Here is a 59,924-nt window from a genome sequence, read left to right on the forward strand (position 1 = left end):
CACAAATTTCAGGGGAAACAGCCTCCAGCTCACAACATTAATGTTCCTTCTTGAAACTGGTCACCAATTATATATTACACATACTGTAGCGATTGGTCTTTTACAGCATGTTACTGGATGTCATGTCATTGATATTTAGTGAGCTTTCACTATTCAGAGAGTTTTTACCCCATTCATCTACCTTATATTGGTTTAGAAACACAAATAAACACTGAGATATACAGTAGGAATATGGGGACAGTTTAGTGAAAGAAATACAAATGCAACATACAGGCAGACATGAAAAACCGCTACTGTCAGAAGTTCCAGTGAAAAAATATATATTTTTAAACTTATATTCCATTTTCAGCACCTGTAATTTGTTCCAGAACAACACATGGAACACATGGAATATTTACCACATTTTTTTAAAGGACAGCTTGATACTTCCGGTAGAGAATTACCCAATCTTTAATGCAACACCACACTACATTAATGTGAACTGGACATAATCCGGAGAGCGTCCTGCTCCGTTTCCGGGACTTCAGTTAGATGGTGGAAAAAGGGGCGTCCGTGGATACAGGTCCGGCAGTCGTCCCCGAGCTGCTGCTTCATCCGGGACAGCACGTCCTTCATGGCGTCTCTGGAGAGACTCAGAGGGAGCTGCCGTGTCAGCCGAACAGCTTCCCCCTTGACACACAAGGGGGAAACGAGGCCCGCGTTAATGACAAAGCCACACCGCCGGTCACACTCTCGGATCTCTGCTGCTACAACTCGCATAGCTTAAAATGTACCGTTCCAGTGTCTACAGGTGTTGCCAAAACTTCGTTCTGTACCACTTCATAAATACTGATTACCTTCAGTATTGTAAGAACGCAAAAATATTCAGCTTCATTTTAGCAAATCTGCTTTGATAAAGCCATTAAATGTACCGCTTTCTACTAAGAAAACTACGAATGTGAATTTATCTCTCTAACAAACCGGAAACATCTTTAAAGTTTTGTGTTATTGCATTTATTACTTTTGCCAACTAAACACCCTTATTCAGGGCAACTTACACAAATCACACTTCCCCGTCAGTCTACAAAGCCGGGCATTTCCTGGAGCCATTCCAGTACAGTACCTCTCTCTAACAACAGAGGATTCCCAATTTGGGATTTGAACTTACAAGCTTCTGGCGATAAGCCCAGTTCTCTAATAATGACTTGCATTAAATAGTATAATTCCAGTGAACGCCTGATAATTTCACATGCTTAGGAATACTGCTGTCTTTTGCATTTTGTACCCACTGGGGTATGCACATAGCAAGGGTAAGAAAACTAAGTAAATAATTAATAATCCAATTACAGGCTGTATTCTCAAAATAAAAGCCATAATAATGAATGTAGGTGCAGGGTAATAAGACATTTCATACCTCAAGGTAGTTGACAACTTTGAGCGGCCTGCACTCTCTCACAGACGTAGCATTCCTCTTAATGACAGCTGTCAGAATTTCTTTCAGGTCTGTGACACCGAGGAAGGGCACGCAGTCTGCTATTCCTGCAACTTCCAGACGTCTCTCGGTGGACGGGGACTCTGGCCAAGCAAAGCAGAAAAATAAGGATTAATATACTCTAGATAGTCACAAGAATCTCCAGGAAAGAATAATAAATAAATATTTGGTGATTTTGTGACTCTGGCTGGCAACCCACTCAAACAAGTACGGGGGCCAAATAGAGTACGAGATGATTCTTACGATTTCCTTGCAGACAGGAAAGAGAAGCTGAAAAAGTGGAAGATGAATTCAGAGCATATTTACGACCGGCTCCCTTTCCAGAGAGAGCAGGTACTATGTTTTAAATAGTGTGTTTACAGATGCGTGCAGCTCCACAGACCTTCTGCTGTTCTCTTGTCTATACTGGACATCAGTCAGGCATCAAGACAATGCTCAGCAGGTAAAGGGATGTTTCTTTCTTCATGTGAGGTGCTGTATCTTGATCTCTGGAACTTCATGCCCACCTCAGATTTTTTTTTCAGACACTCTTATCCAGTGTAACTTGCAAAGCAGGAGTTCAGATCTAATTAAGTTGTAGTAACATGCAAATGCTGAAAATGGACATCCTTCATCCCCCTGCTGATGGTATGTGGGGGTACAGGCCAGGTATCACAGCTTGAAACTATGCGACATTACATTACATTATTGGCATTTAGCAGACACTCTTATTCAGAGCAACTAACATCAATTACAGTTTTTTTTTTTTTTACAATGTTATCCATTTATACAGCTGGATAATTACTGACGCAATTATGGGTTAAGTATCTTGCCCAAGGGTACAGCAGCAGTGCCCCAGGTGGGAATCGAACTGGCAACCTTTCGGTTACGAATCCTCCTTAACCGCTATGCTACACTGCCACACGTGGCATACTCCTGACTCCACTGTGTTCCGAGTCCTGCCCGGCCTGCTCGGGCACTGTGAGCTGGTAGCGCTCCCGCTCGCCAGTGGCTGTGGTGTTGGCAGCACAGATGAGCTCACACTTGGAATTTCTCTCATATGAGTAAAAAGGGCAGCCATTCTCTTCAGCACCACATCGCGGTACAAACCCACTGTGCCGGGTACAGCTCCCCTGCCGGCAGGACACAGTGGACTCAGGTGACCTTCGCCGGCGAAACTTTCGGCGCTGAAATGGGGAGCGGACCCGCGGAGTCCTCGCGTGCACTCTCGTATAAGGAGAAGTAAGGTCACGCGGACCGAGGGCCAGGAGCGATTAACCGCATTAGAAACACTGATGTCAACGGTCAGGAGCAAAAACAACCCCATGGGAAGGGATCCATTCACAAAGGTAGAAACCTTAGAACCATCCACTCTCTCTCTGTGACTGATTCAAAACAACAGTACTCAACAGAATAAACCCTTGGCCCCTTTGCCTTCAATAACTGCGAGCTCTAATCAGCCTATGGAAAAAAAGTAAATGTTTGGAGGGATTAATAAGTCTTATATAGACACTTAATCATATAACTTCACCAGCACTGTAATGTACGTCTCTTTAATAACATGCTGTTTGATAGGATTTTGTAACGTTGTGGCTCAAGTTTCAGTTTCTTTTATTAGAACTTAAATCGCCGCAATATGTTCCATATGATGGGGACGTTTCCAGAACAATTTTTTTTTTTTTTTTTTTTTTTTTTTACATGACCACTAATCCCACAGTGACACAGCAACTCTGTCTGAAATAATTAAGCATAATCCTTTTATTCAAGCCCCAATGTTTGACATTTCTGAATCATTTGTGAACTATGACATTAATGATGTCCAATTGGCCCAACCTTTGTTAAATCAAATGGGACAATCCCAGAAACCTTTAAACAGCGTGAATCAAGCAATAATAAAGGAGATGTTTCTCGGAGCAAAACTAAGGGCTGTGAAACACTGCAGTATGTGGCTGTTACCCACATAAGGAAGACAGAATGAATGTGAAACCCTTTTTTGGTGCCGACACAACACACGGTACCAAATAAATGCGTATCCCCCAGAAAAAAAAGCACATTACTTTGTAAGGCTAAACCCTTTTTAACAAGTTCGTCATATAACACACTTTAACTGAGCGCCCAGCTGGGTTACAGAGAAAAGCAAAATGCCAGCGCAGCACTTTCTCATAAACCAATTTACTTTCCCGATGATCTAATCGCAAGCATTACTAAGGGTTATGCTCAAAATGTCACCCCTACCTGTATAACAAGAACAATTGCAAATGTAGCCTGAGCTCTGACATGCAGGATTGTGACAACTGATGTAATAATAAAAATGGTGTCTAACCCCGAGAAACATCAAAAGTATTTTGATCGGTAAAACAGTTATTTACTAAATTTAACAAATCACTGTATGTGTAATACTTGTATTGCAGGAATGTTTTGTTTTTTTAAGGAAATGTTATAATGCAAGAAGGGCTTCAATAAAATTGCTATTCAATAAAAAAGAATTCTACATTGTTTAGCCCTCTTTGTAAAGACAGCTATCACTGCCTAATTTGTCAGAAATTTCTGAGAAATTTTTACAGTCACATGGTTTGTAAATGCTTGCTGCATTCCACCAATCACTTTCAATGGGCTTTTACAGAATATAATGACAGAAGAACCACAGGGACCCTCAGATGTGCAGCCTCTTCCTACTGGGCAGATATCGGTGTTTGACAAACCTGGAGTCAGTCGGATTTGAAATCCGTTCCACAGAAGCCTGGGATCTGAGAAGCAGGTAACACCACCTGGATCTGGATTCCCCCTCTCCATGTTACAGAGAACACTGGTGTACTCTGCTCCACCAAGAACACTAGGGGAGGATGCACAGATATGCAATTAATATCCACTGGATGCACAAGCTGGTCTCTGCTTCAATATGGTCAATATTACCAAGGGAGAAGGAAGCCGATTTAAACATTAAAGAAGTCTTTTTTGCGTTATTTGTGCATTTGTACTTGAAGCGCATGTTCCAGTTCATCAAGAACAGGATGCTGAGCAAATAACCTAATTTTTTTACATTGTAGGGATATTATATATATGAGAAATTCCAGTGAAATATGTTACCTCTCTGTTAACAGTATAGGGGTCTCCAGCTGCACTGCTGGGAGTACTTTATCCTCCAAAAGCTGATTCAAAAGCAAGGCCTCTTCCACCCGCGACGGGTTTAACAATGACAGCTTTCCTCCGCAAGTAACCACCCAGGAGCTGTGGGACGGCAAGCGGTTTACGAGGCTGAGGGCCTCCGGGCCGCTGCCGTACGATGGGAGGCTGAGCCGCCTCCTCAGGGCAGCCACGCTGAACGGGAGAGGCCTACTGGGCTTCACGGGACTCTTCTTCCTCGGGGGCTGAGAGGAGAAAAGCTGGTCCAGGATCATCTGGTTGGAGAGCGGGGCCTTGCGTTTGAGGCCCTGGGGCTGCTTCCCCGACTCTCGCGTCCCGGCGCCTCGCTCGGACGCTTGCCTGCTTTGAAGGCTGTAGCGGTTCAGGTCCCTCTCGGCTCGCTCCTCGTACCTGCAAATTTTGGGGAAAGTGCTTAAAACTCAGGGAGTATCAACAGTTTCATTCTTTGATTGCTTGCAACAACCACAGCTACGAGGAACAGTTCCCATGTCACTCTGACAGCTGCTGAAGGGTACTATACGGTTTATAACACCTTCAGAATATATAACTGTAATTGTCAGTAATATAAACCTGAGTGCAAGTAGTCTTAGATCTAAAACATATGTGTAATTACATGAGCATTTTTCATTGAATGCTAATCTGTTGACACATTGTGTACATTCAAACTGACATGAAAATGGCAAATTTATGCAATTACTTTGTCAAGAGGATTTAAATTGATAAATTATCTTTAAATTACACACTTTTGGTCAGAATTCATGTGAAGTCATACAATTCTTTCATTAAATCTGTGGCTTATTCCAAATCTAGATCTAGGATATATGTAAAATATTTGTAAACAATTAATTTATTTTTGATATATAGTGGTAAAATAATGACTGTTTGTTTTTACTGTTTCTGGTCCCATTCTAGTCTACGATAAATGATGGTGGCAACCCATGTAATTATATCTATATGAATTACAGTCCTATTTAGAGTTACAAAAGTGACTACATCAGCAAGTACTTACTGTTCTATGTACTATAGCTACACATTATACTGTGCACAGTATCACAGTAGTACACGTCGAGCTGTCTCTTTCTGTATGAAAAGCTGAATGTGAGAACAGAGTTAAACTGTGTATGACATACTTACTTACACATGCTTCTTAAACTAAAACATTAATTCTGTCTCAACTAATGCAAGGTCAGCACAAGCTCAGCATACTGAACAGTATTCAATGTATTCTGTGGATTTTAAGAATCAATTATTTTATAAAACAGCAATAACAAAACACAATAATTACCATTTAACCTCTCTGTATTAAAATGGCACACACAAATTTGTACTGCAAAAACCACCAGTGGATTTTTCATATATTCTCCTCACAACCACAAATATGCAAAAAGTCCCTCTGCTTTAATTAGTTAAATCTTGCAACCTCTTGTTCAGTGTGTACATTCAGCTAATTAGTTTGGCGTAAATTCTGGCAGCCTAAATCTTTTTTTAAAGAGAAGACTTCTTACATGAACACTCAGAGCTAATTATTTTGCAGGCTTGGTGGAAAACAGGTTTGGTGAAGAGGTCACCAGTTGTAACTAATTAAATATCCTCAATTCACATATGGAGCCTTGATTCAATTTACTCTTGTGAATCTGAGTGGCTCCTTGGGACATGCAATAAATCATAGGCCAGAAAATGTGCAGAAACTAGTAAGATAAAAAACAGCTGCTACCTGTGGGGGAAAGAAAATCACTCCAGTAGAAGCCGAGTCCTGTAAAAAATGACAGCCTTGACCTTCCCCTCCAAGTGGTTCCACACGCCTGCTAATTACAGATTTAACATTTGCTGCAGTTGTATGGAGGGTCTTTCATTTTTTAATTTTACTGTATCCAAGCTTTTACCTTGACTTCAAATAGGTCTGCTAACTAAAAAAGGAGCTTATGAGAAAAAAAAAAATCAAAAGGAGCTGTAGTTTGAGGGCTTCTACTGTAGCGATTCTACAGCAATGATTACCAGTTATGCTTAGTCACAAACTGAGAAGCTGCCAATAAGAGTGAGATACTGTATCACAAAGTACAGTTCACTTGAATTATAAGAACCATATCAATCTGTGATAACTGGATTCATATAAATAGCGAATTCTTATGTGGAATGACAAACTGATAAAAAGGACGTTTATGCTTTACATGTCATTTTTTCCTGTTAAATATGTAATGTTTGTAGTTAAATTTGTAAAATGTGGAACAAAACATGAGAAATTTTGAATGTTTTTATATATATATATATATATATATATATATATATATATATATATATATATAACCCTTTGCTAAACAACATTATTAGTCTTTAATTCTGAGTGTCAACATATAAATTGCTAGCGCAACAGACAGTAGATTAAAATATCCTTGAGTCGTTTCAAGGTTCTTAAACTGTCAGATACAAAACACCCCAATTTGACTCATATTAATTATTCAGTGTCCTAATAATATTTGGTGCTGCGTGCTCTACAATGTCATACAGTCACTATTTAATCACAAATGTCCAGTGTATCAAATACCGCCACAACTGTACGCACTTTGCTGGTTTACATCAGGTTTCTGTCTCTTCATGGTTTACATTTTGAAAAGTTTTTTTTTTTTTTTTTTTTAATCAGCAGTACTAGAGTCTTGGTTTTATCCTTAGTAGTGGCAGCGTCATGTGGAGGTTGTAGCAGTAGGTTGATTGCTGGGGTGTTATAAGAATACATTGGGTTTGATTCCCATGAAGGGACTGTACCCTTGAGCAAGGTACTTTATCCAAATTGATCCAGGAAATATACAGCTTTATAAGTGGACAGTATGTAGAATGACATAACTGCCGCTGCTGTGCATCACCTAGGTGGGTGTTTCACAGTAAAAGGGATTGAGGTGAGTCACCTTGTGGAAGAAATACAAGAACTACAATGTGCTACAGAAAAGCAATTCATTCATTAAGATGTAGGACAGGTCAGCCCGTCTGGAAAAGAACAATCTAAGCAAATAATAATGCACACGTGGCACACCAAAGACTATGAGTTGTGCAAGTGAATATTCATTATTACATGCATGCCTTGTTTTGGCGAGACACTGGAAACGAATAGCTGTTTAAGCACTATTTACACATACCAGTGCATGCAACACTGTGCAGGCAGCATAGACCAACTCTGGTAGAGCAGATGAGTTCTCTGCGCTCCTGGCACCAGAAGGAGAGCTGTCCCAATCTTAAGTGGCCCAATGCTGTGACACTCCCAAGTCCTGAACTGCACCAGTAAAAAAAGCCCATTTGGGTGAGATGTGAGGTGTTAGCAGTGTCAGTGACCCTGCATAAAGGCCTGATTATGGGATGGAAGTGGCACGTGGGAAGACATGGGCAAATTCAGATGAAATCCTCTCTCCCCCATTAGGGTGGATAATGTAGAAGGACCTGTAGGGTTCTCTCAGCAGATTAGTCATGGAGACCGCTTGGTCAGAGCTGTTTGCATTACGAGCCCAGAATTCGCAAAGGAGATCAACTATATATAAACTGTACAATAAGAGCACAATGTTCCCTTGTATGGCTATTCTGGAGGGAGACCAAGTCCCTGTGCAACTGCTGGAAAATGGCCAAGTATTTTTTTTGTTTTATTGCTGTATCTAACTAACACAAACATGGTATTACATGCATGGGTTTAGGAAAGGGGTCAGCTGGCGGAATGAGAGTGCCTCAAAGCCCTGCATGTGCACCGCAAAGGCATGTGTATGGCTGGCCCGGGTTACCGGGATTCGTGGAATCGCAGCTCTTGTAAGTACACCTATTGCTTGTAGCTAAATGTAAAATACGGTGGTACAGGAATCAGCCAAATATCTGCTTGATCCTGTTTCGCAGTCAACGGCGGCCGGAGCGCGGTATGGGATGCTAAACAGATGTCTTTTTCCATACACTCTTCCATACATTAACTCATGTGCCGCAAGCAATGCTGACGCACTCTTTTCCACCCTCTGGATGGAGCTTAATTGGAGCACGCATAAGGGCACAATTGCTGTCTGAGAACGAAAAAAAATAGGCATGTTTTAGGAACCCGGCTGCTGGTTGGAGATTGAGAACGCACGACCATACTGTTGATCCTCGTCTCTGCTGGACAGTGAAAGCATATGGGAAACACTGATGCAAGTGGCGTGAGAAGCCGCTTTGTTACTGCAAAAGGGGGAAAAACTCTAACGAGCCTGTCAATGATACAATTAACAGCAGAAAATTAACGTAATCACGTTTGGGAAACATGGTCACAAAAAAGGGCATGGTGTTGTAAATCAGTTTCATGAGAACGCCTTGGTACAATTTCAACTCAAAAAGCGAATTTAGTAGGAAACAAACAATCGCTGTCTCCACCCTCACAAAGCTGATGATTAACACTGCCTTACAGCGTTAAAAAATGCTTAGAGCTGTCAACTTTGAAGAAAAAGAAACAGCAGAATTTTATGATTAAGAATACCTGTTTTACAGTGGAAAATATTGACCATCTAACCTAATAATCAGATGCAGTTGTCTGGAAAACATAAACATAGTTCATATCAACAGTTTTCCTTCAGGGCAGCCGTAGGTACAAGCCAAGCCATTTTTTCCACACCATATTTTACACATGTAAGTGACAGGTCTATGTTTTTTCACCTAGTGAATCACAACAAATGGAAACTGCTGCTTCGAAGGTAAAATCTGGAAACTCACTTCTGCCTGTCTTCCTCCTTGAGGTTTTTCCATTTCTCTTCCATGGCGACGGCGACTTCCTGTAGACTCGCTTTCGGATTCTCCTGGAGGATTGTGGGTCTGGTTTCCTGCTGGAAAATGGCGCTGGCGGACATGGGCTGTCGGATGGCACAGCTGCTGATCAGGTCATAGGCCGTCGCTTTGCTCATCTTCTCTGTCACAGCGTTGAGCGCCTTTTTTTGCCCTGGGCTCTTCTGGGTGTCAGCGTCTGCCTCTCCCGGGTGTTCAGCGGGCACGTGGATCTTTACCGGCTCCAGGTGTCCTCCTGTGACCGGATCCCTGAAGGCCCATCCCTTACTCCAGCTGTCAGCCGGAACCTCCAGCATCTCATCGCCCTGCACCAGGCCATCAGGACTCTTTGGTGGGGTGCAGTCCATTACCACTGAGGAGCTCAGATCACCATCCTCTTTAACCATGGAGGAGTTCTGTTCAAACTCACTGAAGCTCTTGTTTATCCAGTCTTCTGAGGAGGAGGAGGAGCTAGTGTTCGCCGTCCGGTTCAGGGATGATTCTGACTCACCGCCTGGTTCACGGTGCACCTCGGAGGAAGGTTCTGGTGTTCTTGGCTGAGAGGATTCATCCAGCGGGGCGGTTTTGTTGTACGTGAGAGGACCCTCCACGCCCAAACCATCCCCCAGACCATCTAACGTGGAGCCCTGAAGCGATGGCTCAGCATCTGTGTGAGACACGTGGCTGTCTGTCCCATCAGGAGCTGCGGAATCCACGCTGGCCTGAGGGCCATACAGTGTAGCCAGCATGGCCTGTACTGCCGACAGCACAGCTTCCTGAAACCGTCAAAGGTGATTAAAAACATAACAAAAATTATGCCGTTTTCAATCGAAACAAGAACTATAATGTAGCAAATATACATGAAATTTACAGATAACTTTCTCCTTTTTTTTTTAAACGTGTTTAGTTGGTAGATGCCTTTTACCAAGGCAATTCACAGAACACTGGGACCCTCTGGGAGGCCTGTGGAGCCAGGTTAAGCAGATGGTTTTAGCTAGAGGCACCCAGGTAAAAACCCAGCACTCAGTGGTACCTCTGTTCACACTGTCCACATCTCTAACACAGGGCAAACATCATGTTTGAACATTTAGGTGCTTTACCATGGAGCAAAAAAAAAAACAGTGAATTGACCTTGTTCTGGAGCATCACTTGAGTTTTGTCTGGAGTGAGGTTGACGTCGACGGAGGACGCGGGGACAGTGATGGACATCATTAGCGTGGGGTAGTGGCCGTGGGCCGAGTCCTTGGCATACTGGGAGCTGTACTGCTCTTTGACCACCTGCATGTCCCGCCGGTGAGAGGGAGACAGGGCCATCAACAAAGACCCGTCAGCAGGGAGCAATAAAGTGAATCTGGAAGCCAAACTGTCACTGCATGTCTGTCTCATCAATAAATAATAACATTAACCCAGAGCATGTTGTTGCAAGACAGACAGAAATAAGCCACCTCTCTGAGGCAAAGTGCCTGTGTTTTGTTTACAGTGACAAATGGATTGAGCATACATGATTTGATGTTGTTGGCAGGCACGAAGAAAAGCGATCTTACATACCTTGAGAATGTCTTTGTGATGAACAGGTCGATTGTTCACAAAAATAAATGTCCTGTCGGAGCTACTGGAGCTTGTTGCAGCAACATCTGAGCCTGCTTTGGGAAAGTATCCATCTATTGTAATCTGTAAACAAAAAATTGAACTATAGCAATAACGCAGCCCACAGTTATATCGTGCAACATTACATAAGACTCTTACATCCAAAAAGCACTTTGTACTGAAAATATCTTGAGTTCTGTCCATTGTGTAAATTTATTGATTTCACTGGTTAAAAACAACTATTCACACATTATAATATATAATGTGAGATAATTCTAAATCTAACTTGTCCTAGATTCTACTTGGAACACTTCATTCTGTTTACTAAAAAACAACATTCTCCTCAAAGATCAAGCTTGGGCTTGATCACTTTCTGTGCCCAAAAAAATGTCACTGCGTGCGACTGTCCACATGGGACATTTCAAAACAAACAAATCACACACTGTCTACTCTTGGCGACCATTTTGGCGAGTAATTAAGCTCTCAAAGCGCAATCACTGGAGGACTGTCATCATCTCCTAACGATGCTGCTACCAAGCTGTTAAAATTTGCTATGAAAACCCTTTCTGTTGGCACCACACTGCAGACACCAGCAAGTTTCCACACAGCTCCAAATTACCGAACGAACCACCCTGCCCCGTATAGCAGGGCCACACAATGTTAAATTAACAAGCTTGGCAGTTAGCAGGCGAGAGGGCATTTTTAATTGGAGTTTTTAATGAACTTTCTAATTACTGGTATTGTAACATTTACAATGGCCATTTGCATGACGTACACTTTGCCATTACAACATTTTCAATTACCGCGGCACAGGTGATCCACACACACTCCTCCCCTCCCTCCCCCAACCACAGGGTGCTGAAAGAGGGGTATTATTCAGAGGGGGAGCATGCAGTACCATCTCCGCACCTGGGGGTGTCCCACCTCAAACCTGCTCTGATAACACAAGTCAGACCGCATTATGCCACAGATATTCTGCGATGAGGCACAAAAGCTTGCAGGAGACAGCAATGGGCACATCTCAAATGATTCCCTCTGCTTTTAACAATGCTAACCTGCAGGGTTCAACCTTCAAATGCTTGTTTAGAACTGAATCGGTGTGTTGCTCTAGTTGCTGTGGGAGTGCAGGTCCTTTCCTTTGGACTTGTGACTAGATCTGTTTTGGACACATGCACCCCGATAAGCACTCAATGAACCATTAAGGGTGGAGTGTTTTCTATGGATGCTGACAGAACTCAATGAGCAAATTCATGCCATTTCCCACTTTAAAACGAGCGGGGCACAGTGAGGGAAGCGTCATTTTTCTGAAAAGCATCTGTTTAGCGAGTTAAACCGGGCGGTGAGATGCGCGAGATGGTCAGCGCGCGTGTAACTGATACACCAGCTCGGCCGCACGGGGCGGCCCTCCCGCGTGACCTCTGAGAGAGAGACGGCCCCCAAGTTCCGCGCCTGTCAGCGCAGCGCTTCACACGTCACACCTGTGGGCCCGGCGGAACAGAACACGTCTTGGCACCGCGACCGAAGCGACGAGTGAGGGTCTCCCGGGCTAATGACTGATTACTCCAGCAGACAGCTCGACGTAAAAAATAAACCAACGCTGGACCATAAATTAACCTCTGAGGGCAGGACCTGGAAATTTCCACAATTACTGAAAAAATAAATAAATTGGGAATTATTTCTCCTTACAAAATCTCCTCACCTGGCACAGGGTTTCATATAGCACTGGCCAAATTGAAAACTTGCTGCACCTATATGTATCAATGCGTGTGTGAAAGTGAAGGTTTACAAGCTTTTGGTTAGTAAAATTTACACAGCAGAGACCACGTTTGCGTTGTTCCAACAAGTGAAAGCAATTGTGGGGAAACAAAGACCGATCTCACAGACAATGCAGAACGGTGTTCACGGGTTTCACACTGTACGCTCATTACCAGAGCACTGAACAAGATTTACTCAGTCTTTTAGCAAAATACAAACAAACCCATGCTATTGCTCTCGGGGTGTCCCCATTGAGAGAAAAACTACCTCCTGATGGGTTGACAAGAATCAGGCAAATTGTCCCAATACTGACAGAAAATAGTGGGAGACCAGGTTGTGCTTTCCAATCAACAAACAATAGGGGTTTTTCTTATGTCAAGAAGATCTGATGTTATATATCACCACAAAGCTTTCTACTGTGGGGACCTAAAGGTCAAGATTATCCGTGAGCTTGCTGGTAGGAAAAGTCTGACTGATTCTGACATTCGCATTTCAGACCCCGCTCCGTAGTGCTATGTGCTGTGCTGTGGATAGCGCTACAGCACTTCCGATGGCCCCAGAAATGATTCCTGGGCAGGAACGCTGGCTGTCGTGCTGCCAAAACCAGTGTCACATTTTGTTCCACAGTGGCATGGCTCCTAGATTTGCCAGAGGGAGGCCCTTTTGGAATCTCAGCCTGGATTTCGTGATCGCTAAGCTTTGGCTGAAGGGAGGAAAAATACACACTGTTACTGTTCCAGGAAGCAGAGGACAGAGGTCGTCTTAATCAAAACGTAGTTCCACTGTCGCTGCAAAATAACAACAAAAAAGGGGGAAAAAAAAGCAAGGAGGAATGCTGTTGTGCATCTGTCGAGCCCCATTAGCGGAGCGACGCCCCGCGGGTAGCTCGCACAGAGGTCCTGCCGTGACCGCGCTGATCCTAACGCTCTCCGGAAACACAATTACGACCAGTCCCACAAGTTCATGTGACAGAAATTATTAAGTCTCCTCTAAATATGCCAGAGAGGGAGAGCGAGAGAGAGAGAGAGAGAGAGAGAGAGAGAGAGAGAGAGAGAGAGCGCACATGAGAAAGAAAGAGCAAGAAGTAAAGAGACAAAAGGAGCAATAGTTGAAGAAAGATAAAAGATCAAGAGAAGGTAAGAGGGCAAAAGAGTGAGAGAGAGTGAGAGAGAGAGAGAGGGAGGGAGAGAGGGAATGAGAAAGCAAAAATGAGCGACAGAAAGAGAACGGGGGTTGGGAATAACGCGCACAAGGTCCAGCTCAGCTGAGAGAAGCAGCTCTTGGTGCATCCACTCCGGCTCCTCGTTAAGTACACTTCAGGGGTCTAGAGTTCCTTTCCTCACTGGGAATGGACTCGTGTTCTGCTGCTGTGTTCTCTCAGGACGCAGATGCAGAACTGGATACGGCGCAGACGGGACGCCCGGTGCCAAGACTGCAGGGGGTGCGGCTGGGTGCCAGCATTGCAGGAGGCTCGGGCCGGTGCCAGCACCGCCGGGCCGTGTCCCTCTGACCGTCACTCGTCCACATGCGCAGTGATACATACGGCCCCTTCTAATTTAGTGCTGCGTCTGTCGCCAGGTTTCGGCCTACTTCGCCCGCAGCCCTCCTGCAACAGGCGCTGCAACTTTCATCCACAATCCAAGCGCGGGGCCGGCTGCCGTAACCGCTGAAAAACCCAAAAACCCAGCCTCCCCCCTTCTCTTGCAACTTATTTTCCCACTGTTCTTCCAGACAAAAGTAGCAATACACCTCATGTGCCATAAACTGGCATTTTTTGCAGTGTTTGCTATGGTGGAGAAGCAGTGTTTTCTTTTTTTTCTGAGAATACTGATGTCTTTCCTATTTTTATGGTGCGGAGAGATGTAAAACGTATCACACGATGAAACTCATCTTCATTCTTTATTTTGACATGGAGAGAGAGACTTAAGCACACTTAGAGTTGCAAGTTTCATATTTACAAATAATACACTGTATTTATAAAACTTGGATTGATTCTAAGTGCACAGAAACCTCTCCTTCATGTTAGTATTTACCTCCAGCACCTTAGCTGAAATTCGGGTGTATGCTGGATTTCCTGTTTTGACATGATACAATAATTTTTTTAGATTGGTGTTGTAAACTATAGAAACGGGAAATATCCCTGAGAAAAATCTGATTTTATTTTGGAAAACAGTAATGAATGTATTTATTCACTACTACTGCATACAGTAGCTCAAACATGGCCGTTGCATACCAGTAGTCACCAGCTTAACATTGGATATCTTAACTGTCATGATGTTCTGATCCAGAACATCATAATTGTGAGGAGGATAGAGGCCTATAGTTTTCCAATTCAGCAAGCTGTCAGCAACACTGTCTCCGTGGCCCCAACCACACAGTACACACAACAAATTTGACAATAAATACTACCATTACCAGACATGAGATTTGTTCAAGTTCAACAGTTTAAGTCCAGCTCCTCTGAAAGAATTGGCATGTTCTTGCTCAGCACATGTTTTTAACTAATAATTTAACCATCCCAGTACACTAGGCTAATGCAGCTCTGACTTCACAGCTGTTGGCAAGACCTTTTCAATGCAGCACCGTGCTACACTGCTGTCACCTTTGCCAGCTTCTCAGCTTGCATGTAGTCACGCACAAATATTGCAACAATCAGCCCAACTGGGAGAAGGGAGATGGTTAATGGAAGGTAACAGAGAGCATTATGGGTATGCAGTAATATCTTCTATTTTGTTAAACGTGACTGCCGTATGACTGGCAACCTGACAAGGGGTCAGAGCCGTTGAACGGGCTGTACACGAATGCTCCCAGGAACAGCTCCATAAGCATTCAGTCACGCGCCCTTATCCAATCCTTCACCTATTGCTTACTTGGAGCTATTCTATCAAGAGACACGTGGCTCTTCCAAGTATCCCATGCTACGCGACATGCCAAGTCAGGACCGCCAATAGTACCTTAAAAGGGTTAACTATTAAAAAAAAAAAAAAAGAATACACCACTCTGTGGGGCCGTGACTCTCCAAGAGGAAAATATTCCCACCCATACTTCTCAAGCCTTCATCAGCACACGCGCTTATCCTGCGTGCACGCGAAACATCGCGGCTTCGGTTTCATGCACCTTCAATGCCGGACGGGGGACCGTGCATGTCACCCACCGGTGTATGGAATTACAGCGATGCCATGATTTACAAGGTATATGCCAAAAGCGCTGAGTAGGAATTTATTTCCCAGTTCTAGAATGTGGCCTTTCACTGACCTCTGGTTGCTCCTGGCGATGCTGGAGGGGGAGCAAGTTGGCCACGGAGGCCATTCCGAGCACTGCCAAGAGGGCCGTTCTGCGATCGGACACCCTGGGCTTCTGCCAGACCACTGCCTGAAACAACACGGTAAAACAGGTCAAGTTTTTTTTTCTGCTCTCTCTCTTACTCTCCAACCTTAAAATAAGATCTGTTAAATAAGAGTCATCTGCAGCATTACGTGCTTGCAAAGAGACACTCAGTACCAATCAGAGCACCTCGATAAGCGTTTTAAGATTTGCTGTCTGCTTGTTGGGGTCCCCCCAAAAAAAGTCAAGTTCTCACGGTCACCGGGGTTTAAAGTAGGTGGGGACCAATAAAAAAGGGGTTTACAAATTCCATACTGTAAATAAACTCAAAGAAATCAATTGAAAATAATAATAGTAATGTTTTACTGGGATACCCACTCTGTTGGTAAGAACCAAACTGTAGTTTATGATAGGTTTTAAATATAAATGTGAAGAGTGACACACAAAACATCACACACATCATCCGAATCATTCAATCTGTACTGTAAATGGGCATTTTCCTTTACAGAAATGTAGCTCTAAGATGTATACCAATTTATTTGCGGTGCTAGAGGATGAAACGTTTTAATTCCAAGAACCTGGGAAAAAGGTGAAATACCACACTCATTTTCTTACGCTAACTCCTCTGTGTTTACCCTTCCATTAGGTCCACAAATATTTTTCTTCTTATTGTCAGTTCCGGTGGCATCATATTTTCTATTTGGTACAAAATTCCCATATTTGTGTGGACATCTGTACCTGGGGATGGTGGGGGGGGTTATATATTTTAACACCTAGGAGTGCGTCTGTCATTGGCATTTCCACAAGCAAATATATATCCAAGGGTGTTGATTTCTGAAAGTATGCGGTCCGTAACATACATCTCTGCAATGAAATATTCAATCTGCTAACTGTAAAGGGATCGCTGTAGTAAACAGCTTCTGGAGAAGCCATGAAATCTGACACGGGCCGAAGTGCAAAGTTTGTGATACGGGATATGCCCGCAAGTGCTGATGGCATGAAACGGGGGTAACACGCCCCCCAACCCCCACCCCCACCACCAACCATCACCCCACCATTACCAAATGAATTCAATGAACACAACATGCAGCTCACCCACCGAGCCTCCACGCTTGCAACACTACCTCCCCACCCCAGACTTTTCATACAAATTAACCACCACATGCAACTGCAGTTACGAGCTAAAACCAGCTCTGTCCCGCAATGTTCCCTGCCTGAAACACAGCTCAGGTACAAGGTGTCCTGATTTGGCTGTGAAGCCATGGGGTACGGTGGGCAGGAAGGGACCCATTCAGACAGAAGAATCTTATTAATGGGGACAGAATGCCATGTGGGGGTTGTAAACGATTTCTCCTTCCAGCTTGTGAAAAATTCCCACACAAACATGCACACGCAAGGCGATGCGAATGTGCCCACAGATTCATCACAACACTCAGGTGAAACTAGCTTTGACAGCAAGCTGCAGGGGTGAAGAAAGCGAACCTCTCAAACGCGGCACAATGAGGAATCTCCCTCCGTTATGTCTCCCTCCATTACGTCTAAGCCACTCAATCCGTTGCTGCGCTTGTTGGTTGACGTAGGTAAGCAAGGCTATCACCATGTATAACCATTTAGAGTAACAATGTAAGAAACATCTTTGCTCCTACGTACCTGTCAGTTCACTCTGCAGGAAAACAAACTCCCATATCTCCCTATATAAGTCCCCTTTCCAGGAAAGTCATGATAAATGATGGAAAAAATACCCTTTTCTTTGATCGTGTCATAAAAGTGACGAATGGGGCGGCGAGTATTCAAACTATTTCTTGGCAAATAAGCTACTGGTGTTTTACCCACTTTTATAAAATGGCTGCAATGTTTAATCTCCAGAACAATATCCCTCAAAAGGGCTGTCATAATGCTATTTTAATTATATTAACTGTTTAGAATGCCAACAAAATGGTTGTTTGAAGCCCAGGGACAGCTGGTTTGTATGGGAACCAAGTACAATACTTAAAAGAATGAAACAACACAGATAAAAGGAATGTATTGAATGGCTATGGAATTTACAAAGGACAACAAATTCATGGTGTTTGATTCATAAACAACCATTGAAAAAAAGTTTGCCAACACTCTGGCTGACTGTTAAGATTTGCTGGTGGATGAGGACACCTCCTGGTGAAAAGTATTAATGCATGTCAAAGGGGGCCAGAGTGAACAAGCCCCTTAACAGATGGTTTGCCAGCACTGCCGAAATAAATGCAAACCCAGGTAAGGACCACAAATTTCTTTTTACACCTGCCATGGCACCTGAGAACACCCACAATAATTTTGCAAGATTTTGCTTGCGTAGACACAAAGGATATGGCACATTAGGGATGTGTTTCTTTTGCCTGAGTTCAGCAGACAGTCAGACAACATCAAGAGGAAAAGCCATAATGACACATAAAACCACTACCACTGGAATAGCCAAACAGGCTATACCAATGAAAAGTGTGGAATCAATGCATTAATGAAACAGCCAATCGCTAAGGCAGGCCATGCACCCAGCTAAGCAAAGTGTAATGGGCCAGTTGCAGCCATCCGTCCATCTCAAGCCTAAATGCGCGTCAGGTAAGGCATGCAAGCACAAGCAAGACATGCAAGCACAAGGATGCTGCTGTACCTTGTTGTGGGTATACGTGAGTCTCAGCTCCGGTTTAATGATGGCATAGGCCATTAGCAGGTCTTGCACCTTCTTCAGCTCGTCCTTGCACTTCCGAGTGTTGGAGTAGAACTGTCTCCTCACGGGGAGGTTCTTAAAAAGCTTCAGCACACAGACCGTGGTACCTGAGGAAGAGCTTGAGTTAAAACAAGGAAGTGCAGCTATCGCACCCTGTTAGCAGAGTCTGAGGCTCTGTCTCCAGCACACACCAGCTGTGGCATTTACCAAGCAGAATCCAACCCTGACAGGATCATCCTGGCTGTGTTTCATAACAAAGTCAAACCTTGGCCGAGATGAGAGGGCTTCTGGGAGACGATCTTTCCAGTCAGGTCAAGGGTATATTGAGTGCTGATGTCTTCATCTACTGTCTTTGTGGTGAGGACAACCTGGTGGGTAATGACAAAAACAGGGATATTAAAACTACAAAAATTACTGTGAAAGAGGGGATTATGGAACAGGTCACGACAACAGAAAAAATACATAACAAAAACTTAGTCAGGGCAGGGTTTGGTTGTTCATATTTTGTTTAAATGTAGCTATGTTTGTACTAAGACATGGGAGACAGTGGGTAATATCTTTAAGGGCTGTGACACTGGCCTCAGTGCCATTCCTCACCTCCGACACGGCGCAGATGGACCCCAGCGCTTCCCCTCGGAAGCCGTAGGTCTCCAAATGCTCCAGGTCCTCATGGCTGGAGATCTTGGAGGTGTAGTGTCTCACCGCCATCACCGGGGCATCGGACGCTTTGATCCCAGAGCCATTGTCCCTCACCTCTATGCGGTCCAGCCCATAATTCTCCTAAGACACAAAAGCAAGGCAGGCGATTTACGCAATGGCTCTTCCTGTGATTATCATGTTCTCTTTGCAAGGAAACTACCAAAGACACTATCACAGAATTGCAACAAGAAGCACGGCACATTGCATGAGCTTTACAACACTGAATCCAAATGTTTGCAATGAGGATACCCCACCTATTCACATTTTCAGTGAAACTATTCACTGTTTTGCACCTACAATATACCTGGACTGACATTTCCCATCAATATTTAATTATCTGAAGTCTACCCTTTTTCATGCTTAAGAGCACATGATGTATGGTAATGTGTGGTAAGTGCTGGTGAGAACACATTATCAGCGTAGCAGTGCAGACAACCTTCCCCATGTCTGCAAAAGTGGAAAGACAAGAAGTGCAAAGACTAGCATCAACTCTGCCTGTCCCTTCCCTCCCTTCCTTTCTGATCACATTGCATGAAAAATAAGTCCTGCAATCTGATCGTATCCATTACTCCTCAAGCCGAAAATAATGTACTGTTCATTAATACGGAAAATATGGGTGAAATCTGACCTGTAATTTACTGACAGCATCTACCATGTATCTATCCCCCTCAGTTCTTTGTTATGCTTGGTTGTACACACGAGACAGTAAATTAACAGGAGCAAATAAGGAATTTTAGCATTAGGATAAGTGACAGCAGATCACTGATGAGAACTGACTCCTATCTATTTACAATGTTTTTAAACAAAACCTTTGAAAGGAAAATCAAATGACCACTTAAGACAGACAAGTCTGCTCTGTAGCAGGATGTTATGAAGATATGCCAATCAATTACTACATTCGCAAATTAACAAATAAAAAACTGAAAAGTTAAGGCTTACAAATATTGACGGGAAATTAAATGGTATTCATGTTACTACATTTCATAATATGATTTCCATTTCAATTATATATAAACACAGAGGGTAGACAAAATGGAAACACCATTTCAATCGTTCTTGTTCTGTGCTTTTTAGCTGTTTCTAGTGGGATACTGGACCATTCTACAAGAAGGAAAGCCTCCAGTTCTTGGAGAGATGAGGAAGGTGGAAATCACCTCCACACTCTAAGTTCCAAAATTTCCCATAGAGGTTCAAAGGTGTTTAGATGGGGGTGTTATCATCTTGGAGAATGGGACCCTCTTAAAAGAATATTTGCACCATAGGGTGCAGCTGGTCACCTGATATAGTTTCTTTATTCCTTGGCTGTAGTCTTGCCATGCAGAGTAATAACTGGACCCAATGACTCCCAAGAGATGGCTGTCCATACCATAAAAAAATCACCACCATGTTTAACAGCTAGGAACACTCAATGTGCATTCAAGGCTTCCTTTGGCTTCCTCAAAATACACCTGACCAGATTTAGGGGAAAATTCTGTGTGTGTGTGTGTGTGTGTGTGTGTGTGTGTGTGTGTGTGTGTGTGTGTGTGTGTGTGTGTGTGTGTGTGTGTGTGTGTGTGTGAAAATTTGCTCTTATTATTAACAACTTGATCAGCCACGCCTCAGCTGATACAAACGTTAATCAGCAATATTAAAATGTATTAAGGAAAAAATACCATTCTCTGTTCAAGCGATAGATTTTCACCAATGATAATGCCGTTAAACAGTAATTACCAGTTTCACTTCAACACTTGAGGCTCCGGCATCCAAAGAGTTCTCCAGCAATTCCTTTACAACGTTAACCACAGAGGTAATGACCTGAGAGCTGGAAAGCAGCCGTATGGTCTCAGCGGAGAGAGCCTTCATTTCTGCCTCCCTCGGCAACCTGCAACATGGAATATTACAGCACTCCATGGGAAAAACGTGCCAATTAGCCGCTCCATCTCCAATGCTGTAGTTTATTAACACGTGACAAAAACAAAACACCTCTCCTACAGATTATACCAAAACAACCAGATTATCCATTCATTTGAATGCAACCTGAATGCCACTGTGGATTGAACCGATATGTAGCAGGCTACTTTAAGCACACATACAGATCTACTTGATTAGGTGCTAGTCACGAACCTCATAAATAACTAGCAATGTAGCTACATTGGTAACATTATTTCAAACAGCAGCTCAGTGTGCCAGTGATCAGTGAACAAACGGCCAGAGTCACAACTTCATGCAACGATGTACGGTACCTGTAATAAACAAAACTCGCTCTTATTAACTCAGGTTACATATGTCGTTTCTTTGCAGTGGCAGAGATTCTCCGTAGTCGAATCCAGTACCAGACACCAGAACACGGGCTGACATCTTCGTCCAAGTACACAGCGGAAACCGACCCACAATGTGCGCCTTAACAGATAAACTTTGATTCGGTGCTCCAATTGGCTACGAGAAGCGCCAGTCATTTTGCGACGCTGTATCCACTTCCGATCAGCGTAAATTCTTCGAGATGGGAGAAGAAAACTAGCCTGCTAGGTAGTCAGACAGCCACAACAACAGGATTGGATCGTCGAATGTGGTAATCGGCCTTCCTTTCTTGCAGGAATATAGCCACGTTTTTGAAAACACTCGCGTAAGATAACAAGATTCTTCTGTAAGTATGCATGTGAAGAATGTGTATGAAAATATTTTAATAAACATTTTAATGTGTTTTTTTACTGTTGACCTACATATTGCTGTATTTGAACCCCTATTCAACTGGTGTTGATTCAGTTCTGACGCTAGCACCTAGCTAGGTTGATTTAGCTTACTGTTAGATAGCTAAAATATTACGAAATTAAGCGTTGTCAGGGTGCTTGGTTGGCCAAATTTCAGCGCAATAAATGATCACGTTCAGAAATTGAAGCAATAGAAACCCTTTTAAAACTTGAGGAAAATGTGGATCCTGTTTGCTATGTAGAATAGCCTGTAAGCTAATAAGATTGTTAGCTAGATTATTTAGATAACTAGGTAGCTAGACTACCTCTTCTGGAAGAACTGACCAGGTTTGTCTGAATGCTTTTTCCCATCATCAGCACGTGGTTTATCTGGCTAACATGCTGCTGATACTTGCCTAAACAGTACCTAGTTAGATGTGTGTTGCTATGCTATAGCTACTTAGCCAAGTAACGAATCTCTAGAAAGGTCTTGCATTGAGAATCAATATTGGTATGTAGTTAGTAAGCAAGGTACGTATACAGCCTGCAGTACCTAGCCAAGGATAACATTTTTTCAGTGGGGATAACACGCAGACAAGAGTCAGTTAACTAACTACAATCTTCTCATAATATCCTCTGTGTGGATGTTAGCTTGTTGGCTAGTCGTACGCAGTGCGTACCTTGACCTACTATTTGGAATAGCCAAGAGAAAGATCTAGCTAGCTGTGGTTGCCAAAGCTAGTTTTCCGTAATTTCTGTGCCGCTTTAGTCAACAAAAGTATACATGTTTGACGTCAGATGGTTTTTCCATGAGCACGTTTACTTGAACATATAGCTGACTTGTATAATATACATAGTTGTGTTTGCCCACGGGGCATCAGTATTTGGGTGGCGAAATAACTGGTTATGAAAGTCTGATTTGCACATCATGCCTTTGCTGTTTACGAAGCTGAGTAACAATATGCCGTCGCAGGATCCGTTCAGTTTTGCAAGTTGATGCAGAACTGATATATCACAACGAGTAGATGCCAAAACGTGGGTTCCAACATGCAGTTCTTGTATTGTAACCAGAGAAAAACGCTGCCTGCAGGCAGCGCTTCTCCCCGTTATCGAACACTGAAGAATATGACGCAACATTGAACTTTGGATTGTGGACCAATGATCTATTCTAAATAACATCTGCGTACTAGTTTCAGACTATATAAAAATAACCATCCTGTATTGAAGTACTTTGTCTAAATTGCACATTTCATGTAAGCAATGATAAGCGTGCACTTTATTTTCGGAGGTTAAAATGTTATTGGCATAAACTGTGCCAACTGTTTAAGTAGGAGCTGTGACATGAATGATCAAGCTGTGTTTAGGTGCTTGGGCAATGTTTAAAACGCCACTGAAAAGAAATTGGGTAACACTGACGGAGTACTTTGAATCAGAACTAATGGTGCGGAGACAAGGCAGGATTGCAATGGTTGCAGTTGAGGCTGCCTTTTCTCAGCTATTCGTCAGAGTCTCATATATATTAGTTATGTTTCATGTCTCGTACTCCGTTGTGAAGTGAGTTTAATGTAATGAAATGGTTTGACGGTCAGCAAATTTAATTACTTAAGACTTTAAATGGTTTTACGCGATGCTGTTATTTAAAGTGGAATGTTATTTGGAACAGTGATTTAACTCCTGTAAATAAACAAATGTACCCCGTGTTTAATTTCTCCCCTCTGCAGTTCAGAATGAATGTTGGAGTAGCACACAGCGAGGTGAACCCCAACACGCGGGTCATGAACAGTCGGGGAATCTGGCTGACCTATGCGCTGGGCGTCGGAATGTTGCACATAGTACTCCTGAGTATTCCTTTCTTCAGTGTACCGGTTGTCTGGACTCTAACAAACGTTATCCACAATTTGGTAAGTATTGTAAATGATGGTGAATGTGCCCGGCTATTGTATGGTGTCCAAGCAATGTTCTATACAACATGCTAGGAAGCTCTGTGTTCTTGCCACCAGGGAGACAGAATTTAGGAATTAGTTCACTGTCACAGCATGGTTAAAAGTGTGTATGTACATTGAGGATAAAGCAGGCACAGGCCAAGGCATTCTAATTAATGTCCCTTAGTGTTTCTCCTCCAGGATAAATAGACCAAACTGAAAAGATATCTTAATTATTCAATAATGAAAGGTGAAAACACAATAACTGTAATCTTTGCAATGCTTCTGGTGAACTGATGGATGCAGCTCTGGTTATTAATACATCTCTGTCGCTGAGGATTCATGCAGTGTCAGAGGGTGCTAAACCAAGGTCTTGTTTTTGTGGGCTTCGTGCTCACTTGCAATTGGAAGTTGTAGCATTAAAGAAATAAAAGAACATGGAGTAATAAAATTCAGGCCCTTGCAACATCATGTGATTGCTTCTGTCATGCAGAAACATTGTGCTGTCACTTTCATGTCACTTTCTTTTGGACTGTACTGACTATTCTTTGGGAGCATTAACTCAAGTCCCACCTGAAGCAAAAAAAAGAAGAAAACAGTCCAGCCAGGAAAACGTTTAAATTTTGAGTACTTAAAGGTTTGAAAGCTACCTGCAAGCAGTCAGTAAATCAGGATATAAAAGGACTCTTCGCTCTTAATTTACTCTTTGGTGTTCTGGGATTTTAAACTAACTTGGCTACAAAGCCATAGTGTAATTTCACTATCCAGAAAACTTTCTTTGTGAGCAGTCTATACAGGGTGCAAAGGTTCCCACCTTTCCTAAGATATGCTAAGCTACAACATAGCTTGCTACTGTCAACCAACAAAGGACTAGTGATGCTTGCAGTGTTGCTTTTTATTTTGTATTTCTTGTTCCGATTATACCAGTCACTATGTTTTTGCATGGAAAAACTCATTGTCTGGATTTTTCTGTGACTGTTGGGCTTTGATTCAGTGGTCTAGTGGGTCTTCTTCTGATGATATGGTAAAGAGCAGTTTACTAGTGTTTCTCAAGACAAAACATTAAAGGCCCTTGCAGTCTAACCCACTGTCCCCCAATGACCTATTGACCAGTTTTATGGTGTGTGGAGTGGGAGGTGTGAACATCTCTTGAAGGCACACCGCACCGATCAGACGGCTTAACAAGAATGGCCGAGTAGGCCCCTTACAGTTATAAACATACACATAATGTGTCATTTCAGCTAGGTTATTTAGTAGTGATGGCATGAAGGAAGACCTAACTTGCCTGCAGTCCTGAGTGCTTCAGCAATCTGTAGCATTTGTTTTGGTGTTTTGATTAGAATAACATCTAACACAGTAAGGCCATAACCTCTCTTCAACATGGTGCCACTCTCTCCCATCATCTACTGTTCTGGATAAAGAAAAGTGCTGGTGAAAATAAAAGTGAATGCTATGAAATTGATTGAATGCATCCTTTGGTTACTGGTTACATGGTTTTGCTTTGCCATGGCATTTGGTAAAGAAGTGATGTTGTATGTTTTGTTTATGACTTGATAGCATGCCATTTATTTTCTAGGGGGCTCAGTCATATTGATGTTAATATGAATGTGTACTTTATAATTTGTATTGATTGAATCATGAGTAATTTGATCAGGTGTCCCTGTAATGAATGGATGGAATGTATATATTTTGCCTAAAGGTCAAGTGGAAAAATGTTCACAATTCCATAGCACTTTATAATGGCTGTTTCACACAGTGATCGGCATCACCTGTATATGTATGTAGACAATAACACCTTAAGATTTCCTAGCTATTTGTCAAGGATCAGGTCCTGGTAACATAAGGACTGGTTTACATAATCCTCAAAACAAGGGATTTCCATGTCCCTCGGGATTACCTAGCACTTAGTAATGTTTTAGAGTTGTATTTTTGTCCCGTTTTCTATGTTATGTATTTTTACACGGCTATTCTTTGTAGCTCCAATCATACATTTTCAGACCAGCTCAGACCCCATTCATTTACATGTAGCATAACGGCCTCAGACCAGCTGGGGCTGAAACAATGGATGTTTCCTCCATACATCAGCATTTCATTGTCGAGTGTGGATTCCTTTGAAGAAAAAGAGAAAAAAAACAAGGTCACTTGCATGACATCATTTGCAAAGTAAAGGCTTTGCTGCACAAGCTGAAATACACATGCTGCATGACAATGGAAAAGAAATTCCTGCTATTTATCTTTTCCTCAGTATCTTGTTTTGTCATCAATGGGTACAAAATTAGTAAGTTAAGTTCTTTTTCCAAAACACTGTTAAAATTAGAATGAACTATGTTCTTTTTGAGTGACATATTGTGTGCTGTTGTGAACAGCTCCTAGTAAAAATGGTAAGGCAAAAAGTATGTACCTTATTATTATGTCTATCACAAAAAAAAATCATTTTTTTGAAATGCTGCTTTTTCAAAGGAAAAAAGAATGTCCTTATCAAAAAGATGTGTTTACTGGGTTTTGAGTCAGTTTATAGTAATCTTCCTAGATTCCCTTAGAATGGGGGAAACAAATGAGTGGAAGAAATAGAATGTGTTGCCTTTTAATGCACTGATTTAATTTTCAGAAAAGGAGTGGTCAGCCCTGTTCAGCATGCCTGGAATCCCCAAATTGCATGTTAGACCGCAGGAGCTGCATTAACGTTCACAGTTTCAAACATTATTTGTTGTTGTTTGCGTTCCTGACAGATAATGTATTGGTGATTACCCAAAAGGGCATTCTTTAATTGCCAGTGTGTTTGGTTTACAGGGAATGTACGTTTTCTTGCATGCTGTGAAAGGCACCCCATTTGAGACTCCAGATCAAGGAAAGGCCAGGCTTCTGACACACTGGGAGCAGCTGGACTATGGTGTACAGTTTACATCTTCCAGAAAGTTCTTCACCATTTCACCAATAATTCTGTAAGACTTTTTCTGTTACACACAGCACATTAAACACTGTAAACTGTTGCTCATGCAAGAATGTTACGTCCTTTGCAGTTTTGAAGGACGTAACATTTCTTGCTTAAATGGCTCATGTTTCAAATGAGGATAACCCCCGTGTTGCTGTTTTTAATTTTCATTTTTAAACAGAAAAATTGATAGGATTAGATAGAAGTTGCTCTGGATTACAGTATCTGCTAAATGCATGCATGCATTCAATTTAAGATACTGAAATGTCATATTTTCAGATATCTTGTATTTGTGTATGTATGTACATGTTGAACTGAAATTAAACTGGCTAACCCTTGTTTTCATTTTTCAGGTATTTTCTTGCAAGCTTCTACACAAAGTACGACACGACACACTTTGTCATCAACACTGCTTCTCTTCTCAGTGTGCTCATCCCCAAATTGCCACAGCTTCATGGAGTTCGAATCTTTGGCATCAACAAATATTAAAATGGGAGCATTGAAGGGAGCAGTCCTGCGTCCAGTGCTCAAATAAGCTCTTGCTTTATACATGGTGAGATGAATTGGTAACCTGCTGTACTTTGTACCCAAATAGTGTGTACTAAGCAGTTTTGTACATTGTGTAATTGTCACTTTCATTGTTTGAATACATCTCGAGTAACCATCTGAGGACATTGTGAGAATGCTATGACTGTGCATTACTAACTTAAAATATTTAATGTTGATTTGTTTTTTTGTTTTCATCATAGAACTGGGCAGGCCCAGGTCTGGAACTTGAAGCATTTTCTTGAATTTTTTTTTTTTTTCCACTTTTCAATTTAAGGTTTGCCTTCTGTACCCAGAACGGCATTAAATACTGAGGAGTTCATGCATTGGCATAATTTTCAGGAGTGTTTTTAACAAAAGCCACGAAAATGTCAAATGTATTTCTACTGATCATTTGTTCATAAGAATAAGGGCCTATGATTCTATTTAGTGATGCATTTTTCATTGTTTAATGGGTGTAAATTTGCTCATCAGTGCTGAAAATGGTGTAGTAAACAATACTTTGCATGGTTTCCTTGGTGAACTTATTTTCATTGTTAATCAAATTACTTACTGCGACTACATAGTGTAAGCATTTCGTTAGTGTATATAGTTTTGCGTAAGATGTCTTGATTCTAAAATGTAAACATTAAATGTTTTTGATTAATTGGGCTCAAGTGTCATCTCTTGCAAGACAGTATTTATATTATATATGTTGGTGTTATTCGTCATGTAGCTGTACATCTGTAGGAGACGTTTGTCAGTTGTAAATGAACGAATCCATTACCAGGGCAATGAGCAAAATTAGGTCTGAAAGCATGGAGTTTCTTTTTGTTTTATTAAAGGGATGAACCAAATTACTGGATTCTGATGCAATGATGCCATTTAAGTCAGGGACAAGGGTGTCAGTTTGTACATTTTAATGAAATATTAACACGTTGTAATGCAAAACAATCAAGCTAGGACAGTTACCTTAAAAAAAAGTTAAGAACCTGAGTTGTAGTTAAAATTAAAAATACGTAAATCAACGTAAAAGTATTATCTAACTCACTTTGATATTTAAAAAGTTTGCTGGAATGACAACTCAAATCTCCCACAAGATTCTTGTCCCTTCCTGGGCCTACACATAAACAAAAAATATTAACGCAGTACAGTTAAAAGTGGCCTGATGAGTCATTACAAGGTGTGCAAAACCAGGTCATAATCTGATTTCACGTAAAAAAGTTATGATTTTAGTGATTTAATTGGGGCACTACTATCTTTGAGGTCCTCACACTCCTGTTTCAAGACTCCTCTGAATACCTCAAAGTGGTGATTCAGGTCCTTCTGAGTGTGAATTTTGTACTTAGTTCCCAGAGCCCCATCCAATGAGGTGGTAGCATAGAACACTCTGCTTATTCTAGAGTGCACCAGCGCCATTGCGCACATCACACATGGCTCTCGGGTCACGTACAGATCATACCCAGTACAGATGTACGGCACACAGCTCTGCTCTGCTTGATCAGAGTCAAACATGATCCTGGAGGATGAAATGTCACCGTTTTCTGGGCAGTGTGAAGAATCTACAGCTAAAAACTGACAGGCTGGGTACTTTTCAAAATTGTAGGCCCCACCCCCCTGCCCATGAGCCACAAGATCAATGCAAACCATAACAGCATGGTGCAGTGGATGAGTGCCTCGTCTGTTGTCATGACCCCGAGCGAGGATCCTCCCACTTTGTGGATCAACAATGACAGCGCCCACAGCATCCATTCCCAGATCTTGTCCTGCTTTTGCTGCCATGACAGCAGCCGTCATGTACTCCTGCATCTTGGCTTTCTGGTCTGCGGTGAACAGTTGTCCCTTTAAAGCCACAGTCACCTGTTTATCCTCGTGGAAGGAGGTCGGCCAATGTCTGCTAGCCTGCTCAAACTGAGGTCTAGTCAGCGGAGGGCATGCCGGGATTTTCACCAAAAACGGTGCACCTAATCCCGTGCTGTCCATTTTGGCACGGGGCAGCAGTGTTGAGATGGACATGTCCGTGTTGCTATCAATGTCTCGTACATCGTTAACTAAACACACAATGACCTCTAAAGGGTGCGTGCTGCCGCTGCCTTTGCATGCTCTCACTCTCTTGAGGTGCTGGAGACCTGGCAGCGGATACAATAAGGTGAGCTCTTTCACGATGCGAGACGTTTCCTTCTTGTTGATGATGGGAGCAGCATAGGCATCCAGTAACGTTATGCTCTGGGACTGCTCGTCCGAGAGCACAGGGAAAACGTCCCACGGTATAGTCTCATTCTCTGATGGTTTTCTGCGTTTGCACTGGGGTTCCATTGCACGAGAAACCCTGTCGAATCAAAGATGACTTCAACTTCGTTCGAAAAGTTTTGTTTAGTATTGTGTCTTTTCACTTCAGTAACATTTTCAGTGGACAAATATAATGGTATCCCAAAGATCACTGTCGACTACATATTTTTGACACGATAGTTAAACTGGAAACACCAATCTAGTCTTTTAGAATGTTTGTATGCTAGCTAGCTCGCAGAGTAACTGAAACAACAAACACTTCACTAAGCTTAGGTGATTTACAGCTAACTCACCTTTAAATAAACGGGATAAAAAAGTGTAGCTCACCCATCGAAAAGTGCCCAGATTCTGTTCCACGCTACTTTCACGGTTACGTGTGTGAATATCTTCCCCCCAGGAAACAGTCACTTTATCATATGGTTCTACATCTCTATTATCATTAAAATATATTCCAGTTAATATAGTAATCGCAAATTGACAATCTGGTTACAGTTGCGTAAATATTTATACAAATTGTACCTTTGAAAAATGAAATATTACGACGACTATTCACGGAACTAATCGAAGCTCCTCTCGAAACGTTAGTTTCTTGTGGGAACTGTTTACGTGTAGCGTCTGAGGACATGTGGTACTACTAGTCCGGTGAACTGGGGGGTCAGTCAACAGAGCTCACGATGGGTGCCTATCTTGCCAGTTATTTTTCAATAATGTAGAGTGGCAAGCGCCTCATATGTTTTGATAGCTAATTACAAATGTGTAGAAATTATGTTACGTTACCATATAGTATAAATGACCTGAGTAAATTGATAGCCGCCATGCTCGCTTGCTAGCCAGCTAGAATCCAGGACACTTTTTCAGTAAATTCCGCTAGCTATATAGCTAGCTGTAAGTCACACTAGTCATGCTGCTAATATCGTCTTCGTTATGTTCACGGTCACTATGTCGTACAGCGCGAATCATGTGTTCATTAAATGTTATGTCTGGATCCAGTCCTTTCATGCCGAGACGGATATTATGGAAACGAGCGTTTACCCGAGCAGTTGGGTCGAGACTTGTCTTGGGCATAGAAACGAGCTGTGATGATACAGGAGCCGCTGTTTTGGACGAGACGGGGTTCATTCTCGGGGAATCTTTGCATTCCCAGAAAGAGGTGCATTTAAAGTAGGTACAATTGTTTACAACATCTTGTCATCAAGCAGTTACTGGGAAAATGAGTCATTCAAATCATGCGTAAACGTTTAAATATAAAATGAATTAAGTAAATAACACTACCTTGTTAGTGTTGTAACTAGACCAGTGTTGAGTAAATTTGTGGTGAAAAGATTGATAATATTTGTTTGCTTTTTACTGTTGCAGAACAGGAGGAATTATTCCAACAGTTGCCCAGAGGTTGCACAGAGAGAACATAGCTGGTGTGGTTCAGGATGCCCTGAACAAGAGTGGAGTGGCACCAAGAGAGCTCGCTGCTGTGGCAACCACTGTGAAGCCTGGTCTTGCCCTGAGCCTTGGGATTGGCCTGGAATACAGCCTGAACTTTGTTAAGCAGCATCAGAAGCCATTCATCCCCATTCACCACATGGAGGCCCATGCCTTGACTGTCAGGATGATCCAGCCTGTGCCCTTCCCCTTCTTGGTGCTCCTAATCTCAGGGGGGCACTGTCTCTTGGCTGTGGCCAGAGATGTTGATGACTTTCTCTTGTTGGGACAATCAATGGATGAAGCACCAGGAGACACTTTAGATAAGGTTTGGGAATACTAACCCAGTGGTAATTGAAAACATGCTTATTTTTCTTTGATGTGCCAATGACCTTTTATTTTGATTGATAGGTGGCAAGAAGACTGTCGCTGATAAAACACCCAAAGTGCTCCATGTTGAGCGGGGGGCAGGCAATCGAGCTCCTGGCTAAAGAGGGCAACAGGTTAAATTTCAGCTTCAAGACACCAATGGGGCAATACTTTGACTGCAACTTCTCCTTCGCTGGCGTCCGAAACCAGGTCACACAAGTGATAAAGCAAAAAGAGGAGGAGGAAGGTACATGATCTGTTTACACTCATTAATCAAACTCAGAGAAACATGGGAAATGCTTTTGTCTGTTTGAGGAGCTGACTCAGAGGCGACACAGAGGTGACACATGCATTTTGATTGTCAGGTGTACAGCAGGGCGGGATACTGTCAAGCGTGAATGACATTGCTGCAGCGACACAGCACACAGTAGCCTCCCACATTGCCAAGCGCACACATCGGGCCATTCTCTTCTGTAAGGAAAGAGGGCTTTTGCCTGAATGCAGCCCCACTCTGGTAAGGCTCCTCTGGCTTTCCCTGGGTTTTATATTGACATGGGTGCCCTACAAACATTTTAGTGCCTGGAAGGTCTCGCTTCATCGGAACCTTTCTCTTTGTAGGTGGTCTCTGGAGGAGTTGCCAGCAATCAGTACATCAGGGAGATTTTGAAAATTGTAACAGACGCCACGGGAATGCATTTGCTGTGTCCACCATCTAAGTTCTGCACCGACAATGGAGTCATGATTGCATGGTGAGTATAAAATTAAGTCAGTTCCACATGATCCATACATCACAGAATTCCTCTCATCTGCCTTTTTTGTTTTTTGTCTTCTTTGGAGGAATGGGGTTGAAAGGCTCAGAGTAGGAAAGGGGATAATGACACACACAGATCAAATCCGCTACGAGCCAAAGTACGTACCAGCCCCCTCAAATCAACCGTGAGTTTATGATGGATTTATTAAAATAATGTGTGTATGCAGAATGAATTGGTGATGTGAGGTGTGCAGTCAGGAGTGCTGTTTTCTGTGTTGCAGGGCTCCCCTTGGCACTGATATCACCAATCAGGTGAAGGAGGCGGCCATCAGAACGCCATCATTAAAGCTGAAGATCAGCGTCAGATGACTGGTGTGATTTTTTACAAATAAAAAATAGATACTTAGACGCAGAAGTGCACAGTGATGCTGCTGGGTCATTCATCAAAAGAAACTGTTTGGCATGCATTTTGCAGTCTAATTTCAGTGACTCCTCAAGACCATTTCCATTTTATTGCCAGTGTTTAATATTTAATGACTCTGAGAGCATAAACATTAATAAAATTCTCCACCTCAGTAGCTGCTGGTGCTGACCTTGAGGGCCATTAGTGCTGCTGTGGAGGCAGCATTACTCCAGTTGTAAATGTTCCAGGACTCAGGTCTCCCAATGTCACTCATGCCAGCATCTGCCTGTGATTCTGCATCAACCAGAAATACTGGTTTCCAAAATAAAAAAACCCTAAGACAGCTGTTTTCATTTTGTGTTGTTCTGATTGGTGGGGGGGGGGTGGGGGTGGTGGAGGGCGGTGTGCACTAACTCGTGTATTTGCACATCCCACCAAACACCTATTTAGGGACAGCCACAACGTGTCTAACATAGAACCATGGAACATATTCCAGACACCAGGCTTCAAGGGAGACCCATTGGAGCACAGGGCACAGGCTGTGGTGTCAGCCCTGTTTCGGAAGTAAAAAAGTCAGAGGATGCCAGGCTGCAGCCTCTGAAAGAAGGGAAAAGGAATGTTTCGCAAATCCCGACGAGGGCTGGCGTTCCTTCGACTGTGTGCCTTCCTGCATGATGAGTATAACTGGCCAGCGCTGTCCAGAGTCCTGCTTCAGGAAGTACTGCCTGCCAGCTTCCTCCTAATGACGAGAGCTTCCACAGTTCCTGAGGAGAGTTTCCACAGGTGCAGGGGGCCCTGACCACAGAGCAGTAAATCCACTACCAGCATAACTCTCCTGCTGGCTGTTAGCACCCAATTAGACAGGGAAGGCTTTTTTTATCTTTGGTATGTTTCACTGGGCCAAAGAGAGGCCCAGAGCATCAGGTCTCCCAATGAGAAATATTCTTTTCTCCACTGAGGGTGTATATGGAGTGCTTGAAATCCTAACGGGTGAAAGGACAGGGATGGGGGTGTTGTAGATGCTAAGGATCAGAACAAGAAATCTCAGCAGCTCTGTGCATCTAGATATCATGGAGCCTGGAAAAGGCAGGGTAGTCGTAGGTCTTGTCTTAGAATTCTGCGAACATTGCATTTTTGGTAGTTGCTGCTTTCAGCTGTTAGTCCACGGAGGTTCAGAATCCTTCAGGGCCCACAAAGACGCTGTCTTGTTCTCTCTCTTCCTGTAACACAGGAATGGATACAAATACAGTCTTCATATCAACATGTTGGTCCAAAGTCCATCTTTTTTCCCTGTCAAAGCACACCTGTGTATTTGATATTCAATTCAAGCACGTTGGATGACGTAAGGATTAACGTACTATTAAAGACAAGCAATACTAGCATTTTCATAGAACAATTGAAAAGGGTCATAAAATCATAGATTTTTGTGTGTATGTGAGTGGTCATCTCATACAGTAGCAGACAGTCTTGTTTGTCATGCCTGAAAAGCACTTGTTAAAACATGCATGGACAGTATTTTTATATGAGGGTCTGATTTGAATGGGGTCACTTAGCACACAGTTTACACCGTCACACAGTATTCTGAGATGCCAAACCAAAGGCATAGAGGAGCTATAGGAGATTTATTCAAGTGGCAGTCTGAGACATAAAGCACAGCCTACAGAGGTATCAGACAGCAAATCTGAAGGTAAGCTAGGTTTTGTGAATTTTATCTCTTCCTTCTGTGGGTGGTTTGCGATACCTTTTTATTCTGCAATCCAAAAACAACAATCAAATAAAGCTGGCACAGAATTATGTGAACTGGATTTACAGGACTACTGCAGCCACTCCCTAAAGGCAACTGAGCTTGGAACATGGGTCTGTAGCTCAGGGAGTCAATCTTGTAGCTCTTGTGAGAAGTTGTGATGCATGGTTACAAAGGCAGTGTTTTAACTCATGCTCGTATGACTTCACACTATGTTCAAACCACACTACAGAGACCGTCCCACCCTGGTACAGACACCTTGCACCCATGGTGTTTTTCATCTTCTCCTGTGGTATGACTTTTACCTGCTCGTCTAGTTCTGAGTTTCTAGCTCTAAGCATACAGTGCAGACGTGTTAATGTGATGCAATGTATGATTCGTTTGTTCATGGTTTGTTCAGGCGAATGCTCTGGTCTGCTGCAGAGCAGTGTCTTTAGCTCAATTAGAGACTTCTTTAGCTCAGTTAGAGGCTGTCACATTGATCGTTGTAAGTAGAGGCTCCTTGCTTGACTTGTGCTGGAAGCACAGTGCAATTCTGCGTATTGATCATGTGCGAAGCAACAGTATAAAAAATGAGAGGTAAGCAAACCATTGTCAGTTTGCATTTGCGCTCCCATTTATTTAACTGTTGGACTAAAAATAAGCTGCTGGCAGTATAAGGAGATCAATATCCTGCCCAAGAGATGGATAACAGTAGAATGTTGACAGGAAGTCCCATAAATCCTCCCTCTGTCATTACAAACACAGTGAAGAGTGGTGCCGTATGAACTCTGCACTGACAAGCAGCCCCCAGACAGGAACCCTCCTCCAGCCCAGGCCCCACTATGCAAGGTCCCTAAGGACCTTGGTCTGGAGGTGCACTGCTTTCAACAAGGCAATATTGTAGCTCCCATTCTCCTTCCAAACCCCAATACTATAACAGTGCAGTGCTGAAAACAGGTGAAGCTGCTGCTGCAGAGTAACATTGTAAAGGAGTGACATTGCAATCCAGTGTTGCTTCCAAGCCCTGGAACTACAAGCACTGGGTGGGCTCTGTTTTGGTGTTATATGCAATGGTATACACGCTGGGTGATACACACTGGCTAATAGTTTTGATAACAGGAGATCAGAGGTGGTCTTTATCGTTACACCAATCCTTCTGTAATAATTAAAGGTTTCACAAAGTGGCACAAAATTAGAATTGACTAACTAGAAAATGTGTGTCAACTGCAGATGATGGATCCTTATTCAAATTGGCACCTTTGTTGATTATGTGAAATAATTTCTGGAAAATTTACAGATTGTGCATTTGTTTTCAGCCTCTTCAGATTCAAGCAGACAGGCCTCTGCAGGCCAGCAAGATTTTGCACGCTGGAATTCAAGCAGATCAGGAGTAAACTGCAGCTGTGGCCTCTTCGTGATTTAGTGAACTACCCTATAATAAAGAGGCCCTCCTGAGCACAGAAGTGCAGAAAGACCACATTCTAGTGGAGAAAGCTGTTCCCCTAATTTGTGACTCCATTGTGGTGTCTGTACAGGGAAATTTAAGTCTTAAGTCTTCACTGAAAAGTGGTTTACACGTGGTGAGAATCAGTGTTGGATTTCTCTTGTCATACCCCTAAAGGAAAGCAAGTGAGCTTAACTTGGTGGTAAAAGTGGAGGTCAGTGTGCATACCATTTGTGGTTATGTTTGCAAAATAATAATAATTTGCATATAGTATATTACAGCCTGAGAAGAAATGTTTCATTCATATTTTATTTTGATTTTCTTGAATGTTGGATTGGTATTAATAACAAAATTGATTGCATTGAATTTGGGCAAATTCTGATTGTTGTTTTTTTTTTTTTTTTTAGCTTTACTGATAGCCAGCAACTAGTCAATCTGATTATGATTTATACCCTACTCGTTATACTTAGGGATCTATGTTTTAATAGTTGAGACCACGTTTCATTTTAGGCAGTTTGCTAAGGGTTCATTGCAATCGCTTACCCATGTGTAAGTTGAACTGTATTTTATATTGTAAAAAGCTTTTTAGCATTTAAAATACTTTACAGAATTAACAAATGAATACGGAAAAATATTTGGTTTATTCAGATGTTATCTTATCTGCCGTCGATGCAAGAAGCATAAAAATATATATCTTTAATATGAATATTATTATTTACTTCAGAACAGATGTTGCGTTTCTTAAGATTGCTGTGGAATCTTGATAAACCCTTGCCATGGAGCGAGGTCTGGCCACGTCAAGGTTTGTGCGCGCCTACCGTACCTGTTCACACCGTAGGGGGGAGCTATTGCACTACATTCAGTCGTCCGTCGGGGTGCAGCGTTGAAGCATTCGGGTGACGTGTCGGTACTGTCGCACAAGGCATGCAGAGACCAAGGTGGTTGTCATACACGCGTGTAGAAGTTGTTTAAAACAGCTAAAGTTTTTGAAATCATTAGAAATTTGAAACACGACATAACGTGGTAATACTTCGTTAGTTGGTGAAACGCGCTGACGTCAAATCGACGAAGCATTTAATGATAATTTGCCATACTGATTTTTCGTAACAGATAGCAAGCTAGCTGCCTAGTTAGCTTAATGTTATTCTGCAGAAGGCGAAAATGAAAGCTATTGTTCTTGCCGCGGGTTATGGAACAAGATTGCAGAGAGATATCGAAAATGATACAACCGGAAGGTTCAGGCACCTGGTTGGCACCCCTAAACCTCTGCTTCCCGTTGGTCACTGTGCTTTAATATCTCACTGGGTTCAGGCCCTAAATAGCACCGGGTACGTGGATGCCATCTTTGTCGTTGTAAGTATGCGGCACATCATCGATCGTTTACGGACGTGACAGATTGTGTCAAATCTCGTGTTCACCCACCGCCCTTTTTGTCCAAACGTCCAATGTAGTGCACATTTTGACACTCCAAAAGGATAAACTCCAAAAGTGGTTTCACAACAGCAGAACACAGTGATAACGTGCATGTGGTCAATATATCAGATAAACTTGAAAGCCTGCAACCAGGGTTACAACAGAAATATGACTTAAGCAGTAATGTTTCACAGTATACCCAAAAATTGTTATAATGCCTATTGTGTGCGTTTTCCCACTGCAGATATATGAAATTCACAACTGTTCTTTCAATTGAAATGATGAAAGCCCCAACCTATCACCCCAACAGACAAATGACCTCTACTATAAAATATTTGAGGACTGGGCTCAGTCATTTCCAAATGTCAAGATCCTCAACGATGGGACCCAGCACAATGAGGTTAGTTGAGTACTGTGTGGAATCTGCACAGCCTACACACGGTTTCTTTAAATTGTTAGGCGATGTGAAAGTTCAGAGTGAAATAGACAAGATAATGTGGCTGTTCATGTACTTGCAATCATATCTGCGTTGACACATCTTAACATTTTTATTCCAGGAGCGCCTTGGTGCAGTCGCCTGCCTTAGGCTTACAGTGAAACATTTCAGGATAGATGACCACATTGTAGTGATTGGAGGGTAGGTGTTATAGATGAAGATACGTAAATTCTAAGGTGTTTTGTCTAGGCCTTTTTGGTGCAGCATAATGAGCAGCTATTGACTGATACAGTAAAGGTTTCCATTCCCACAGGGACACTTTATTCAAGGAAGATTTCAGTCTCTCCAGAATTACAAATGAGTTTTCCAGTCTGATTGCGAAGTGTGACGATAGCAATTTGGTACTCTCCTATCAGTGCAAAGATGAGGGTGAGTAGCAGCAAACACAAATGACAAACCTCCTTAGTCCTCCCCAAGAAGCAATTTAACAGTAAAGAGAACCATGCAAATCTATGTTACTGGAACAACATCTTTTTGCACTCAGTATTCTAACTGAAGTCCATATCCATCTGAATTAGCTCTTATCCTTACATGACTCTCAAACAGGAGTATACAAAGTTTAAATCTTTATCTCTTCTGAAGATAAATATATGCTTTTTCCCCACTTTGAAACTTTGAAACAGAGACTTTGAAGTATGGCATTCTGGAAGTGGACAAAGATCTGCGGGTTTCCTGCATGAAAGAGAAGCCTCACCCCTCGGAGACAAACTCAAGGAGAGCTGTGAGCCACACCTTTTACAGTGTTTCATAGAATGCTGTAGTAGTCAGGACAGGTTAGAGTACAGACTAAATATACCAGTTACCATACTGAAATGTTGTACCCACTCTTTTGCAGTGTCCCTGTTTCTATTTGTTCTCCAAGGCAACTCTTCCTCTTCTCGATGTATTCCTCGATGAAAAAAAGGTAAAGTGTTTGGTATTTGGTTACATTACTTCTTTTACACCAATACCATGATTAATAACCATGGTACTTGTTTAAAACAGAAAGCGCCAATTGAAGAGAAAGATGCACCAGGAAACTTTCTGTCATGGCTCATCCTACGGTAATGTCACTTGCTTTCATGACAGAATGCTTGCCTGTTCAAGACACCCAATCATTAAATAGTGTACTTTCATGTACCTGACTTTTTTAAACTTTTTTTTCTTCCTCCTCCAGAAAGCCAATATATGTTCACGAGGTGTCTGGACGGTTTGATGTGGGAAACCTGCCTTCCTATGTGGAATGTGACACCTTTTTCAGAGAGAATCTTTCAAGTTTGAACTCTTATTTAAAGTGAAACAGTGCTACAGTGTGAGATAGGATTTAGCGATATGATCTTGTCAGCTTTGGGTCTGGCACTACCAATTGTATCCTTGGTGCTTCACACTAATTACCACACCAGAATATCCAGATCTATAAATGGATATTAGAAATGTATGTCTTAAAGAGTAATCCTGTTCACAGGCATCCACCAAGAGAATGAATGTAATAATGTATTTGAAATAGTGATAAGTAAATGTGACAGACTGTAGGATCAATATTCAGAGCATTATTTTGTATTTAATCATGCTACAATTTTTATAAAGAATTTTTATTAGGAATTGCTATCAAGCTTAATAAAATTGCTTTTTATGACAAACTTTGTAACATTTAAAAAAAATTCTTTTTCTATGAAATCCTTGCTTGAAGGAAGTGATCGAGATCAAGAGTGATCGGGAGCTACATGAAGCTTCTGCCATGCTGCTTTTAATCACATTTATTACAGAAACTGAATATACTACTGATTAAAAGGGATTCTGGTTTAAGCTGTGTGGAGTCTGTGGCATTTATCGGAGGCCTTCTCATGGCTGTTCTCCAGCTTTGCGATGCGGGAGCCGAACTGCATGGCCCTCTTGGGCAGTGTGGCAGCAGCCCCCAGGCCCAGCTCTCTGGCAGCCAGGCGCAGAAGGAGCTTCTCCCCCAGGCCCCGTGGCAGAGACAGGTCGGCCTTCTCCCACACCGGCAGGCTGTTCAGGAAACTGACCACATCCTCATCCAGGAAGGGGAACCTAAACCAGCACAATATTCATTACTGTCACCATCACCTTTCACTGCACAAAGCAGAGGAGCTGTGACATTTTACTGAATCTAATTAAAAGAGCAAGAGGAGATGTTTGCATCCGCCCACCTGGCCTCTTTCCCATGGTCTCCAATGACTCTGTCATCCCTGCCCATGTTCCTGGAGGAGATTCTCCCCAGCTCCATGGCTAGCTCTTGGACCAGACCATCCAGGCCGGCGGTCTTGAAGCGCACCCGATGTCGGGAATACCCAGCAAGTTGCTCGTCCGCCCCAATACCTGTCAGAACCACCTGTGAAACAGAAACAGGGCTCAGACCTAATGAACATGCGGCTTACCTCAATCAGTGTTTGCGTTTTCACCATGCATTTCAGGTATATTCAAAAACTGGTCTTAACACACAGATGGCAACTCTGACCTTTGCAGTTGAAGTGTACGCATTCTGTTCTCTGCCCTCTGTCACCATGCCAGCTCCCCTGGCAGCGAACCACACAGCACAGCCGATGCTGTCATCGAGCACCGTCTCAAGAGGGTGCACCAGGTGTCTGATGTTTTTCTGTCTCATTTCCTGGAGCTCTTCTCGGGTGACATTTATTTCCACAAAGTTCCACCTTCGGTGTGGGTTTAGTGCCTGCAGCTCCTTCAGGCTGGCTTTGCCAGTCATTCTGTCTGGCACACTGAAGCTGCTAGAGTCCCCCGGTCCACTGGGGGCGGCACTGGTCTCCGTGGGTTTTAATTTGCAGCCCTTTGACTTCCTGCTTGATTCTTTCCGTTTCTGAGGTTCCTGCAGCTCGAAGGCCACATTCAGGAGATCAATGGGCTTCCCAGAAGGGACATGACGGTCAGCTAATGCAGCAAGAACTACTGAGTCAATCCCACCGGAAAAAAGTATGGCAATGTCAGCCTTCTCTGTGGCTAATGGTGATGTTTCCGGGGTTAAACAGGGAAGAGCCTGCACACGCCTTCGCACCGCCTCACTCAACACATCAATGAGGTGGCGAACAACTTTTTGTTTTTCACCACAATTCAGAAACGCATCCAGGTCTTCAGCACACGGCTGAGGGCCGAAGGCATGCTCTGTGTCAGGGAGTATCTCGGACATAGCTGTGTTCAGGGGGCAAACTGGGGCGGCTAAAAAAAGTCCAGAATCGCTCATTTTCAAAGACACCCAACTGGATAATCCCCCCCACTTAAAATCATGATTGGTTTGTAGCAGGGCACTGTCTGCACAAACCCATGGATACACTTCTAAAGTGAACGAGCCTGGATCATTAAATGCACTTAAATCTATCCTGTAAATCCCACCTGCAGGCACTTCCTGCCAGCCTGGGCCTCCAGGGCCAGAGAGGGATGCAGCCACTGAAGTGAGCACAACCGATTTCTCCTCCGCATCGCAACGGCAGAGCAGGCTTCGTCGACCGAAAAAGTCCCTGCCGAACCAGAGGCAGTGCCTGGCTGCCTGGTAATAAATGAAAGCCCAGGGCCCTCGAACCCGGGACAGTACAGACAGTATCTCTTCAGGATGGCCAGCGCCTGAGAGGTGCTGGCAGAGAACCTGGGTGTCGTTTTCCTTGTTCCCTATGGTTAGGCCACCAAACACCTCTCCATTCCAAAGAAGCACATTCCCGTTCCCATCCTCAACTGGCTGTGGAGTCAGGAAGCCTCTCAAGTGAAGGACATGGGCAGAAAAAAGGCACCGGTAGCCTAGGTCGGCCACAGTTTTCGTGATCTCTTGACTGGAGCAGGGCCCCCTCTTTCTCAGGTTTTCACACACATGGTGCTCCAGCACAGAATGTGAGGAGGACACGCTCAACACACAGCAAATACCGCACATCCTTAGAATAAGTTCAGCTGTTTCTTTTTTGAGCCGTGTTCTCTCTCCTTTGAGCTGCCTCTACATGTCTTGATAATCCTTCTTCATACTGTCCAGTGCCTCTGAAGGAGAGAAAAGATATGTTACATTCAGCTTTTACAGGAAAGGACTGAAACCAACATTTACATTAACCTGAGGTCAACCAGAACTAGCTAGATAACTGGCTCACTTACTTTTGCATGTGCTAAGGGTCTCTCCTTTGTCCGCCAAAAAGAAAATGTTGCTATTGGGCTGCTGTAGGTAAACCCTCTACGGAAAAATACATAGATACATAATATAACCATATTACACTGTTTTGCACTAGATCTTTTTTGCTATAGCCTGTCAGTAAAGTAAGCAACTATTGCATCTACTATTAAATCAATCAAACAATATAAACTGGTATTTAGTAGACGCCTTTATCCGACGCCGCAACAATATACAAATACAAATACGTCTGAAAGATTACATTAACAGAAAATGCTTGCTGCACATGTTGAAAAGGAAATTTAAAAACTCGTACAAGCAAGTTCGCTAGCAAGTTACCTATCTACAGTTACCATTGTTAGTCTAATTACGTTTAAAAAGACAGTAGGGAAGAATCACATGTACCATTGGCTACTACTACAAAACATGAAGGATAAAGATCGTACCCTGTTTTTCTTCAGATTGGAGAGCTCGTCAACCACAACCTTCTGTTCTTTGATCTGAAGCAAACAAACGCCAAATATTACCCCACCAGCACTTCACTAGCTGCAACAGCTACAAGGTACTACCGTATGCTGCGAAATCGTATGGTAATTACATGACAATTACAGTGCAATTTGAGCATATCATCTGATACATTGCTGGCGACCATTCTCGCAAATAGGAATGTGAACGTATCCTTTTATCTATCCTGCTAGCCAGGTAGCAAGCACGGGCTAGCTAACTCGCATGTTCTCCAGGCTGTCATGCTTTCTTTAGCTGTTAATCTAGATTTACCTTTTTATTTAATTCTTCTTTAAGTGTAGTTTCTCCTTGTGCTGTATCTTCCGTTTCTTGATAACTTTTGGCTGACATCTCGCAAGAAATAAGTAGTACCATTAACTATTTAAACGTAATCTTGAATGACTATTTAGCCTTCACAACACGCACACGCTTTGTCGAGTGGTTATGACGTGTTTCCGTGCGTGCGTCCGCGTATGCAAAGAGCGGTGGTTGCGTTAGCGCGCCGTGACCGCAACAGGACCGCAATTAACACGTACTCTTACGTGCATATCTAAATGGTCCTTGTTATACACCCTCACTGAAAACTTTAGAGACAATATAAATATCTTATTTTTTGGTTTGGTGGATTTATTTAATTTAACTTATAATACAGTGAGTTGACAAATACATGTTGGCTTTGGGTTAAATCAACCAGAGGGCGCCATACTAATTCAAAACAAAGTCCGCACACGTTAAAGCTTCACTATGTAAGGTACATCAAATTACACTTATATGAGGATAATTGTTAAAAACGTATTAGCTTTACCCCATCAAAATCCACTTGAAGTAGGTGAATAGTTTCCCTTTATTGGCAATGCAATTTTCAGAGTTTTGCCTAAATGTTGTGGATGTGACTACGAGACAGTATGTATTCTCAAACTGTCTTACATCAAAAAGCAGAAACATTAACCGTCACTTTCCTGTCCTTGTACTTGAAGTTGTAGTTTCCAGCCTCAATGAAAAATTTCTTTTTCACTGGCAGGTTTCCAGCTTCATCTGTATAGCCTGCCATAATGAGGTCATAGGTCTTGCTGGGGAAAGCTCCTTAGCTCAGCATTTCCCAAACCTCTCCTGGAGTACCCCTTGTCCTGCATGTTTTAGATATCTCCCTGCTCCAACACAGCCAAATTAAATTATCAGTTTGTTATTAAGCAGCTTCAGGAGTTCATAACAAGTTCATCATTTTGATCATCTGTGTTGGAGCAGGGAGAGATCTAAAACATGCAGGGCAGGGGGTCCTCCAGGAGAGGTTTGGGAAACGCTGAGCTAAGGAACTGATAGCTCTCAAAGGTAAACATTGTTTACAACTAACTTTGTTGTTATGGAAACAAACAACCAACAATAAATTGTGTCATTGGAGGTCACTCTTGATAAAAGCGCATGCTAAATAACAAAATGTAAAATGTGTATCTTGCTTATCAGATGTTTGCTAATCGTCACTGCACATGACATTACAGATGACTTCTTAACAGGATGCTGAAATTTGGGTAATCTACAAGCAGACAATTGAGCTGAAAAAACGAATTTTGCAAGACATAATGCCAGAAGAAATAATTAAGCATTTATAACAAATTTGTTATTACATTTATGGAGTGCTGTCATCACACTGAATTATGATTTCATAAATCACATTCATATGGTAAACAGCTTGTGTCTGATAACTAGTGAAAGTGAACAACTCATGCCTGTAAAGCTGTGCAACTTATCCACAGCCAGTAGCCAATGTTTACTGCCCACGCTTTTTACTGAGAGGAAATCTGATACCTGTGGTATCTTTATGGCACATGTCACTAAATGCTCCCTGCTGGATAAAGCGGGAAACAGAACATGAATGAGTTCCCATTGTGTACACTGTGATGTTTCTGGTCGTAAGTAATAAGCGGACGAGGGCGACATTAGCTCTACTCAGCATTGCTCTTTATTTGTGTCGTTGTGCACATGCACACTCAACATAACTTTATTGTCAAGCTATTGTACTTCATGACACAAACAAATTGTTTTCTGTGGTTGAGAATTTTCCTCAGGTGGTTTTCAGCAAAATGGCAGGGCTGCATTTCCCTGCTGTGAGGTGGGTCCTGGAAAAGCTTCATGATCCAGATGTTCAGTTTACTGCTCTGTTTAACACTACTATGGCACAGGATACATGAAAGTCACCTTCAGATAGTTTCATTCAGACAAATGCCAACAAATGACAGAATTAACTGGAAATATAGTAACCGAGCACTTGGCAACATTCCATTTGTCTTGCACAGTGAAAATACAAAAAAAAAATCAGCTGCAGTTGAAACATTACTTCCAGGACACTCCTTTTTTGACTCATAGTGTAGGATATTTTTAATGATTCTTATCAGTGTCCTTATCAGGTGGTTGACTGTTAGCCAAAAGTATTTCCCTCAGATTGTCTGTGATCTCTTGAATGAGAAATCTTTCTTTCAATGTATTAACAATTGTTTTTCCTTTTATTGGTAGCAAAGAGGTGTACTGTACATGTGTTGGAGCCCAGTAAACTATATTTAAAACAGGGCCCCAACACATGTACATACATATATACATATATACATATGTATGACATTTAACTTAAAACTGAATGTACCTTTCATGAATCATTTGCTCTAATCCATTGCTTCTTTCAACATACAAATATGTACCTAAATCACATCCTTTATATACATTAAATCTTCATTAGACACTATACATACATCCTAAAGCAGTACCCTTTCTTCTGTCACTGTGACCAGGTGAACAGTCACTTGGCAAGACTCCAGGGAGATGGCTATGCCCCCGCACAGGATTAGGCAAAGACGTAATGCTCCAAGGCCATGAGGGGCTGGAGCCATTATTTGGTCATCATAAGATAGGTTAGGCAGGCAGGCGGGGGGAACTCAGGGAATAAAGGGGCTCCTCTGGAGTTAGTAAGACAGAATTGTGGTTCACACCTTTAGAGACTGCTGGTGCTGTGTCTGCTTTTTTCCATATGCACATGTTTTAATAAAGTGTTGGTTGCAGATTGAAGTTCTGTCTCTGGCTGAGTTCATGACTCATTCACTGAAGCTCCTGGGACAAAGGTTCTCCCTATCAGTATATTACTCACAGGCCTCAAGTTTTGTCAGAAGTGCTTCAACCCTAGATATTTTACTAAACAAACAAAATGAGCAGAATATAATACATGGCCATGAACGATATAGCTCCCATTTTCCCATTGGTTCCACGTATTTACCTATGAAAAAGAATGTGAGGTCAAAGACACAACACTAGATTATTTATACAGGTGTGATTTGTTATGCTTGCCCAGGAGGGCACATTTCACATTGTTGCAATGATCCAGGACTTTGACTTCGAATCTGCAGCTTCAGCTTTTTACCTAATTCCTTGTTTCTCTTCCCCTTCCAAATGTAACCACCAGTACACAGAACACATATTGTAATCATGTAACTAAGTTCAATGATTCTTAACAGCAGGAGCAGTTTTAAAAGGAGACCTTGTGTTGATCTGTTAATTGATATGATCGGTTGCTATGATTTCCTTTAATTTCACGTCTGCTGCTTCGTGGCTGTAGCGGGTCAATCAATATGTATTGGGAACCAATGTAAATCACTCCTGATTATAAGCATTGAGATTTGAGCTACTTTTTCTGCTTGTGTTTGCAAGTCCTGATGTTACTCCCCTGTGCCAAGGTGCTTTGCAGAATCTTGCCTTATCTTAGAATGAGAGGGCTATGCAAAACAGGAAATGCAGTTGATAAAGGAATGCCCTTGGCAAAGTGTTTAGAGATATCACCTGAGACTCAAACTAAGAGCAGTGATTGAAGAGCAGACTCCATCTGTTCAGACCTGTAGGGTCAGTCTGTCAGCTTTCAGTGAGGCCGCATTCCCCTTTCTCGCTTTGAAAACACACTGAAAGGTAGGTATTGTGTTCATGGTCAAATTCAAACAGACTTCATGCTTGTATTTTGTAAAACGGCAGGGCTCCTACAGCCATCATTGTTTTAATGACAGTCTTTGTGGTTTGTGTTAGCTCCACTCTCCCTTTCACTGTGGTGCTGTGAAAGGGCCATCCTGATCGGAGAAACCCAAGGCTAGCCAACCGGTCATTGACATGACCCATGATTGCTTGTGGGCAGTAGTCATTAACGTGACAAACAACCCTGTGTTTGGGTCTGGTCGGTTTCCCAGTAAATAAATGCTGAACGTTGTCATATTGATTTAAAACACCTGTGGGGTGTTTGTCACTTTCTCTGTTCAGACCGTCAATGGCCAAAAGGTGAACTGTGCACATGCTGTGTAATTTACCTGCAGAAACTGCCTCTTAAATGTTTGTGTCATACAAGCTTTAACAACGGAACAAACATCAAAACATTTTTCAGAGAGTTCTGTGTATGGCATCATTATGGATACAGCAGTATCCATCTAAGCTATCAGGTTAAAACTACTCATGAACACCCACTCCAATCTCAAAACATAATTTTACATTTTTTATTTAGATAGCAGAGAGAAATCTATGCAATGTAGTGTGTAGTCTGTAGTTTAGACGGCATTGTTAGGTCAAAGACAAAATGACACAAATTCTCATTGTCATCAGACTCGGCATATAAATTTAGTTGCGCGCCTAGCAGTTGTTTTGTTTCCCCTGCACGTCTGGGAGAACCTCTGTGTGGAATACATGCCTCACTCCAGATCATGTGACTGCAGACATGACACAGCATGAACCTAACACCAGCGGGATCACATGACTTCAACACCAACCACAACTGGACTATAACGATCAGCCAATCGGTGAGGGGAGTCTGTTTTTCCTGCTCCCGCAGACATAGCCCCAACACTCCTGCCTTTCAGAAGCACCATCAGTGTTTTCAAATGGCTGTGAATAGAAAAAGGATGACCAAAGTCAGACGGCTCTACAAAGAGTAATTGCTCGCAAACAGAATAGCAAATAGGTGCCTGTGACATCACACACAAATGTACTATTCTTAGGAGCTCACTCCTTGTTGTTATGTGGTGGTGTGCCACAAAGAGCAAGACCACAAACAAGCATAATATAAAACTAAGAACTTCTGGAACTGTTCATTATCTGGCGTACTCAGGATGTAATACCTTAATACCATAATATGATATTGATAATATTACTTATTAAGAGCACCTTCACGTTGAGGTTGGTGTTGGAAAAATATCCTCGGGCTTAAAACGTTCTCCCTCTGCATTACGCCATGACAAATAAAAGAAGACTATGCACTTAATGCTTAGAGACTCAGAGACTTTATTTGTTTGTGGTATTTGCAAGTAACATTTGACTATTGCAGCATCCTGATGAGACAGCAACTTTTGTACATTCATGCACCATCTGTGAAGAGGGTGCACATTCTGCATGTTGTGTAACATCCTCGAGAGCTTTACGCTACACCTGTCTGCAGCGCTGACTGCACTTGCCTTCTTTACCTTTTAAAACTTGTATTCCTCCCACGTATTGCTCTGAAAGCACCATGGAACCATTAACCCACGGTGGCCTTTTTATTTGTCTGTTTAGTTTCAAGTCGAGGTCCAACATAAAGAGGCCTGCAACTAAAAACAGAGCAATAAATACATTAGACTGTACAGTTACTCAGCAGGATGATAGTTTTATTTCAGATTTTAAGTGTAAATAGACAGCGGAGAGCCCAGAGATTTATGCGTGTTTATGCCTGTAGCCTCAGTGTTGGCACAGCCTCAGTGTCTCACAATTAAACAATAGACAGCCTGATTTCAACAGTATTCATTACTCCGGGGACAACAAAAATGTAGTTGCGCAAGAGCTCTTTTGGAGAAGTGGAGTGCTCCACGAAACAAAACTCAAGATTTCACACGAATCGTTGTAAGCTAAACAATGCAACATGTTTCGATACAACCAAGATTGCTTTATTCCCCTGGAAAAGTATTGTTAAACAGTTTGCATATGCCGCTGTCACCGTCTTTTGCATGAACCAATACATTGACCATATTTTGTAGAGGCCTTTTAATGATTGACTGGTAGAAAATGCTGACATCAGAATCAGCACAGAGCAAAGTAACATTGACCTGCTGCAGAATTATCAAAGCCCTATCGTTATAGAATAATTGTAAAAATTTCCCAATCATATGCAAATTACAGTATAAATATGCATGCTGTAGGGACAGAATATGGTGTTGTTCAACAGTTTAAACAACTATTAGACTGGTGTTGCAGTTCCCAGTAAGGATCTGAACTGCAAGTCACCATTAAGCCAACAAATTATCCAGATATCTAGACTGTGACTCACAGTATGGTTGTGAAAATCTTGAGTCAGAATGGATATATTTTGCCGTTCTGGACTTGCCTAGGCCTTATCTGGATTCCTCAGGACAAATGGCTGGTTCAATGTGGATTACGAGGGGTGATATGTAAAACAAGGCCATCAAGCTTTAATAGGTATTATTTTGACATCCTTACATCGGAGTTAAAAGGTATAAATACAGAGCGACCAAGAGCACAATTCAACAAATTACTATAATCATGGGTGTGATTTAAGCCTGCCGACCGAGGGCAGCACGGACTGGCTCATTAGAAGTGTTCACAGAGCGGCTTTTATTTTTGTGTTACAGAATCATGTGGGTAAGCATCAGACTCGTAGTCTGACACCACTGAAAATTACAGTGCCACAAAGACCCTTTCAGTGACTGCAACACCACTGAGGTTTTGAAGTGAGACGGAATAAAATGAGGTTAGCGTATGTAATCTCTCCTCTTTTGGGAACATGCCACCCATTAAACGGTGTGGTAGGGTTAAATCCTCCTTTCAATCAAAGAAAAATCAGAAAACAGCATTAGAATGAAAACAAAAAGCCCAGGCATGCGTGTGACAAGGTGTGGTAGGAACATATTTTTAGCAAATTATTTCAATGAAAAAAAAAATGTTGTTGTGAGATCAAACATAGATGTGTTCTCCTGGAGACAGAGAAAGACACTGTTTACCTGCAAGGCCAGCTAATTTTCCTCTTGAACTGAAGTTAGCATAATGGCATAATTCACACAGAACAAATACACATTTGGACAGCAGGTCTGTTTGTTCTGGGATGGCATGTATGACAAACGGTTAAGCCAAGTAACTGCCCTTTGCCTTGAATGTGACTGCCGTGTACTCCGTGACAATGTGGAGAAGATAAGGTCTCCCTGGTTGAATCTTTTTCCAGGTACAGAATCAATAAAAATGAAGCTTAGCAGGGGGGTTATGGGAGGGTCCTTGGACACGTTCCAGAGCACTGGCTGAGAATATCCTCCACATGATCGAGGCCATTCATGCCCTATCTTTAGCAGACAGACAGTGTTTATGAAGCCTTTACCAAACCAGTGATCGTAGGAGCTCCACCTGTATAAATCCCTGTCAAAAGTATTGGGATAATGTGGGACAATGTTCCAAACACATTTTCAGTATCAATATGGGACCTCTTACCTTTCTTATGCTTTTATGGTGGGCCTCCTATCTACACTTCCACTAGATAACAGCTCAGTGGCATTACCAGTGCAAAAATCTCTTGTGTGTCACACAGCCACTCACTGCAGCTGTAGACATCACCTACAATGACCCCTGTAACAGCAATCACACATATCCGGACTGTAAACTGATCTGTTCACAGAAGTGTGAGGGCAGTTATCTCAGTTAACATATTATCTTTCAGAGGATCAAATAAATCAGCCTGGCACCTGTCTCTGCCGCTTCCCTTCAGGAAGTGATTGAGTAGGTTTGTGACACAAACAGTACATCATATCTGTCGGAATGAGGGCAACAGAAAAATATTAATAATTATGAATCAAATATCATTATTGTGAACTTTTCCCTGAACGCTTGGAAACGACTATATTTACGGATATCATTCAAGAATTTTGTTTTGCATCTTCATGAAAGAGACTATATAAAGGAAATGTCAAAAGGCTGTAATGATATGGATGAAACATGCAGACAGGTACACAAACTTAATTATTTGATGGAAATATTTTCATAATCATTTTCGTAATCACAGTTGTCCCCTGCAATCGATATGTACGCATAATGGACAGTCACCCGAGCACAACACAGATGTCTTTGTGAATGCATTTCGCCCCTATTTTTGCTTGAGTGTTATTTAGGGTTTATAAACTTTTTCTGTGCAATTGTTTGGTTCTGTGCTTCATTGCCTTCTGTATGCTGGAAATGAACAGGTCCACACACACAATGGACGCTGTGTTACAACAATAAATGGCACTGTAACCATGCTTCCCACAAAAAAGCAGACAGTGTAATCACTGCTGCTCCTCTTGTCTGTGACATTCAGGTGAAGCCCTGCTACTCAGGTGGTACAGCCACCAACCTGCGATGAAATTAGGCAGAAAACCAGTGGTGATTGCGTCGACAAGCCTGGGCAAACATTCTATTAATAGAGCATGGGGCTCCATTACAAGTGGCAGAATTCAGGCACAACAAACACCAGGCCATCTGAAAACCCTGTGCTTCCCAGGAATAACACTTAACACAGATTTAATGAAACTGGATCAGTTCACATTGGCTGGAGTAGATCTGACAGTGTGCACATTATTCCGTGGGAGACATTGCGTGATTAAGAATGTGCATGGTACCAATGAAGGAATTGATTTATTACTGATTAATAACATTCATCAATTCATCCTTGGCATTGGTAGTCATTTGTCATGATATATAGCCGATATATGTTAGTGCATATGTTAATGTTCTGTAATTACAACAACAAAATTACCTCCTACCTCTATTACCTCACTGAAACTACTACTACACTGTTATAAATAGCTCTACTGTAAACAGTACGTTACTGTAGACTTCAAAAACACTATATGTCTTCTACTCTAAAGTATCCTACATTGTGCTGTATTGTGGGAAGATTATCACTAAGCAATAAAACTGAGTATTCTAATAATACTGTGGTTGACATAATCTGTTTCTGTATATTACAGATTTTGTAATGTTGGCAAGGTAAATGTTGAAGCATTTAGGTGTGAAGGCACTTATGGCACGGGAAGGTAGCTAATTAAAATTGTTTATTGTTTAAAATCTGTAAATGACCTTGGGTAGTTTCATGATCTGTATTGAATAGATTATTCAGTATTGTCTGTGTTCGGTGTGGACACGCAGTCTTGTGAAAACCCTAAGCCTTTACACTGCTGTGTAATTTATTTTTGTGTTGGTGAGGTTATTGTTCAGGGGTGGGGTTGTTACTTGTTATTTGTGGATGTGGGGAATTGCATGCACCCATATCTTACCTCTCTAAATGTGAACTGTGTTGACTCTGACCAGTACCTGTCTGTGACAGGTCACTACTGAGTAGAGTAGTTTATTTGTAGTTCTGTAGAATAACACTGGAATACTGTGGATGTCAAATACTGTGGATTATCTTAATGCATGACATAGAGTAATGTGTTGTTCTTTGGATACAGTAATGAGATACTGCATCAGTGAACTGTATTGCAGTCATACATCATAATTACAGTACTATACTTTAGAATATGGTATAATAAGAACAAATAGGTACATTACTTGGAAACTCAAGTAATGTACCGTTTTAATTGGAAATCTGTTGCACTACCACTACTGTTACTACCACTGATAATAATACATCATTATTTGTTTACAAATTATCTAAATACTGTTTCTGTATAACAGTAGGTTTTGTTTGAATTATTGCCATAACCATTAGCATCTTGGTCATTCAAGGCATTAACACATAGCTAATAAAGATTAATGAATGAAAACACTGTGATCACTATCATCAACAAAAACATAAATGCTGAATCGCATTGTGTTACATCCTGGTTTAACGCCGTGTTCTTCCCTCTGGTTGGCTAGAATTGACAACTGACAAAAATGAAATACTGTTTTCGCACTTCAGTTTTGGCCTCTGAGGCAATGACGTACAACAATGAAGCAGTGTTTTTCTTTATTTCTTAGGCCAACGAAGAAGATACAGTGGCCGCAAAAAAAGGTTATTATGAATACCATATGCTGACTGTAGAAGGCGGAGTCTGGGGGTAATGTGACTCTGACGTCACAGGCTTTTAGCCGGAGCGCTGTAAATACGGAGAGGAAACAAACAGCCTCGGTAGTGCGTTGAGGGCGAGCCTTGCGGACGTCGCACGCAGGATTTGTTATTATTTTGCATTTAGCCCAAAAAAGCCTTTTCGTCTAAAATATTACTTTCCAACTTCAGCTACAGTGATAGCTAAGTTTGGAAAGGAGGAAAAGGCAATTTAGTGTTCTGTGCAGATAATACATTTTCAGTGCTTGCACCGCGGTTAGGAGAAACCATCTTCACAAAGGGATACAAATATTTGTCTAAAATAAAAATTGAAATATGGAAAACGCCGGATCCAAGAAACGTTGCTGTGGTAATGCTTTTAATATGTAGCCACTAATGTTTGCATGCTGTCATGCTTTGAGAATGTATTGACAATGAATTACTGAATGACAGTGGTGAATTTGAATATATTTAATATAATATTAACTATAATACATGTTGCATGGTCATTAATTTCTTTAATATTCTCCTTTACAGAATCTTTGCGCAATTTCTTTACATCAGCGAAGTTTCTGATTTACCTCGGACATGCGCTTTCAACATGGGTGAGTACATAGGTAAACTAAGGAAAAAAGCAATGTTTGCGTGACCTTAAAATCGAAACGATTAGACGTTTTTAGGATAACTGTTGATATTGATTTCTTCCACCTTTTTCTTTGAGTTGTGATAGGACTATTGTTGGTGGGACTTAAATGTAAAGGTTGTGTCGTTTCGTTGCTGTCAGTTTGTCTCTGTGTCAATATGTCAGATGCACGGAAACATCTGGTACCTCTGTTTAATCTTACCCGTGCAAGTGAAGTACAACAATATCGCAGTGAACCCCTCGGCTATATTTCCGCCCTAGGTTCCCGTCGCTCCTACTGCCAGGGGTAAAATTACAGCGCAGAATGCAGATTACTTTTTGAATGAAAGATTGCACAACCAAATGTGTTACTTGCCAGTAATTGCCAAAGTTGCACCTGGTTTTAGTAATACTGTGGTTCCTTTTAGCCGTTGGCAGCATCAACTCGTTTTCTGTGGTTTTTCAATTTGATTAAACAAAGGCATGTCTGGCTTACATGTACTTATTATGCTGTGTAGGTTGTGCCCTACATTTGCAGTCGATGGGCTAGCAGCTAATATTCAGCATTTTTCTGCCCATTGTTGTTGATAATTCGTGAAATTATTTGATGAACTAAAATTCTTATCGTGACTTTGTTTACATTGGCATTGTCGATAAATATGACGTGCGTAATGTGAAAACAACATAGTAGCATCACGTCGTCAAAGTTGGATAAGTGTGTGAGGAATCAGAACGGGGTGCCTTCATATTACCCGTTAGTTGCATAGTCTGACACGCACCATATTTGATTTACAGGGAGACCGCATGTGGAACTTTGCGGTGGCCGTGTTTCTGGTGGAGCTGTACGGCAACAGTCTGTTGCTGACGGCCGTGTACGGGCTGGTGGTGGCGGGGTCAGTGCTGCTGCTCGGTGCCATTATCGGAGACTGGGTGGACAAAAACCCGAGGCTTAAAGGTATGTGGGGCTAAGGCCGCTAATATTAAATCCCGCTCGCCGTGTGAAAATGATAACATTCCAAAACTATATTTGTGTTTACACTATTAGTTCACCTTCTTTCAGCGTCCGGGTACCACCGTTTGTAGTGTGAATGTCATGTGATGCATCACATAACGAGTTTCTCTCGTTTCTGTGGTATGTTTATCTAAACAGTCGCACAAACATCCCTGGTGGTCCAGAACAGCGCTGTGATACTGTGTGGTGCTCTTCTTATGGTAGTGTTCAACTTTAAGGAGCAACTTTCGGGGCTCTACAACGGATGGATACTTGTGAGTAAAAACATAAGATGTTTAATGACGTAAACAGGCAGTTGAGCCCGTGTAGGCTATAGTCGTTAAATTCTTGTAAATTCTGCACATTTGTTCTTTTGGCAAAGAAGAGTAAAGAAAAAAAACTAACATTTGCAGGGACAACATCAGGTCATAAAAAGTTTGAAAGACTACGTTCTCTTCAGATGGTGTTATGAAAAATACAAAAGTGACACAAAAGAGATGAACAAATTGTTATGAAACAGTGCTTGTTTATTTTGGGTGCAATTGATGTGCCCCAGCTGGGTTGTTTTTTTAGGCTTCAACCTGTTATCAGTAATTTCTTTGACAGATTGTTTTCAAGTGTTTATCTAATAACTTAGCTTTTTTGTATGTTGAGAGCGTTTTTGTTAAGATAGGAATTCTAGATGACATAAATTCAGAAATGTGCAGACACAAATGTGCAGCATTATAATGTCCACAGATCAACAGTGGCCATTTCATGCTTTACATGAAATGGGTGACTGCACTTATTAGTTTTATCTATATAAAAAAAAGCAACATGATATGTAAAAAGAATATGTTTTCTAAAAATTTGGAAAGTGGCAATGATCATAAGTTTGGCAATGCATAAGTTTGTTCGTAGCAGTTTTTTTTTTTTTTTTTTTTGCTCCTTGGTGAATATTGATCTTAAAATGAAAATTTTAGGAGATATTTAACACATGCTTTCTTTGGAAAACTTCTTCAAAATTCTGTCAGTCTGAAGGTCTTGTAAATCCATTAATCAGAAAGTTTTAAAAGCAAGGACATGTTTTTGTGGAAAGGTGCAGATGAGGCCAACATTAACATAGGTTATTTTAGGTTATGAGCCCTTGGGAGGTCTTATACTGCAAAAGAAAAAAATCCTGCTTGGTGTTCCATGTTCTGTGTGGTATTCAGTGTATTCAGCATGTCTGGAGGTGGTGACATGCGAGTCTTGGTGTTGTATTAATGACTGCGCTGTCAGCAAGATTTGCGGCCGTCACGTGAGGGGATGAGAAATGCAACTCAGACAGTGTGCCAAATACCAGCTATTTTCCTGGGAGGAACAGCTGGGTCACAATGTATACGAAAACAATCCGAAGCTCAGGGACAAATGTGTGATGGCCAGGTTGTTAGAGGGTAGTTGTATAATGTTGCATTATAAATTAGCTTAGCATGTTAATTTAGGTTAAGGTGCATTCTCTTTGTTTTTTTTTAGCAGACATCCTACTCCAGTGAAACTTACATAGGTCATTGTTTGAGCTTTATCCATTTATACTGCTGAACCATTTCTGAGCCCTTTGCAGTGTCCTACCTGGAATTTTGACCTACAGCCCTATAGCTGCATGTTTGGACCTGTAATCACAACTCCATAAAGCTGCCAAGTTTTTGTGTGACTGAACATTTTTGCCTTTGAAATCCATGCTAAGATTATTCGTAATGGAATAGTTTAAACATCATTTTTCTACAACAACATTTCATTCGTAGAAATAGCAGTGTTTCTTACTAACCAACTATGTGGCTCCCCCACAAAAAAAAAACAACAGCACCTTTGTTTAACATCTCAATGGCAAAAAAGGCATTGGACAAAATAGCTTCACCTCTCTGAGCAGTTCTCATTCTTTTTGTGTCATGCTTATAGACAACCTGCTACATCATGGTCATTACCATCGCCAACATCGCCAACCTGGCCAGCACGGCCACCTCCATCACCATTCAGAGAGACTGGATTGTGGTGGTGGCAGGAGAGGACAGAAGCAAACTGGCGGGTGAGGATCTCCATGGAAACATTTCTAGTGTCAGGTTCAGGCACGTGAATGGGAGCAGGCAGGCTAGACCTCTGTCCTAAGAATGGGTGGGACCTTCAGCTCTAATTGAACTCACTGACTTTCATTACTTTTTATTACCCACTATTTCACTTGGTCAGTGGGGACCATAAACCCCTGGTCATGCAGCAGAAAAGTGCCATCAGCACTTCCCATCAGCTGATGTCATATCTTGATGGAATGTCTTCACTGGTCTCAAAGTCCAACGGCACAACAGGTGGCTGACTTATGAAAGCCCTACATATGTGCTAAATATGCTCATTGATGCATGTTTAATGATCTGTACTGAATATCCCACAGGAAACATATCCTGTGGGATATTCAGTCCATATCCAAGTCCTTGTCACAAAATTTTGAAGAAAGAAAGATACCACTTGCCCATTTGAATTTTAGACTGCTTAACAAGAACAGTGATTTACCGAGATAAGCCACACAAATTGGGAAGTTATACAATGGGCTAGATTTAGCTTCGTCCAGTGTATGCCAATAGATCTGAATTATATTGCAATTTGTCTACTGTGTATAGCACCTTTTCATCGCTTTTTCAAGGAAAAACCTTCCACCATTTTTGCACCAGAATATCTACACATCATCTAGGGTGGAGAGGGAGGGATTTATTTATCCATTTAAACTGGAAGATAATAAAATTCAGACATTGGGGTGCCCCCTACTCTAAGAGGTAGACAGGATCTCATACAGCACTGTGGCACTGCGTCAGGGCATTGGTTCTCTATTTAGCCTTAAGAGAAGACCACTTACCAGAAAGACTTGCTTACCAAATCCATTTAAAGCAGCCTATGGGCTCTCCCATCTAAGTACTAAACCCAGCCCAGCTTAGCTTCAGACTTTGACTATTTTGACTACATGATGATACAGCTGCCAGCATAATTCATTGACTGCTTGTTGCAGGTATTAATTGGTGGCAAGTGGCATAATTCCTTCACCTCGAAGATTTATATTTTGTCCTTCAGTTAAATTCTCTCTCTTTCTCCTTTTCTCTTTTAGACATGAATGCCACGGTGAGGATCATCGACCAGCTCACTAACATCCTGGCCCCCATGCTGGTGGGACAGATCATGGCATTTGGGTCCCATTTTGTGGGATGTGGATTCATCTCTGGCTGGAACCTCTGCTCTATGTGTGTGGAGTATTTCCTGCTCTGGAAGGTGTATCAGAAAACCCCTGCACTAGCCATCAAAGCTGGGCAGAAGGAGGAAGACCAGGAGCTCAAGCAGCTCAATGCCCCGCAAGGTGCGACTCGTGACTGAAAAATCCAAGAACTCTGAGCCTGTTCTACAAAATGTAGTCTAATAGGAGAATTGCATCTGAAGCAATGAAATCCTTCAGTACAGTTAGGGACCTGCACTGGTGAACTCATTCACACTTTCAAGACTTTCACAGAGTTAAGAGCATGTCATTGTTTATTATGCAGTCTCAGTTTCTCACTTTGTCACATTCCCTCTCATCTACCGCAGGGCTCGAGAGTGGCGAGAAGCCAGCGGAGGGGTCCCAGCTGATGAACGAATCAGCATTGGCAAAGATGGACGCCCAGAGTCAGAAGGGCTGCTGCTACCAGATGTCAGAGCCGTTCCACACGTTCAGGGACGGCTGGGTGGCCTACTACAACCAGTCCATCTTTTTCGCTGGCATGTCCCTGGCCTTCCTCTACATGACCGTGCTGGGCTTTGATTGCATCACCACTGGATATGCCTACACGCAGGGCTTGAACGGCTCCATTCTCAGCCTGCTCATGGGGGCCTCGGCCGTGTCGGGGATCTGCGGCACGGTGGCCTTCACCTGGATCAGGAAGAGGTGCGGCCTGATCCGCACCGGCTTCATCTCGGGCGTGGCCCAGCTCTCGTGCCTCCTGCTCTGCGTGGTGTCCGTCTTCATGCCCGGCAGTCCCTTCGACCTGAGTGTCTCGCCCTTCCAGGACATGCTGGCCCACCTGATGGGCGACACTGGCTCCCTGCCGGAGGCCAACCCCACCCCAGTGAGCATGCTCACCACCAACTCGCAGAGCTTAGTCAATGACTCCACCACGCCTTACGAGATGGAGGAGGTTCCACAGGTGGAGTCCTACCTGTCTGTTAGCCTCCTCTTTGCTGGAGTCATCGCTGCTAGAGTCGGTAAGTCTTTTGGAGGTGGACATGGAATAATGTAGACCATGCTGTTACTGTTATATTCAGATTGAAGTGTAATGTGTGAAAGGCCTCACTCTCAAGCTAATGTATATAGTAAATGTGTTAAGATACAACTTTATGTTACACCTGTACTTTGCAAATGACCTTTGATACGTTTTACTGTTAATGGGATGGAAATGATAATGATGCCTTTATTACTGCTAGAATTATAAAGTAATTAATCTGTTGGCTTTAAGAATACCATTCATGACCTCTTTTCATTCTGTCCTTGTGTTATCAGGTCTGTGGTCCTTTGATTTAACTGTGACCCAGCTGATCCAAGAGAATGTGATTGAGTCTGAAAGAGGAATCATCAACGGTGTCCAGAACTCCATGAATTACCTCATGGACCTGCTGCACTTCATCATGGTCATTCTGGCACCCAATCCGGAGGCCTTTGGCCTGCTGGTTATCATCTCCGTCTCCTTCGTTGCCATGGGTCACATGATGTACTTCAGGTTCGCCTTCAAGAGCCTGAGGAGTCGGCTCTTCTTGTGCTGCCTGCCAGAGCACAAAACTGAGACTGATAATCCCTCACTTCCTGGGGCCGTGTAACACGTTAAAGAGACTGTATCCCTGATTTGCTGTGGCCTCGCTATCACCTCCCACCCACCCTGCCACCCATTTCAGCTATTGAGCCAATGCACCAGCTTTTAGTAATAGCATTACTAACAGCTACATGGGTTCAACCCAACAGCTGCTATTAAGCAGTACAGATTACATTTGCTGTTAGGGTAAGCAGGAGTGCACTTCTGATGCTTCTTTGGAGGCACAAACAGCAAAATATCATTTCTGCAAAAAGGGGAATCTCAGGTAAAACAAACCAGTTTTACTTTCTCCCCCAAACTCTAGGTTGTGCTACAGCTGTGCTTAAAGGTAAATGTTCTCTAAAATGAGGGTGAAAACAATGCAGGCTTTAGTTTGTCTTCTGCTTGTTTGTTTTCTGCATATATGCTTCACCTCATTACATTTAACATTGCTTTTCTATATATAATCCATTGCTGCACATTTGCTGTTTTTCAGTTATTGTACATAATATGCTATACTCCCCATTTAGCTAGCTCAGCAGACTTTTAATATGATGTAACTTGCGAGGAATATTTATGTTGCTGAATGCAAGCCGGGGATAAAGTCTCTTTAAGAAGTGGTTCAAAGGGTCAAAAAACTATTTATGTATGCATGCAGATACAGTATATATTAGTAGATATCCACATGCATCGCAACCTTGTACTCAGTATTCTTTCAGCCTGTGTGGTGCTAACGTGTTATTATTAACCAATATAAAGCTATGCATTCACATTTATGATGCTCTCAATATTTACCAAAGTGGATATGCAACACAAGGAAGTGAGGGAATATTTTGTTCTGCCTATAAACATTCCATATATATTTCTGGCAATATAGTATAGTAACGTAGTAGTAATTTTTTTCAATTAGACACCTAAAAGACCTACATGTGTCCCATGGCAAGTGCACTTCAGACTCCAAAGCATTGATTTTATAAAGGTAGTCATTTGATTTTTTTTCAGTGAGATTTAAATTAATGTTGTTTTCTCATGATTGTTACCGAGGCACTTTAATCGTACATTGTCCTGAATCAAAACTTTAAACACAATCAGCT

The 59,924-nt window shown here is 42.2% G+C and overlaps 8 protein-coding genes across 9 annotated transcripts in view; 4 read left to right on the top strand and 4 right to left on the bottom strand.

Moving 5' to 3' along the window:
* Positions 1-241: 241 nt before the first annotated feature.
* pms1 (PMS1 homolog 1, mismatch repair system component) lies at positions 242-21,751 on the bottom strand. 2 transcript variants are annotated; one of them, XM_036545281.1, is made up of 13 exons: positions 21,632-21,751; positions 21,120-21,270; positions 19,308-19,490; positions 18,976-19,078; positions 18,654-18,817; positions 15,944-16,060; positions 10,895-11,017; positions 10,478-10,624; positions 9,299-10,122; positions 4,538-4,984; positions 4,153-4,283; positions 1,394-1,554; positions 242-669 (listed from the first exon to the last, which is right to left on the bottom strand). In XM_036545281.1, the coding sequence occupies exons 2-13, from the start codon at positions 21,249-21,251 to the stop codon at positions 472-474; spliced, it is 2,730 nt and encodes a 909-aa protein (XP_036401174.1). In that variant the 5' UTR covers positions 21,252-21,270; positions 21,632-21,751; the 3' UTR covers positions 242-471. The 2 variants fall into 2 exon arrangements, with proteins under 2 accessions (XP_036401174.1, XP_036401175.1); XM_036545282.1 differs by lacking the exon at positions 15,944-16,060.
* Positions 21,752-21,887: 136 nt separating this feature from the next.
* Positions 21,888-28,238, top strand: ormdl1 (ORMDL sphingolipid biosynthesis regulator 1). The gene is made up of 4 exons (XM_036545403.1): positions 21,888-22,032; positions 23,797-23,976; positions 26,788-26,939; positions 27,283-28,238. Exons 2-4 carry the CDS (start codon positions 23,803-23,805, stop codon positions 27,416-27,418), a joined length of 462 nt encoding a protein of 153 aa, XP_036401296.1. The 5' UTR covers positions 21,888-22,032; positions 23,797-23,802; the 3' UTR covers positions 27,419-28,238.
* Positions 28,239-28,530: 292 nt separating this feature from the next.
* Positions 28,531-29,774, bottom strand: adat3 (adenosine deaminase tRNA specific 3). The gene has a single exon (XM_036546017.1). The coding sequence runs from the start codon at positions 29,768-29,770 to the stop codon at positions 28,679-28,681; it is 1,092 nt and encodes a 363-aa protein (XP_036401910.1). The 5' UTR covers positions 29,771-29,774; the 3' UTR covers positions 28,531-28,678.
* A 769-nt stretch (positions 29,775-30,543) lies between these two features.
* osgepl1 (O-sialoglycoprotein endopeptidase-like 1) lies at positions 30,544-32,690 on the top strand. The gene is made up of 7 exons (XM_036545780.1): positions 30,544-30,904; positions 31,100-31,487; positions 31,571-31,775; positions 31,894-32,042; positions 32,147-32,277; positions 32,366-32,437; positions 32,561-32,690. The coding sequence occupies exons 1-7, from the start codon at positions 30,645-30,647 to the stop codon at positions 32,646-32,648; spliced, it is 1,293 nt and encodes a 430-aa protein (XP_036401673.1). The 5' UTR covers positions 30,544-30,644; the 3' UTR covers positions 32,649-32,690.
* A 4,090-nt stretch (positions 32,691-36,780) lies between these two features.
* zgc:136439 (uncharacterized protein LOC678627 homolog) lies at positions 36,781-39,258 on the top strand. Its single transcript, XM_036546001.1, has 8 exons — positions 36,781-37,205; positions 37,576-37,665; positions 37,823-37,902; positions 38,015-38,130; positions 38,385-38,482; positions 38,597-38,665; positions 38,746-38,804; positions 38,918-39,258. The coding sequence occupies exons 1-8, from the start codon at positions 37,014-37,016 to the stop codon at positions 39,036-39,038; spliced, it is 825 nt and encodes a 274-aa protein (XP_036401894.1). The 5' UTR covers positions 36,781-37,013; the 3' UTR covers positions 39,039-39,258.
* Positions 39,259-39,460: 202 nt separating this feature from the next.
* asnsd1 (asparagine synthetase domain containing 1) lies at positions 39,461-41,698 on the bottom strand. The gene is made up of 3 exons (XM_036545720.1): positions 40,217-41,698; positions 39,909-40,090; positions 39,461-39,789 (listed from the first exon to the last, which is right to left on the bottom strand). Exons 1-3 carry the CDS (start codon positions 41,630-41,632, stop codon positions 39,543-39,545), a joined length of 1,845 nt encoding a protein of 614 aa, XP_036401613.1. The 5' UTR covers positions 41,633-41,698; the 3' UTR covers positions 39,461-39,542.
* Positions 41,603-42,788, bottom strand: LOC118789342 (ASNSD1 upstream open reading frame protein-like). The gene is made up of 4 exons (XM_036545721.1): positions 42,635-42,788; positions 42,304-42,357; positions 41,845-41,920; positions 41,603-41,733 (listed from the first exon to the last, which is right to left on the bottom strand). The coding sequence occupies exons 1-4, from the start codon at positions 42,734-42,736 to the stop codon at positions 41,693-41,695; spliced, it is 273 nt and encodes a 90-aa protein (XP_036401614.1). The 5' UTR covers positions 42,737-42,788; the 3' UTR covers positions 41,603-41,692.
* A 9,715-nt stretch (positions 42,789-52,503) lies between these two features.
* slc40a1 (solute carrier family 40 member 1) overlaps positions 52,504-59,924 on the top strand; it is an 8,815-nt gene continuing 1,394 nt past the window's right edge. Inside the window, exons 1-8 of the mRNA XM_036545902.1 lie at positions 52,504-52,776; positions 52,944-53,011; positions 53,824-53,983; positions 54,179-54,294; positions 55,937-56,063; positions 57,126-57,371; positions 57,596-58,249; positions 58,545-59,924. The exon at positions 58,545-59,924 is cut by the window's right edge and continues 1,394 nt beyond it. Of these exons, the coding sequence (XP_036401795.1) occupies positions 52,743-52,776; positions 52,944-53,011; positions 53,824-53,983; positions 54,179-54,294; positions 55,937-56,063; positions 57,126-57,371; positions 57,596-58,249; positions 58,545-58,858 (1,719 nt within the window). The 5' untranslated portion in view covers positions 52,504-52,742 and the 3' untranslated portion in view covers positions 58,859-59,924. The remainder of the gene's footprint in view (positions 52,777-52,943; positions 53,012-53,823; positions 53,984-54,178; positions 54,295-55,936; positions 56,064-57,125; positions 57,372-57,595; positions 58,250-58,544) is intronic.

The sequence above is a fragment of the Megalops cyprinoides genome, chromosome 14 (genome assembly GCF_013368585.1).
Source record: "Megalops cyprinoides isolate fMegCyp1 chromosome 14, fMegCyp1.pri, whole genome shotgun sequence".
Classification (NCBI taxonomy): Eukaryota; Metazoa; Chordata; class Actinopteri; order Elopiformes; family Megalopidae; genus Megalops; species Megalops cyprinoides.

Excerpts from the sequence above, each read along its gene's own strand:
- pms1 (XM_036545281.1), bottom strand. The coding sequence starts at position 21,251 with ATGAAGGCTCTCTCCGCTGAGACCATACGGCTGCTTTCCAGCTCTCAG. Across the intron at positions 16,061-18,653 it reads TCACGTATACCCACAACAAG|GCAGTGGTCTGGCAGAAGCC; the intron begins GTACAGCAGCAT and ends GTGTTGTTTCAG. Across the intron at positions 670-1,393 it reads AAGTTGTCAACTACCTTGAG|GGGGAAGCTGTTCGGCTGAC; the intron begins GTATGAAATGTC and ends TTGTGTGTCAAG.
- ormdl1 (XM_036545403.1), top strand. The coding sequence starts at position 23,803 with ATGAATGTTGGAGTAGCACACAGCGAGGTGAACCCCAACACGCGGGTC. Across the intron at positions 23,977-26,787 it reads CAAACGTTATCCACAATTTG|GGAATGTACGTTTTCTTGCA; the intron begins GTAAGTATTGTA and ends TTTGGTTTACAG. Across the intron at positions 26,940-27,282 it reads ACCATTTCACCAATAATTCT|GTATTTTCTTGCAAGCTTCT; the intron begins GTAAGACTTTTT and ends TTCATTTTTCAG.
- adat3 (XM_036546017.1), bottom strand. The coding sequence starts at position 29,770 with ATGGAACCCCAGTGCAAACGCAGAAAACCATCAGAGAATGAGACTATA.
- osgepl1 (XM_036545780.1), top strand. The coding sequence starts at position 30,645 with ATGCTGCTAATATCGTCTTCGTTATGTTCACGGTCACTATGTCGTACA. Across the intron at positions 31,776-31,893 it reads GCAAAAAGAGGAGGAGGAAG|GTGTACAGCAGGGCGGGATA; the intron begins GTACATGATCTG and ends TTTGATTGTCAG. Across the intron at positions 32,043-32,146 it reads CTGAATGCAGCCCCACTCTG|GTGGTCTCTGGAGGAGTTGC; the intron begins GTAAGGCTCCTC and ends TTCTCTTTGTAG.
- zgc:136439 (XM_036546001.1), top strand. The coding sequence starts at position 37,014 with ATGAAAGCTATTGTTCTTGCCGCGGGTTATGGAACAAGATTGCAGAGA. Across the intron at positions 37,666-37,822 it reads ATGGGACCCAGCACAATGAG|GAGCGCCTTGGTGCAGTCGC; the intron begins GTTAGTTGAGTA and ends TTTTTATTCCAG. Across the intron at positions 38,483-38,596 it reads AGACAAACTCAAGGAGAGCT|TGTCCCTGTTTCTATTTGTT; the intron begins GTGAGCCACACC and ends ACTCTTTTGCAG.
- asnsd1 (XM_036545720.1), bottom strand. The coding sequence starts at position 41,632 with ATGTGCGGTATTTGCTGTGTGTTGAGCGTGTCCTCCTCACATTCTGTG. Across the intron at positions 40,091-40,216 it reads CGTACACTTCAACTGCAAAG|GTGGTTCTGACAGGTATTGG; the intron begins GTCAGAGTTGCC and ends TCTGTTTCACAG. Across the intron at positions 39,790-39,908 it reads GACCATGGGAAAGAGGCCAG|GTTCCCCTTCCTGGATGAGG; the intron begins GTGGGCGGATGC and ends GTGCTGGTTTAG.
- LOC118789342 (XM_036545721.1), bottom strand. The coding sequence starts at position 42,736 with ATGGTACTACTTATTTCTTGCGAGATGTCAGCCAAAAGTTATCAAGAA. Across the intron at positions 41,921-42,303 it reads CCAATCTGAAGAAAAACAGG|AGGGTTTACCTACAGCAGCC; the intron begins GTACGATCTTTA and ends ATTTTTCCGTAG. Across the intron at positions 41,734-41,844 it reads GACCCTTAGCACATGCAAAA|AGGCACTGGACAGTATGAAG; the intron begins GTAAGTGAGCCA and ends TCTCTCCTTCAG.